Below are 71699 nucleotides of genomic sequence, written 5' to 3'. Positions count from 1 at the left end.
GTGCGAAGCTAGGCAAGTGGGGTTTATATATCTGTGGAAGGTCCAGGGTGGGAGAAAGAACTCTTGTCTGTGGGAGGCAAGTGTGAATGTTGCAATTGGTCACCTTGATTAGCATTGAATAGCCTTGCAGCTTCAAAGCCTGGCTGCTTCCTACCTGGGGGAATCCTTTGTTGGGAGGTATTAGCTGGCCCTGATTGTTTCCTAACTGGAATTCCAATTTTCTGGGTGTTGTTCTTTTACTGTCCTGATTTTAGCTTTTCTGTAGCTAAAAATGCATATAAAATTGATTCTATAGGGAGGATAAATGATTGGATTTCAACTCCTACAGCTTAGCTTTCTCTGCCAATAATGGTACCATACCAAACTAAACCTCCCAAGATTCTGTAGCAGTGAGCCATCTTGGATATTGTAAGGGATTTATTATTATTATTATTATTATTATTATTATTATTATTATTATTATTATTATTATTATTAGACCTTGCTCCCAGGAAGGTGCCTTCGCTGTGGCTCCCAACTTATCTATCTATCTACCTTTCCACATATTCTCCACATTGTGTGTATGTGTATGTATATTATATACATGAGCCCCGATGGCGAAGTGTGTTAAAGCACTGAGCTGCTGAACTTGCAGACCGAAAGGTCCCAGGTTCAAATCCCGGGAGCAGAGTGAGTGCCCGCTGTTAGCTCCAGCTTCTGCCAACCTAGCAGCTTGAAAACATGCCAATGTGAGTGTATGTGGCAATGTGAGTTACCTTCCTCTGGCGGGAAGGTAATGGCACTCCATGTAGTCATGCCGGCCACATGACCTTGGAGGTGTCTATGGACAACACTGGCTCTTGGGCTTAGAAATGGAGATGAGCACCAACCCCCAGAGTCAGACATGACTGAACTTAACGTCAAGGGATACCTTTACCTTTACCTATATACACACACACACAAACACACACACACATATGCAGGGACTATATATATATACACAGTATATATCACACACACACCAATTTAACAAAGTTTCAGCCACAAAAACAAAGTTTCTGAAGTAGAACAATGCCTTTCACAGTAAAGACAACCCAATTTAACAGGAAATAAGACTTTCAAACCAGGAACAGATTTCTGCAATTATTAAAAAATGGTTTATTATAAAAGCTATGAAAATTCGCCAAAAATCAGAGGATAAGGGAAACGTTCCAAATTTTGGTGAGCTATCAGTGTTAAATGTGTTCTACCACTGTACCAAGATGGAAGAAGATCACTCAAAAAATGAGGGTGGGAGAGTCCTGTAAAGTCCTCTCACTCTGTGCTGTTTTTGGGAATTGCGCATGCGCGTCCGCCATTAACGAATTAATTTTGAAGATAACGAATTTTCGTTAATTTCGAATTTTTTGGGGGGCAAAATTCGGAAATACCTTCAGAAACAAAACGCTGCCCCCCTCTAGTTTTGAAACGAGTTTAGAATCAAATTTTTCGTGGATCGATCAAGCCTAGTACCCAGCCCCAAATCGGGTTTAAGTATTCATGTAGGTTTGCCCATGTAGATGAGAAGATTCAGACCACTGAACATCAGGTAGGAGATGGCAAAGTGAAGACAGTTTTCCTAGCTCAGCCAGCAAATATTTGTTGGATGTTATTGAAATATGAGTCCTACAGTATCTCCCTTGTGAGACAATGGCGGCAGAATGAGCCCTAAAACTTAACAGAAAGGCAAACTGACAACAAACAATAACTTTGGTCAAAGGATTCACCAGGACCCAGTGCTATTTTCACTCCAACCTACTCACAGCATAGATAAAGTTTATTCCAAGCATCAGTGTTTTATAAACATCAGTTATGCAAATAATGGAAAAGTGTGCATGAACAAACTAGTTTTCTATATCTAATGCATATATGGCGATCATTATCTGAGGTCTATATGACTAGTACATAGGTCTGTGTTGATACAAATGTTCTCTGAATCTGGTACTGTATGTAATCACAACTTCTAGTTGTTGGTCCTTGGTGTATGATATTGCAGTCAGAGCACTCCTAGCATAGCATAAATCACAATACAGTCCAAAGGGAGATGTCCGCTACTGTCAAGATTAGGCTCACTAGAACAGATCAGCATGAAGTTAATCTTTTATTGTTACTTTCCATAAACACATTTCTACAGCTTGAGGTCCCTAATGTTGACAGATCCCTAGTGTCATGGATCCCTTCTCCGGGCTGATCCCATAGTTTCAAACACTTGCATTCCTGTCACTCACCTTGGTTCCCCTTTTCAAACATCTGAGGACCCACAGGTTGAGAACCACTGATCTAGATGTTCACATTCAACAAAATAAAGCAACTGTTGTGTCTCAGCTGGAGTCTCAGAGTGACTCTGATGGGGATTGTGGGAATCACGTTCCAGATGTTCAAGATGATGGGATTCTGGTTCAAGATGATGACTCTGATGGGAATTACGGGATTCAGGTTCAGAGTGTCCCTGTTGTGAGAGATGAGGAGCAGGGAGGCATTCCCACGGCAGGGAATGGTGGAGATGATACTGAAGCTAGCCAGGTGCAAAGGGAGGACAGCTCCCTGCTAGACAGCAGGCAGACAGAGGCTGCTGCTAACGAGCTGTCTGGCCTTGACCAAATAGCATCTCTGGAAGGAGCTGGCCGTTTGGAATTCTGAGTTCGCAGGAGTGTCAGAATAGCAAACAAGAGAGAGGTCAGAGGCCAAAGAAATGTGTTCATGCTATGCAGGGAATATTAAAGGGTGTGCTGAGAGACAAACTTTTGTCAAAAACAACATCTCGTTTTGGAGTATAGAAGCTAGCTCTTGCTTTCCTGGATTACCTTGCAGCCTTGTGTATTCAAGTTATGGGACTTTGTCAAGCATTCATGGAACCTTGTTTTATGCCTTATGTTTTCTTGGATTATTCTTTATAGCCTTGGTTTTGCAACAATCTTTGGGATCTTTACTTTTGCTTGTTAAGAACTATTTATTTTCTATTTCCTAATAAACTACAAAAGACTTCAACCTGTGTAGAGTCTGGTGTTTTCATCATGGTGAAGCTAACCTGAGGTGCGAGAGCAACAGAATAGAACAGAACAAGTGAGTTTTGGAATATCACATAAGATCCCTTTAAGGAGAACTTCTACTGCTAAAGGGACCATACATCATATGTCAGGATCAAGGCAGCTGCGAGGTGAGCATAATGGCCAGCAGTGCCTTAGGTCATCATCACATGAGGCAGGTAAGCCGGCATTGCATCTGGGCCATCATTTTTAGTGATGGTTCCTTTCACACAACATGTACTGTATTTCATTGCACAATAGACTCCAGTGCATAATAGTTGCATCCCTATTTTTGAGGTGTCAAAATTGTAATTTTTTCCCTCACATACTAGTCATACTGTTAGGCTTTACAATGTATTGAGTCATGCACTGCTAATGGGCTTCTATTGGGAATGTTGATTGATTGTATATGGGGAATCATTTGGGGAATGTGTTTGGGCTTACTCCAAGTGATTGTCAATGATGCAATCCTGAGTTTGGGTTGGGTCAATTAGTTGGTAATCAATCAAGGATTACTATGTGTAAATGTATTGTATATAAGGAACCATGTTCAGTGTATTCCCCCCCCCTTTTTTTTTTTGATGTAGTGAAGTCTATATGCAATTAAACCTGTCTACTATGACAAGATACTACGTACTGTGGTGAGTCTGTAATATCATCTAGACTAGGGGAAAGACAGTAGTAAAAACTGACAATGGCCGGGCATGTGCTCAAGTGTCTACTGTGGAAGCAGACTGGAAGACTGAAAGTACTGAGCAGGTGTAAGCTACTGGAAGGTGCTGAGACTGTGCAAGTATAAAGTTAAATCTTAACACATACCTCCAGCACAGATCCTCCCCAGAAGGGTGATGCTTCCCATTAGTCATGGGCAAAATATCGAAATGATTCTTATATCGGATTAAAATCAGATTGTTCCCACTTTTTGAAGCAGTATCCGACTCGGGGTATCATGGCCCATCAAGCTTGTTAATTCAAGGCATTGTAGCCCTCCTCTTGTTATGTCTCGTATATTTTTTCGTAATTTTTTTGCCCCAAAATGTTTTTTTAAATTTTTTTTAAAAAAATTATTATTATTTTAATGCAACTGAACTTGTTTGGGAGTGCAGCACAGCCAAATGGGCCTCGGCTCCCCAACCAATCACAGGACTCCATGGTGGACGCAAGGGTGGGGGCTAACGTCCTCTGCGTGCCCATGCATTCTTCTTCTATAAAAATCCTGGTTTGGGCTGCCTCAGAGGGATGCATGTGCGCACACACCACCTGCCTCCTCCTCCCCACAGGATCGCACCCTGATCCTCACCTGCTGTAGGCAGCTGCCGACCATTGCCGCTTTGGTGCTTCCTCCTCCTCTCCTCTCCTCCCCACACGTGGGTGGGCAGAGCCACCCCACCGGCTGCTGTTTTGCTTTCTCTCTTCCTTCCTTCACACCTTCCTTCCTCCCTCCCTCCCTCACTCTCTCTTTCCTTCCTTCCCTCTTTATTTCCTTCCTTCCTTCTCTTTCTCTCTCCCCTTTTCCCTCTCCTCTTCTGCTTTGCCCAAAGAAATGCACCCCTTTTCCAAGTGCCTCCCAACTTTGCTCTCTGTTGGGAGCGCATGCATTCTTGCCTTGGAGGCGGAGGGAGAGAGGGGGAGGAACGGGGCAGAAAGAGGCAGAGGACGAAGATGAGGAGGAAGGCCGGCCAGCCAGCACTCTGGGCGGACTCTCTCTCCCTCTCTGTGCCCCTTTCCTTCCGTCCTTCCTTCCTTCCTTCCTTCCTTCCTTCCTTCCTTCCTTCCTTCCTTCCTTCCTTCCTTCCTTCCTTCCTTCTCTGTAGCTCTCTCCTTCTTATAGAATCATAGAATCATAGAATAGTAGAGTTGGAAGAGACCTCATGGGCCATCTAGTCCAACCCCCTGCCAAGAAGCAGGAAATCGCATTAAAAGCACCCCCGACAGATGGCCATCCAGCCTCTGTTTAAACGCCTCCAAAGAAGGAGCCTCCACCACAGTCTGGGGGAGAGAGTTCCACTGCCGAACAGCCCGAACAGTGAGGAAGTTCTTCCTGATGTTCAGGTGGAATCTCCTTTCCTGTAGTTTGAAGCCATTGTTCCGTGTCCTAGTCTGCAGGGCAGCAGAAAACAAGCTTGCTCCCTCCTCCCTATGACTTCCCCTCACATATTTGTACATGGCTATCATGTCTCCTCTCAGACTTCTCTTCTGCAGGCTAAACATGCCCAGCTCTTTAAGCCTCTCCTCATAGGGCTTGTTCTCCAGACCTTTGATCATTTTAGTTGCCCTCCTCTGGACGCTCTCCAGCTTGTCAACATCTCCCTTCAACTGTGGTGCCCAAAATTGGACACGGTGTGATTCCAGGTGTGGTCTGACCAAGGCAGAATAGAGGGGGAGCATGACTTCCCTGGATCTAGACGCTATTCCCCTATTGATGCAGGCCAAAATCCCATTGGCTTTCCTAGCAGCCGCATCACATTGCTGGCTCATGTTTAACTTGTTGTCCACAAGGACTCCAAGATCTTTTTCACATGTACTGCTGTCTAGCCAGGCGTCCCCCATTCTGTATCTTTGATTTCCATTTTTTCTGCCGAAGTGAAGTATCTTGCATTTGTCCCTGTTGAACTTCATTTTGTTAGTTTCGGCCCATCTCTCTAGTCTGTCAAGATCGTTTTGAATTCTGCTCCTGTCTTCTGGAGTGTTGGCTATCCCTCCCAGTTTGGTGTCATCTGCAAACTTGATGATCGTGCCTTCTAACCCTTCGTCTAAGTCATTAATAAAGATGTTGAACAGAACCGGGCCCAGGACAGAACCCTGCGGCACTCCACTCGTGACTTCTTTCCAAGATGAAGACGATGCATTGGTGAGCACCCTTTGGGTTCGTTCGCTTAGCCAATTACAGATCCACCTAACCGTAGTTTTGTCTAGCCCACATTTTACTAGTTTGTTTGCCAGAAGGTTGTGAGGGACTTTGTCGAAGGCCTTACTGAAATCCAGGTACGCTACATCTACGGCGTTCCCTGTATCGACCCAACTCGTAACTCTGTCGAAAAAAGAGATCAGATTAGTCTGGCATGACTTGTTTTTGGTAAATCCGTGTTGACTATTAGCAATGACTGCATCTGTTTCTAAGTGTTTGCAGACTACTTCCTTAATGATCTTTTCCAGAATCTTGCCTGGTATCGACGTGAGGCTGACCGGACGGTAATTGTTTGGGTCGTTCTTTTTTCCCTTCTTGAAGATAGGGACCACATTCGCCCTCCTCCAATCTGCTGGGACTTGTCCCGTTCTCCAAGAACTCTCAAATATGATCGCCAGTGGTTCTGAAATAACTTCCGCTAGTTCCTTCAGTACTCTTGGATGTAGTTGATCTGGCCCTGGCGACTTGAATTCGTTTAGAGTGGCCAGGTGTTCCTGGACAACTTGTTTCCCTATTTGGGGTTGGATTTCCCCAAATCCTTCGTCCATTTCATGTTGCTGAGGTTGAAGATGGCTTTCTTTTTGTGAGAAGACTGAGGCAAAGAAGGTATTAAGCAGTTCTGCCTTTTCCCTGTCCCCTGTCGCCATCACCCCATCTTCTCCTCGCAGAGGCCCTATCGCCTCCTTTTTCTTCCTTTTTCTACCAACGTAAGCAAAAAAGCCTTTTTTGTTGTTTTTAATGTCCCTGGCAAGCCTGAGCTTATTTTGCGCTTTAGCCTTGCGAACCTTTTCCCTACAGGAGTTGGCTATACGTTTGAATTCTTCTTTGGTGATTTCTCCCCTTTTCCACTTCTTGTGCATGTCACTTTTGAGTTTTAGCTCAGTTAGAAGTTCTTTGGACATCCATTCTGGCTTCTTCGCATGTGCCATTTTTCTTTTCTTTTTTGGCACTGTTTGCATTTGCGCCTTGAGTATTTCACTTTTAAAAAATTCCCATCCATCGTTAACTCCCTTGTCTTTTAATATTGGCATCCATGGAATGCTGCTCAGTATTTCCTTCATTTTTTGGAAGTCAGCTCTCTTAAAGTCCAGAATGCGTGTTTGACTTGTCTTAGTTTCAGCCTTCCATTGTATCACAAACTGCAGGTGCACATGGTCACTTGCCCCTAAGGATCTGACGACTTCTACTGTATTGATCAGGTCTTCCACATTTGTTAAGATTAGATCAAGAGTTGCTGATCCCCTTGTTGTCTCCTCTACCTTCTGGACCATAAAATTGTCTGCAAGGCAAGTGAGGAATTTGTTGGACTTTGTGCTCTTGGCCGAGTTTGTTTTCCAGCAGATATCAGGATAGTTGAAGTCGCCCATGACTACTATATCTTTTCTTTGTGCCTGTTTGGTCAGCTGTTGACAAAAGGCTTCATCAAGTTCTATATCCTGGTTCGGAGGTCTGTAGTAGACACCCACGACGAGATCTTTTTGAGTCCCGGTTCCCTTGATTCTTATCCAGATGCTTTCAAGCTGGTTTCCCAGATTACAGTCTTGCATTTCTTCTGCAACGTAACTGTTTTTGACATATAAAGCTACTCCCCCTCTTCTCCCCTTTGTTCTATTTCTGTGAAAGAGGTTATAGCCCTCAATGGCTACATTCCAGTGATGGGAGTCATCCCACCAGGTTTCAGTGATGCCTATGACGTCGTACGTGTGGTGCTGTGTTAAAAGTTGGAGTTCGTCTTGCTTATTTCCCATGCTCTGTGCATTAGTGTAAAGACATGTAAGCCCCTGTGACCTCCCCTTGAGCTGTTTATTTGGGATTATTGTGCTCTCGGTAGTTGGTCCTTGTTGTGTTTGTGCAGCCCTCCATTTAGCCTTTTGGCAGTTCCCTGTGGTCGTGGGTAACATAGTGTTTGCCAGGCTGTTGTTCCCCTCCCCCAGTGGATCTAGTTTAAAGTGTGCCTGATGAAGTTTGTGAGTCTGTGTGCAAAAAGATGTTTTCCTACTTCTTTCCCCTCACTACCTTTCCGTGATTTCTTTTTTCTCTCTTTCTCACCCTCTCACTGTCTCTTTCTCTCCTTCCCCTTTCCCTCTCTTACCTTTCCATTTTCTCCTTTCTCTCCTTCCTTCTTTCCCTTTGCCTTTGCTTTTCTCTCCTTCCTTTCCTCTCCCTTTCTCTTTACCCTTTTTTCCCTTTTTCAACATCTTTCACTTTCTCTGCTTCCTTCCACACAGCCATACAGAATCCAGATTATCTGCTTTGAACTGGATTATATGGTAGTTTGGACTCAGATAATCCACTTTAAAGCAAACAATGTGGATTTTGGGTTGTTGTGAGTTTTCTGGGCTGCCTGGCCATGTGCCAGAAGCATTCTCTCCTGACGTTTCCCCTACATCTATGGCAGGCATCCTCAGAGGTTGTGAGGTCTGTTGGAAACTAGGCAAGTGGGGTTTATATATATATATATCTGTGGAATAATGTCCAGGGTGGGAGAGAGAACTCTTGTCTGTCTGAGGCAAGTATGAATGTTGCCATTGGCCACCTTGATTAGCATTTAATGGCCTTGCAGCTTCAAAGCCTGGCTGCTTCCTGCCTGTTTTTTTGTGACTGCGCATGTGCATTTGCCATTAACAAACCAATTTAGAGCATTACGAATTTTCAGAAATATCTGAAATTTTGGAGGGGAAAAATCGGAAATAGATTCTAAAACGAAGCGCCGGCACCCCCTACTTTAGAAGCAAGTTTAGAACCATTTTTTTCATTGATCGCTCATGCCTACTTCCCATGTGTGATGGGGAAACCATTGCCAAGAGGGAGCTGCGTGTGGGGTGATGGATTTGCCCCGCTGCATCTCTCTTTCCTCCATGAAGCCAGGTGAAGGGGGAAGCTTTGCCTGGCTTTTGTGATTAGGTCATAAATCTTAAGAAAAACTGGGAGTGGAGACTCCCTCCCTGAAGACCAGTATGGCCCCATCCATGTTGGTCTTTCTCAGGTAGGTGAAAACATACCTCTGCCATCAGGCATTTAATGAACTGATGAAGATGCTGTGAGTGGGATCCTGGGAAACTATTTATTTTTAATTTTAATTTTAATTATTTTATTGGGTTTTATTTTTTATACATGACACAAATATTTGGGTTGTTTTATGTTTATTTTCATATTTATATGCATTTGCCTTGTTTTTAAATTTTACAGCATTGTGTAAAGACATGTTAGCCACTTTGAATCCCACACAGGGGAAAAAGGCAGGGTAAAAATAATGTTAAGTAAATAAATAAATAGCCTCATGGTTCAACTCACTTTTGGGTTCTTCCCCATGTTCTTATAGCACTTTTAACTTCCTCTATGTTTACAAGTCTCACTTAGTGCACTTTGATCAGTCCATCCTTATGTTTTTATTGATGTGTTTTAACTTTGTCTTATTAATGGTTTGATTTTAATCGTATGTTTTAATTTTTCATTTGTGCGTTTTCGGTATTTGATGTTTTTGTATGTATACTCTTGCATTTGTAAGCCACCCTGAGTCTCTATGGGGAGATAGAGGCGGGGTACAAGAATAAAATAATAATAATAATAATAATAATAATAATAATAATAATAATAATTATTATTATTATTATTAAAGACTTGAATTTTGTATTTCTGCATGGCAAAAGAGGGTTGGACTGGATGGCCCTGGAGGTCTTTTCCAGTTCTCTATTTCTGATTCTGGATTTAACTCTTGAACTGCCTCAGTCAATGTGGTCATGTGTTACAAGGCCCGGAATGTAATTAGGGACTTGTGTCTTCATAAGTCAACTTCATGTTTGCAGACAGTTCCAAACGTATCTATATTCAACTAGAGGTTGAATGACATTACTAAGTAAAGGAACCAGCATGCAAGAGAACCAATACACAATGGTATGGATGCAGATTGGAACCAATACCCAAAAGATGCTGATGTTCTTTGGTACTTTCCAATAGGCATTAGAGAACTCTTGCTGTCATCCCATTATGCGCCTTGGAATGCACATAGCACCTCTGCTATTTACATTCTGACCATGTTAGACCATTCCAGCAAATTATTTATTTATTTATTTATTTATTTATTTGAGAAAAGCACTTTGGACCAGAACACATTCCCAAGCTGTGCTCTGGGAAAGGGCTTAAAATAAATGTATCACTGTAACAAGATTCTTTATATAAAGTATGGCAGTGGGAATGTACCTACAAGAGCAAAACAATATTGATTTTAAAATAAGAAAACAAAGAGTAGTAGTGAGTTATATTATCACTATTCTTCTTAAATTGCGTTCTATACCTCTTCAAGCCATGAGGAGAGGAAAGTGAAAAATATTATCATTATCATTATTATTTAACTGAGAAGAGCAAGAAGTTTTTAATGGGACTTTTTTGAGAAATTTGATTTTAGTCCTCAGGCTACCTCTGCCCAAACTTTGTTATGGTTTGTAAAGACACTATGATGTATGTGTTTACTGGAAAACCATGTGGAAGAAGCTGATTGGCTGAACCTGCAAAGAGCTGGGAATTTGATTGGATACTTTTTCTGTCTTGCTGCTGAAGAACCGGTTTGAGCAGGTTTACCTTAGAGAGAGTGTTTGTAAGCTTACTGAGATACAGCCTGGAAACGGCTGCCTGCTCTCCGAGGCCTTGATATTTCTGAGGCAATGAAGCAGATTTATGGACTTTAAAAGGACTATTTATGACTACTGATCTCTGTAAGCAATCAGAGGGACTACTGTAAATACCATAGCTCTCAAAGTTAGTAAAGTTCCTGTGTTATTTGTTCTACAATTCTGAGTGGTGTGTCATTACCCTGACTTTGGGTTCTCAGACACACATAAGAGCTTCCATTTAACATCTACAATATCCAACAAACTTGAGGGCCTATTGGATTCCAAATCTAATCCAAAGACATCTGGCTGGCCACAAGAGGAAAGATGACAGACAGGACTGGAAAGGTCGAAGGCAAAAAATGTGTTTGGCAGAAAACTCAAGAAAAGGAAATGCATAACTCAGTGGTTGTGGTTAAAACACTTTTTATTATTATTACAACAAGAGGAGACACATTTTTTTCAAGTGCTGTGGTTTGACATGCCTGAGAATGCTCCTCTCTGTTGGTGTTATGGGTGCTCAGCCTTTTTTGTGGGGTACTATTGGTGCTTTATAATGTTTATAATGTGGTGGTGGAGGAGGAGGAGGAGGAGGAGGAGGAGGTGGAGGTGGTGGAGGAGGTGGTGGAGGTGGAGGTGGTGGTGAGATACAGCAGTAAGGTCCACCACCATAACCATCGTAGCCGCAGGCACAGTTTGCGCTGGCATCCACACCGTAAGCACAGGATTTGCCACAGCCTCCGGCACACGGAACACCACATTTGCCTTTACTTGGATATGGATAGGCTGCAAAAGAGAAAGTCCAGGGTTGGTTCCATGCTAACACTGGGAAAGGGATTGCAAGGAGAGATGCTAGTTCCTAGGAGATCATTGTTTCAACAGCTAATCCCTAGTGATGCAGAGGAGTGAGGTGGGGCCAGGCCTATAGGCTACAAGTGGACTTGAAGCATGTATAAGAGGAATGTCTCTCCTACCTGTCACTCAAAGGAAGAGGACAGGTTGGGTAGTACACTCTCAGTACTCTGTCAAGACACAAACTCATAGTCCCAGCCCCTTTCCAACCCTTCCCATGTGAAAATGGTTGAGATAGAAAGCAATGAAGTGTTCTTAAATTATAAAAAGTCAATTTACAGAAAGTGATGTCATGGTAGATTTTCATTCCATCCTTTCCCATTATTACTCCAACATTCATGGTTGTTTTTGTCAAATGCTAATCCTTCAAGGGACCAGGGATCACTATTTGATCTCCCAGATGAAAATAGTCAATAACATTCAGCAATTTTGAACATTTTGAAAATAATCATCTCCAAGAAGGCTGGGCTTTCTTTAATTCAAATAAGATGTTTTCCACTTCCTAATAGACCAAAGGGTCAATCAAACTCACAAAGTTCAGAATCTGGGAAATCATCTTCACTGAAGAATGGATGCGGTTTGACACTAAGTTTACAGAAAACTAACATACTTTACTTCACAGAGATTAAAAGAAAATGTGAAAATAGCCATTGGGAAACACATTGAGGTGCTCTCAAATACTAAAATCCAGGTTATAGTCAAGGACATCCCATCTTTCTTCATCCCCACTCTCAGATTTAGGCATATGGGTTGATTAGCAATAAGCCATCAAGGGATTGGATATTGTTATTTTGTCTTTTAACTTATAATAATCAATACCTTTCAGCTGAGCTGAATATTTGAAAAATAGTTATCTCCAAGTTTAAAATCAAAACCAAACTGTGTGATAACTTCTCAGTCAGAAAATCTTATCCATTGATCACGTATCGTGAAAGGCTGGTGAATCAGCTCTGGGGTGGCTAAATGATGCATGGGTTAATGCAGGCCATGGTCACATTAATGTGGCATTGAACCACATTAAACAAAGTCACAGGTTGCTCTGAATACTCCCCAAGAATCCAGAGCATCTGGTTACCCTGATGCCCTGATATTTAGCTAATTTCAAAAACTCTGCAATCCCTCTTTCTTGGATCTGAGGATCTACTGGAAAGAAAGGATGTACTCCTTGAGCTTTTTGGCTGACAATTCCCATCAGTCCTAGCTATTATACCTATGAAGAGGAAGTCATAGAGAAATCATGGCTGGCTAATACTGACTTTAAGCCCCTTCCGTAATAATTTGGAGAACATTAAGTTTTCTCATGCCATAATTCTCTACCCCATCCTTTATATTTCCACAGATAGTTGCAGGATGTAAAGGATAAAACAGAGCTTGAAAACATTGTCTTTTGGGGCTTCATCTGTAATAATCAATGACAATGGTGAGTGAGGAAAGCTAAGAATTGTAATTCTAGAACTAAATTTTCCATGTTCCGAAATAGTTTGAATATATAATGCTCAGGGTACCATTGCCTTTATCTCTGAAGGCATAAATCCTCTATAATGTTGCAGTACTGCCCAAACCTTGCTCCTTTCGATATTTTGGACTTCATTTCCTAACTGATGGCCATGTTAGCTGAGGTTTCTGGGAAATAAAGTTCAAAATCGTTGGGAGGAGCCAAGGTTGGGAACCACTGATGTAAAGGTTATTATTATTATTTTATTATGACACAGCAAACAAGATAGATATGCTGGATTTCATATCACAAAATCACAAGTCGAACACTTCCCAAGTATCTAGGACTGTGTGATGTATTTTCGGATGGTGCGTGCAGATCCCAGAAGGGTGGCCTTTTGCAGTTGGCAGATCGTAATTTTGTCAAAGTCTATTGTTTCCAAATGCCAGCTGAGATCTTTTGGCACGGCACCCAGTGTGCCGATCACCACCAGGACCACCTGCACTGGTTTCTGCCAGAGTCTTTGAAGTTCAATCTTGAGGTCCTGATAGCGGCTGAGTTTTTCCTGTTGTTTTTCGTCTATTATTATTATTATTATTATTATTATTTTCCTGCCTTCCAAGGCAGCTAATAACATATTTTTAATGCTATGCAATGCAAAAGTAAAACATACAGTATATATCATAGTTTTTAAAAATACACACACACAATTCAACTATATAGATGTCTTAGAAAATGCAAAGCCTAATCTCAGTCCACTTGTAAAGTCTGCCTGATGACATAAAATTATTTTAACTGGCAATGGAAGGAGAGAGAGGATCCTGGCTTATCTAGGGAGGGATTTCCAGAGTCTGGTAGTAGCCAGCGAGAAAGCCTTCTCCCTTATTCCCACCAAAAGCCTGAGAAGATGGTGAGAAGAGCCTTTCCAGACAACCTTAGAGCTCTAAAATGTCAAGCACATCTACACATTTTTCTGTTAGAAGATATTCTTGAAGACATCTAGCCCACCTCTGCAATCTCTCAAAGATATACTTCTGAGTTCTACCTCTCTCCTGACACTTACCTTCAGTGGTCATGATGGTCACCAGGAGTACTACAAAGGCAAGGAATATGGCCTTCATGGTGGAACTCTGCTTCAGATCCCCTTCAGTGATTCTATGGAGACACAAGACTGGATGAAGATCGAGGTCTACAGATCCAGTATTTATGCAAAAATTGAGGCAGTGAAAGGGAGGGGCTTGGAGCTGAGTAACGTAGGATCTTTTGTCTTGGAATACCATCATCCTAACCTCAACAGGCCATGATTTAAAAAACACATCACTCCCCCCCCCTCCAATTTCCCAGGTAGAAAGTATCAGCCCAGAGATGCATGGCTTCAAAGAACTATAATGGACAAAGGATGCCTTAATAACCTGTAGGATCAAAGACATCATTTTGAAGGAGAGGAATACGTAGAGAAAGATTGAAATCATGATTGTGTCCTTTGGAGAGCATCATCAAATGAGAACCTGGAACAAAATTTTCATTTGAGGATTTTGTAATAGCTTTGTGGTTAAAGATCTTAGCTTCCTCTGTAACCTTCAGAATGCTTTGTCTCCACTGGTAATTTTTTAGAATATCAATTTTGCCCAGACTTGTAAAAATAAGTGCCTTGGAAAGTTTAAGTGCCCTGACAAATGTTGACAACTGTCTTTGAAAATGACCTACAAACCTTGGCCAAAATGTCAAGGGTCCTCAAACAGAGATCTGGTTCACAGTCCCTCATGTTATGGGTTTGTTGAAAAACAAACTGCGTGCAGTCCTGTCCAGACTTATCCAGCCTTTTGTTGCATCCACAATGAGCAAAAGAAAACAAGCCAGGAAAATGGAAGAAAAATCAAAAATTTACTCTTAGGTAGCAGAGTCAAAAAGAAACGCAATAAAACTTCCAGCAACAAAACTCACATAAAGTTCCTTGCATTAAATTCATGCATCTTCCTAGTAGGCTCTCAGCAAGTATTCAGTAAGACCCCAAAAGACATTACAAACATTTCCCAAAGTTATACCCCATTCAGGGAGTGGTTCAAGCTTGTTAGCCTTGATTGTTCTAATTATTCAACTATGAGTTGTAATGGACCAGGTGTTTTTCCCTTAACACACACATACACAAGTAGTGATCCCACAGAAACTTAGTTAAATACATGCATATACAGTAATACCTCAGACTGCTGGGGGGCCAGACTTTAGTTTGACAAAACATGAACAAATTCCTATTCACACTGCACATATCTTATTTGTAGTGGAAAAACTTGGTATTTAAAATGAAGAAAATGTTAACTAACATAAACCTAACAGTATTTCAATACCAAGTGTGGGCCTGCATTTGGCTGATGAGACAGTCAATGTCCAAATTCATTTGTTACTGCCAGTCATAACAAGTAATACAAGTCTCTTTCTTTTTTTGCGTATCTTCATCCGGAGGGGCTGGGGGCTTGGAAAACTGCCTTGCGTGAAGGACCTGTCCTGAGAGCCATAGTTTGAGGACCCCCTACTCTATGCAATATAACTTTATATATACATTATGAACCCTGTATCCAGAAGGGATACATTCTCATACTTCACTTGGATGCTCAAAACTATCTTGAGTATTGAAGCTTGTCAAAATGAGGGGCATCCAGCACAGGAATGCCATAGAGGCAAGCTAGAGGTACTAGAAAATGCTTAGAGATTAAATGTTTTGTTGTCTGTGGATAAATGACCCCACAGATACCAGCCCTAGAGATATGCAAGTCACACCATACTTCACTATGTAGCAGAAACATTAAGACACTGCATAATGGGACATTACAAATGCATATTGGCAATGGTGGGATCCCATTGTGCATTGAACCCAATACGCATGGCTCACTTTGCAAGCTCCTCCTATGTAGGGGTTATCCACAATAACAAAAATAACTGTACTCGACCTCAATCTGGTGCTGGCAGTGTTTATGGGAAAGAAGGACTTCTGATTAAGTATTCTGAATTTTATTTCGTTTGTTTTTTTGCCCATAAAAGGTAAAGGTTTCCCCTGACGTTAAGTCCAGTCATGCAGGGGGGAAAGGAAAAGTATGGTATATAATATACTATAAAGTAAGTTATAGTTCTATACTTCCTCAAGTGATATAATCATATATTATGATTGTAGTATCAGTTTATATATTCCAACTGTACAGATAAGTACATATTTCAATGTCCAATTTTAACAAACATAATTATTGGTACATAAAGTAGTCTTATTATAGTCTTGATAATATTCTCAAGGTCTCTTCTTCAAAATCGATCATTCAAAGTAAATCAAAGTTCCATGTCAATAGTAACTCATTCAAAGTAAATCATGTACATATCTGTACAGTTGGAATATATAAACTGATACTACAATCATAATATATAAGTGATTATATCACTTGAGGAAGTATAGAACTATAACTTACTTTATAGTATATCACAGTAGAGTCTCACTTATCCAAGCTAAACGGGCCGACAGAAGCTTGGATAAGCGAATATCTTGGATAATAAGGAGGGATTAAGGAAAAGCCTATTAAACATCAAATTAGGCTATAATTTTATAAATTAAGCACCAAAACTTCATGTTATACAACAAATTTGACAGAAAAAGTAGTTTAATACGCAGTAATGCTATGTTGTAATTACTGTATTTACAAATTTAGCACCAAAATATCACGATATATTGAAAACATTGACTACAAAAATGGCTTGGATTATCCAGAAACTTGGATAAGCGAGGCTTGGATAAGTGAGACTCTACTGTATATACCATACTTTTCCATTTCCCCCCCGTTTTGCTGTATATAATAGACATCTGTGCATATAGCTGTTAAGTCCAGTCATGTCTGACTCTGAGGGTTGGTGCTCATCTCCATTTCTAAGCCAAAGAGCCGGCGTTGTCCATAGACACCTCCAAGGTCATGTGGCCAGCATGACTGCATGGAGCGCCGTTAATCAACTTTAAACAAAGTCAGGAGACACACCAAAGTTTCACAACTTTCTGGACAGCTGGAATAGGTCAATTCTGTCCAGATCTACTGTCCATGCAGACACCACAGCTGCCATTATACTTTCCTGATGCTGATTATCCCAAAGGAAGGGGAAAGGTCATCCCTCGATTACCGCTGCTGCTTTCCACCAGCCACAGAGCTCCCTACAATCATCAGGTTGATGTGGTCGTATCTGCCAAAGTTGGAATGGGGAACCCATGATTAGCAAGAAGGACTCAGTTTCATCCCAAGTGGACCATCTAGATGGCAAGATGACTCCTCTGAGGTTTGGGCCCAGTATGGGTGGTTGCCCTGTTACTCCAGACTGACACAGGCTTAAGTAGCCACTGTAGATAGGCCAATAGATATGTAAAATCAGACCACTAGATTTATTTATTTCGTGTCAAAAGCATTGGTACAGCAAATACATTTCAAATAATGGAAATAAAAGAAAAAAGAAAAGAAATCACAAGCAACTAAATAGTTTTGGACCAAAAGCGGGCAACAGCAACCACATTGTCTGTAGCTTTAAACAACTCCTCCTCCGTACATGAGGCAGGGCATTGTGGGCAAGCATACATATGAGGAGTTGTTTGTTCTGCTCCACAGTCACACAAGGTGGAGGATTCCTCCAGGTAGTGCCATCTTGCCAAGTTGTCTTTTGATCTGCCCACTTCGCTTCTGAGTCTGTTTAGGGACTTCCAAGTTGCCCATTCTTGGTTTGCCCCTGGAGGAGGACGCTCATGGGGGGCCATCCAGTTAGAATTGCCAGGTTTAGCTGCCCAGAGAGACACCCTTGTTGCTGATGGAGGAACATCAAAAGGAGTGGTGGTTCTCATGAAGCCCTTCCTTGATTTGAGTCTGGTGGGAGGAGGGTGATAGCCATGCAGTGGGTGGCTTTCACAATGTTCGACCTTATTTCTCTCACCGTTAGCAGCAACTTTCCGTCGCACATCAGGAGGGGCAATGCCAGCTAACTTGTAAAGTTTATCAACAGGTGTAGGTTTAAGGCATCCTGTGATGATTCTGCATGCTTCATTCAGTGCTATGTCCACCTGCTTCGCATGGGCAGACTTGTGCCAGACAGGACAGGCATACTCAGCAGTTGAGAAAGGCAAGGGCAGGGCTGATGTTCTTATTACTTGTAGGTCTGCTCCCCATGCGCTGCCAGTCAGTTTCCGCAGGATGTTGTTGCGTGCAGCTACTTTGTGCTTGGTGTTCATGCAGTGTTTCCTATATGTTAGTGTTCGGTCTAAGGTCACACCAAGATATTTAGGATGGAAACAGTGTTCGAGCTCTTGGCCTTCCCAAGTAACTTTCAGTTTCCTGTTGGCCACTGGATCTAGACCACTAGATGCGTATGTTATGAAACAGCTTGCTTCTAATTCCCACATATGCCATTCTGCGGAGATACAACTCCCATACGATTCCATCTCTCATGTGGAAAAAAATATCATAGATAACCCCTATACTTGAAGTATCATTTCTTTTTCTGGGCCCCACTTCTGATCTTCATTCCACAAATAGTTTTGATTTGAGAGTCTCTCCTACCATATCTGCCTCACTAGAGATGCAACTTATCTCATGTGAATAGAACTTCAGAAGTTCTTTTTGGGACTTAAGTCCCCAGTGTCATCAGTCAGCATGGGTGTTTTAGAAGGATAATCCAAAAAAAGGAAAATTTCTAAGGTTCACATACTGGTATTTTGATTGTGGAATATCATGATTCTATGTCTCTATGTGTATGTATGTATGTATGTATGTATGTATACATATATATATCTATATATATAAATGAATGATGGCATCACGGCGACCAACAAAACAACAAAACTACAGGCCCCCCAACCTCGAAATTTGACAACACAACCCATCATCCACGCCTCTAGGTTGATACAACAAAAAGAAAAGAAAAGTAAAGTCCTAATTAGAGGGAAAGGAATAATTGTTTTTATCCAATTGCTGCCAGTTAGAGGACTAATCTCTGCCCACTTGGTCTCCTAGCAACCCACTCAGCCCAGGGGACAGGCCGGGTTAGGCCTCACTTAGGCCTCTTCCACAGATTATCAGATTTGCACTGGATTATATGGCAGTGTAGACTCAAGGCCCTTCCACACAGCTATATAACCCATTTACAATGGACCTAATGCCAGGGGAAAACCTTTACCTTTTACCTTAACTACCACCAATTCCTCAATACTTTATTTCCGATACCACCAGACTTCGCCACAGCAACGTGTGGCCGGGCACAGCTATATATATATACACACACACACACACACACACACATACAACAATAAAAAAGCAAAAAAAAAAGGTGCACATGTGAAGCCCTGATTGAGATCCCACCTTTTGTGGAAGTAAGGTTATCTGGCATGACAGCCATAACGATCTTGATTCCAACATCATGGCATGCCTTCCCATGAGACTCCTCTTAGCTATATTTTCACCAGTTGGGAAAGAAGCAGCACAAACTCATGAGGTCCAAATTTCTGCACAGATATAACAGGTTTGGAATTGCTAGACAAATTAACAAAAGGGTATGCACAAGTTGCAGACAATTACATTTTTTTCAAAATATTGCAATTAGGTTATACTCCAAAAATAATTTTACTATTTACTATTTTATTACTTTGTAATACCGATATTTGCACGTATGTACAGAACTGGATAGGTTAGAGATGGGAGCCAAATCTAAACATGAAATGACCATGTTTCATATATACATTATACACATAGCCTGGAGGTAATTTTATGCTATATTATGAATAATCGTGTGCATGAAAAGTATTATCTGAAAGCAAAGGTGTCACTAGATTTGGGGGGTATTTTGAAATTCCTAATAAGGGATGTTTGTATTATTAACAATATGAAGTTTCTGAGACACTTCTAAACATTTGATTATTCAGTTTAGTCCTTCAAGATCTTGAAGATGAAGTCTTTGTTAAATGTCAGTGAACTTTTCCTTCAGGACAGGTACTGAGACAGTGATTGAGACAAAGCATCTTGAAGCTGCACATGAGGATGAGGGTTCAATGACGGAGGTATTCAAAGAATCTCAATTGTTTCTGATGAAAATTATGTTCCTCACTCTAACTTGATGAGTCTCTTTCAAGACCATAATTTCTGTCTTGGCTTTTTGCCTTCCATTATGCTCTTTGAAGGTGTGCTCTGGCAGTTGATGTCAATGGCAGTTGAGAAACTGGCACTAAATGGATCTCACATAGAAGTTGACTGCAGTGCATCATTACAGTGTTCTTTTGAAGTCAAAGGGACACAATAGTGTTGTGAGTTAAAACATTGTGCGTCACTCAATCCCAAGTCCCTTTCTTTCAATCCACTGAGTCTTCTATAAAAACCAGAGCTCAAGACCTTGGTCTTCATCCGATCTTGTGGGTGACTCCTCTATTGGATCAGCTGTCATCAGGACTCACTGAAGGGCATCTCAACCAGAGTCTCACCATGAGGGCCATCTTCTTTGCCTTTGTGGTGCTCCTGTTGGTCATTGCGGCCACTGAAGGTAAGTTTGGTGGGGATTTATTGGCGTATCTTCGACACAAAGAATCATAGAGCTGGGAGAGACCAGAAGAGCCACCCACTCCAACCGACTGCCATTACAGGGTTGAATTTCATATATATTATTGAAGACATTACTGATTTGAATGAATGGGGAATTGCTTCCTTAATGAGACAGTCACAGCGTTCTAGAATTTGGGGGAAATACTTTGGAGATGATGATACTTAGAGCTGATCAGCAATTATCACAATTGAATATTGCAGATATAGTCTGAAAAGATAAACTTCCTGACTTCGGTATGGTGCTCTACACCTTGCCTTTGGCTACAGATATGTAGAAGATGAGGTAAAGGATTTCTGCAAGTCCTATATAGATGTAATTATCTATATATAGATAGATGTCTAGATAGATATAAACATCGATAAATAGGACTTGCAAATATTGCAGGAGGGAAATGCACATAGGGAGAGGATTTGCAAACGTTTCAAGGGGGAAATGCAAATGTGAAATTAGTATATATAATTATAGATCTATATCTAGCTATGCATTGTTTATATAGGCATTGAATGTTTGCCTGTCACTATGTTGGAAGCCAGCCTGAGTCCCCATGGGGAGATAGATCGAGCAGGATACAAAGAAAGTTGTTTCTTATTCATTTCACTTATGTGGTAGCCCTGCATGCCTAACCCTACAGTGAAATTCAGTCCCTTGAGGACTAAACATGGTTCTTGGTTGAAATGAGACTCTACCCTGACATTATTGCCAATAAATTGGATTTTTGAAATTTGAGAATACTTTTTTTTTTGCAATATAGTTTTTATTTATTTCTTAAAGATAAGGATACATCGAAAGTGGGGGAACAGACTAGATAATGGAGAATAGTAGCAAAAGAGAGGAAGTGAAGGAGGGACAGAGAGAGAAAAATGACAATAGGATTATATATATATATATATATATATATGCAATAAGAGGAGAAGAAAATAAATAAAAATAAAAGGGGGGTGCTTTGACTTCCCATCCATGCTTTGAAGTATTTGAGAATATTTCAGGGCCCTCTGCCTCAACTATTTTCACCATTTTTTAAAATCTCCATGAAGTGGGAAACTTTTCAGATTCCTGCTCTTCAGTATTCCTAGCTCTGGGGATTTGTCTGATCCCTGGTCTACAGGGAAGGTGAAAATGTCTTATCTCAATAAAAGCACAACATACTACAACCTGGACAGAAATGTTCAATTCCAAATTCTTCTTGAGGGCTCTTGGATTTGAGAAGCTATGTCTTGACAGAGGACTTAGGGAGTGCCCGCCAACCTGTCCTCTTCCTTTGAGTGGCAAGCAAGAGAGATTCCTAGACTAGGCTTCAAGCTGTTTTGTCATCTCTGAACTATTTGGTGGAGACTCATTTCTGGTAAGACAATTGTATAGAGAAGCCTCTCCTGTCCTGTATTAAGGTATTAACTGTTGAAACAATTCCTGCTAGAAAATTGCATTACTCCTTTCAACCCCTTTCCCAATGTTAGCATGGAACCAACCCTGAACTTTCTCTTTTGCAGCCTATCCATATCCAAGTAAAGGCAAATGTGGTGTTCCATGCGCTGGAGGCTGTGGCAAATCCTGCGCTTACGGTGTGGATGCCAGCGCAAACTGTGCCTGTGGCTATGATGGTTATGGTGGTGGACCTTACTGCTGTATCTCACCACCACCTCCACCTCCACCACCTCCTCCACCACCTCCTCCTCCACCTCCTCCTCCTCCACCACCACCACCACATTATAAACATTATAAAGCACCAGTAGTACCCCACAAAAAAGGCTGAGCACCTGGAGAACCAAACAAAAAGAGCAGTCACAAGCATGTAAAAACATCTCTCCAGCACATGAAAAAAAAGCTGTGTCTCCTCTTTTTGAATAATAATAAAAAGGTGTTGAAACCACATGGATTAAGTCATGTGTTTCCTTCGTGTGTCTGTTCCTTCAAACCTATTAAACATCCAAAATATAATCTTGATTATTTATTAATTTATTTACATCTTGCTTTCATTTCTTTAAAAAATGACTCAAAGCCGGTATGGATTCCTGAAATTTGTAGTATGGCGATGTTATTGAAAACCAGACCCCCAAAAAGATGAACTCCCAAGTTAATTCCTCCATAGGGCTTGATAGGGGAATTGGCCACATTCCTATTTTCCAGACACCTTTGATTTTTTTTAAAACCCCAATATGTTGCACAAGCAACATACATACCTCAGACCTCAATGGATGAACATACATTAGTTAGCATAATCTCTTCACAATTCCTTGGGAAGACACATGAAACATACAATGGGCTTAAGATAGAGCCGGTGGGTCTTATTTATTTATTTTATTTATCTATTTTTATTTATTTATTTTCCTGTTTTTCCTGATACGATCTGATTTTATTCCTAGGAATATTTCCTTATCTTTATTGTTAGATCAGACCCCCTCCCCAACGTCTCCATTGAATTTGCCAACACCCTGAGCACCCTTTTGTCTATGTGACTGGCGCCTGTTGTATTGACCAAAACAGAAACATCAAAACCCATTTAAAACTATTATCTCTAGAGCTAACACATTCCTTTCTGCTCTCACTCTTCTCCTGGGTAAACAAACACAAGCATTCAGATATATCAGTGATATTTTATTAAATTGCCCTCCAAACCTAGAGTCCAGTTGGCAACAACAACAGACAGTGCATCCCAGCCAACAAGCCTGCAAATCCAAGCCTGCCACAATTTGAACCAATCAACACTCAGGGCAGCAGAAGCCCTTTGTTTCAAGCTCTTATAAATCTTTCTGTATGTTTGCATTGAGGTAGTTCAATCTTTGGATCGCAGACTCCACTGACATCCACGTTGATCAAGGTGAATGCCTCTGATTTTACTTTTTACCCATCTGGGTATCATTTGATCCTTTGGGAGCTTGACTCTCCAGGCCCCAAACCCACAATTTTAGCAGAGCTGAAATCACTCAACAGTGAGGCATCAGTACTCTTTGACAGACGGATAAAGATTTGGAAACTACGTCTCCCATGATTCCATAGAATTAAGCTGTTATTGTTAATTTTACAGTGTAGATGTGTCTTTACTTTCCAAGGACCAGAAAGCAGTTATAGTTATCAAGGTAGAAATATTGCCTGGGAGACTGTGTGAGCTTTAGTGTAAAAATGAAATCTAGTATAATTATCCACTCATGAGAAATATGGGAAGTTTAGAACTGATTGAATGAAAGTCTTCTTCACAGAATTTAAACATTAGTTAATACTTCATCTTTCTTCCAGAAGAATATTTAAAGGGATTTGTATGTTCCTGATCTTATGGAAGTCACTATCACAATAGGCAGGAATGACCAGCAATCTGAATGGTTTCAAAGGGAGACTGGAGCACATTCATGAAGTTGCATCACTGAGTACGATGCAATTTATGGCCAGAATCCTGGATCAGTCACTGGAGGCGTGCAAAATAGCTGGAATCTATTTAATAATTCATTACAATGATTCAGATGGCCCCTGCTTTGACTAGTAAAGAGTCAGAAGGGAGCTGTTCTGATCGTAATCCAAATCTCCAAAGCTTTGCAATTGCTTTATTAAGATTCGTTTCATTAGTGGCAATGGAGAAAATTGCAAGACTTGTTTCTCTGTCATTTTGATGGCACACTTGTAGGCAACATTTACAACATTAAGCCTGTCAAGTTTCAGAATATTTTGGTTATCCAATGAGTTTTAGGAAATTTGTAAATTTTTTACAAATAATTTTTTTTAAAAACTACTCATTGTGAATTTCTGCACAATGAGACTACATAAGCAGGGCATCAATCCTATAAAGTTATAGAATTCATTAATTCATCTACTGATTTCTAGGAATTTCAAAACGTTTTTTTTTTCAGTTAAGAAATTGCATTTTAAAAACTACAAGAGGCATCCACTCAAATTGTGGCACAATGAGATAACATGAGTAGAACAGCAAAACTGCCAAGTTACAGAACAAATTCAGAAACATTTCTTCATCGGAGAATGGACCATCTGTGATTTTTAAGTCTTTTTTCAATATATGCACATGTGTTTAACCTACACTGGGGATTTAACATGGGCAGTTCCATTCTTCTGATGTGAGCAGAATTCTGGGAAATGTTGTTCAGGGTGGGGCCTTTTGAATGCTCTGCTACAGAAGTCCTAGCCTTTCCAAACTACATTTCCAAGAATTCTGCTCATGCCAGTAGAATGGGGCTGCAGTTTTAAGAGAACTGACTTTAAAGTTTGGGAGGGGAAAGTTTCAGAGGCTATTGTTTTGATTCGTAAATGCTTCGGAGGGCCCCTTTCTGATTAGTAATTTGGAGATTCATATAAACAAGTCATATAAATCTGAATTATGAAATGGAGGTCCAAACAGATTAACAAAAGGAAAGATACAAGCTGAATGCAATTATATTTTTTTCAGAATTTTACAATTACGTTATAGTCTAAAAATAATTTTTCTAAGCATTTTCCTGATGAGACAGGTGACTTCAAATCATGGTTCAAGCACTCTGAGTGCTAGAATTGCCAAACCAGAACTGGGCCCAGAAATGAACTAGGAGGCACCAGAGCTGTTTCAAAATTGGCATTGTCTGTGGTACAGATTGAATATCCCTTATCTGAAATGTTTGGGAGCAGATATGTTGTGGGTTTCATATTTTTTGTTATTATTCTGTAATACCTATATTTGCACATATGTACAGAACTGGATAGCTTAGAGATGGGAGCCAAATTTAAACATGAAATGCACCCATGTTTTGTTAGTGTTTTTGTGATTTTGAGTAAAATGTTTAATCTATTGTTGCTGTGGAAATGTACGTATTTCATTCCGGCAAGCATTCCAGCAGTCAAGAGGTTAATTGCAGCGAGCCCTGATTGATTGCTGGAAAGGCAAATGGAAAAGACTTCAGTTTGTGCTACATGACAGGAAGATACATCACAGGCTGTGGAATGCAAAGGAGGTGCTTCAGTGTACAGAGAACGGACTTTGAGAGAGACAGACATGTGCCATGTTTGATCTTGTGGATGCAACATGTGTCCTGATAGCTTTGGTTAATTAGCCACTTTTGCCATTTGCAGAGTGGTCTGACTGGTGAACTGAGGTGAGACCTGGCTCATCAATTAATCGGGGTTGTCGATTCCCTGACATGTTTCATATATGCATTATACACATAACCTGAAGGTAATTTTATGCAATATTATTAATCATCTTACGCATAGAAAGTGTGTGCATGCTGAACTATTAGAAAGCAAAGGTGTCATTAGTTTTGGGCATATTTTGGAATTCCTAATAAGGGATACTCAGTTTGTATTTTCAACAATATGAAGTTTCTGAGGCACTTCTAAACATTTGATCATTTGATTTATTGTATATACTTGAGTATAAGCCGACCTGAATATAAGCTGAAGCATCTAATTTTACCACAAAAAACCGGGAAAACTTATTGACTCAAGTATAAGCCAAGGGTGGGAAATGTAGCAGCTACTGGTAAATTTCAGAATAAAAATAGATACCAATAAAATTACCATCAGTGGGTCAAATATTTTGAATATTTAATGTATTTCAAAGAAAAACATTAAACTAACTCTATAAGTGGAAAAGTTGGGTCAATGAAAACAATGTGGTATCAACAATAACTTTATAATCATCATCATCATCATCATCAACAACAACAACAACAACAACAACTTTCTTTGTATCCTGCTCGATTTATCTCCCCATGGGGACTCAGGCTGGCTTCCAACATAGTGACAGGCAAACATTCAATGCCTATATAAACAATGCATAGCTAGTTATATATCTATAGTTATATATACTAATTTCACATTTGCATTTCCCTATGTGCATTTCCCTCCTGCAATATTTGCAAGCCCTATTTATCAATGTTTATATCTATCTAGACATCTTTCTATATATAGATAATTATATCTATATAGGACTTGCAAATACTTGCAAACATGTGAGGGGGAAAATTCATATATAAAATTAATGTATACATATAGCTACAGATATACAGGTACATGGAAATCTCTAGATATCTATATGTATACAGGATTTGCAAAGACCTGCAAACATATGAGGGGAAAATTCATATATTAAATTAATGTATTTGTAGAGGGGAAATCTATATATTATTTTCAAGCTTTGGGTCATGCATTTGCCCAAGGAAGAAATGCAAGCACAACCCCCCCCCCCCCCCCCGCAACTACTTTGGCCTCTTTTCTCTTTCTCTTTCTCTTTCCCACCTCTTTTCTTTCTCCCTTTTTCAAACTCTAAAAGTAGCCAGAAAAGCCTGTTTAAAACTTCCCTCCCCCTCCCTTTTGATTCAAATGTTCTTGCAATAGTAGTAGTAGTAGTAATAGTAGTAATAATAATAGTAATAATAATAATAAATCATGCAAATTTGCAAGAGTCTCTCTTTTTCTTCCCCTTCCACCATGCAATCTTTTTCTTCTTCCTTGCTTGCAAGGCTTGCACTCTCCTTTCACTTTTGAAAACATTCCCTTCTTCTTCTTCTCTCTCTCTCTCTTTTAAAAGATAATTCCAGCCTGGGAGGAGAAGTGGAGGAGAAAGGTTTTGGAAAAGAAAACATACTGTGGCCTCCAGGCTCTGCTGCCCAGCTTGACCTTGACCCCATTATAAGCCAAAGGAGGCTTTTTCAGCCCCCAAAAAGAGATAAAAAAACTCGGTTTATCTTTGAGTATATACGGTAGTTCTTCAGGATCATGAATAATAATAATAATAATAATAATAATAATAATAATAATAATAATAATAATAAAAAACTTTATTTATACCCTGCCACCATCTCCCCAATGGGGACTCGGGGTGGCTTACATGGGGCCATGCACAGAACAATACAATATAAACAGCATATAAAAGAACAACACATCACAACACAGTGAACAATACAATAAATAATAATATCCATTACAATGCAAAATCAAGGAAACAATAAAAACAAGGGCAGGCCACATGAACATTAAGTTAAAACTTGGGGTGAGAAAGACATAAGAATAAAACCACAGAAAACAGGGTCATAAGAAAGTGGTGCAGTTTAGAGGATAAATATTAGAAGGGAGCAACGGAAAAGAAATATAAAGTAGTTACTCTCCAAAAGCACAGCAGAAGAGCCATGTTTTCAAGTCTTTCTTGAAGGCTACTAATGTGGGGGCTTGCCTAATCTCAATGGGCAGTGAGTTCCACAATCGGGGGGCCACAGCAGAGAAGGCCCTCTCCCTTGTTCCCACAAGGCGGGCCTGAGATATCGGCAGTGGCGACAGGAGAGCTTCCCCTGAAGATGAAGATGAAGTCTTTGTCAAATGTCAGTGAACTTTTCCTTCAGGACAGGTACTGAGACAATGATTGAGACAAAGCATCTTGAAGCTGCACATGAGGATGAGGGTTCAATGACGGAGTTATCCAGACAGTCTCAATTGTCTCTGATGAAAATTATGTTCCTGACTCTAACTTGATGAGTCTCTTTCAAGACTATAATCTCTGTCTTGGCCTTTTGCCTTCCATTATGCTCTTTGAAGGCATGCTAGATGTTTTTGATGTCAATGACAGTTGAGAAACTGGCACCAAATGGATCTCAGAAGGACGTTGACTGCAGTGCATTATTACAGTGTTCTTTTGAAGTCAAAAGGAAACAATAGTGTTGTGAGTTAAAATATTGTGCGTCACTCAACCCCAAGTCTCTTTCTTTCAATCCACTGAGTCTTCTATAAAAACCAGAGCTCAAGATCTTGGTCTTCATCCGATCTTGTGGGTGACTCCTCTATTGGATCAGCTGTCATCAGGACGCACTGAAGGGGATCTCAACCAGAGTCTCACTATGAGGGCCATCTTCTTTGCCTTTGTGGTGCTCCTGTTGTCCATCGTGGCCACTGAAGGTAAGTTTGGTGGGGATTTATTGGCGTATCTTTGAAACAAAGAATCATAGGGCTGGGAGAGACAAGAAGAGCCATCCAATCCAACCCACTGCCATTACAAGGTTGAATTAGTTATATATTATTGAAGACATTACTGATTTGAATGAATGGGGATTTGCTTCCTTAATTGGACAGCCGCAGTGTTCTAGAATTTGGGGATAATACTTTGGAGATGATAATACTTAGAGCTAATCAGCAATTATCACCATTAAATATTGCAGATATAGCCTGAAAAGATAATCTTCCTGGCTTCTGTATGGTGCTTTACACCTTGCCTTTGGCTACAGACATGTAGAGGATGAGGTAGATGATTTCTGGATGAGGACTGTGTGCTTTCTTCATGCTTTTGAGTGGCGATTCTTTAAGATCAGGATGGCCAGTATAGTAGTGGACTATAATTGCCATAGTCCCTTATTATAAGCTTATACTGGCTAGTATTGATGGGAAGTGTAGGCCAAAATGTTTTAAAAAGTAAATAGCTCCAGGTGACCATCTAGAAGTGAGAGAAAAACCTGGAAGAATTATCAAGGGGAAAGTTGTATCCACTGAAGCTTTCTCACCAATCTTTGTTTCCATGACCAGTCAAAATTTTCAGAATCAATTTTCACAGAGTCAGAAAATGAGAGGTAATCTGAACAGGGGCATATACAGCAAAACAAAAGTTACAGGTTGAAAACTCATCAAAAGAGTCTTAAAACATGTTTGAGGATGTTTTGGTTAGCAGGGCACAAATACTAACCAAGAGGTACCTGATAAAAAAATTATTAAAAATTAAAAATTATTAATTACCTGATAGGGCAAGCTTCCTGCATAGTTTTGCTGAAGGACCAGCAAGATATTCAAAGATAAATAAACGATTTAGGTGTCCCAAATAAAGTTGCCCCAGAGAGCATATTTTTTTGAGAATGCATATAAATGTTGAAGTATTTTCAAATATTGCTTTTGATCTGAAACTTGAAGACAATTATTTTCACAATGTTAACCCTGCCAACATGTATTTAACAGAACAACTGCCTTTACTGACCATTTTAATATGAGAGATCAAATACAGTCAGCCATCCGACTCAGGGCAGATCACATTATACATATAGGCAAACATTCAATGCCTTTTAACATAGAACAAAGACAGACAAACATAGGCTCCGAGCGGGCCTCGAACTCATGACCTCCTGGTCAGAGTGATTCATTGCAGTGATTCATTGCAGCTGCTCTCCAGCCTGTGCCACAGCCCGAGCATTTGCAAGTTTCACTTTTGCAGATTAGATTATTTAAGAGTTTAATTAATATGTTCTACATAGGACATCTTCACATGACTCTATGGTCAACTTCCGCCATTGAATTGTACTGAAGGACCTAGAGATTCCTAGAGAGAACATTTCTCAAGGCATTTGCAGTTCTTCCAGTGTGGTTCTATGGTCAATTTCCAGCAGAACTTGACCAAAGAATTGCAGTGGAGGAGCTAGAAATACATAAAAATGGTGTGGGGTGTTTGTTCTTGTTTTTTCACTTTTGTGGTAGTCCTGCATGCCTAACCCTACAGTGAAATTCAGTCCCTTGAGGACTAAACATGGTTGATGGTTGAATTGAGACTCCACCCTGACGTCATTGCCAATAAATTGGATTTTTGAAATTTGAGAAAACTTCAGGGCCCTTTACCTCAACTATTTTCACCATTTTTTAAAATCTCTGCGAAGTGGGAAACTTTTCAGATTTCTGCTCTTCAGTATTCCTAGCTCTGGGGATTTGTCTGACCCCCATCTACACGAGGGTAACAGTTGAAACAATTCCTGCTAGAAAATTGCATTACTCCTTTCAACCCCTTTCCCAGTGTTAGCATGGAACCAACCCTGGACTTTCTCTTTTGCAGCCTATCCATATCCAAGTCAAGGAAAATGTGGTGTCAAGTGCGCCGGAGGCTGTAGCAAATCCTGCACTTACGGTGTGGATGCCAGCGCAAACTGTGCCTGTGGCTACGCTGGTTATGGTGGACCTTACTGCTGTCTCTCACCACCACCTCCACCTCCACCACCTCCTCCTCCACCTCCTCCACCACCACCTCCACCACCTCCTCCTCCTCCTCCTCCTCCTCCACCACCACCACATTATAAACATTATAAAGCACCAGTAGTACCCCACAAAAAAGGCTGAGCACCTGGAGAACCAAACAAGAAGGGCAGTCCCGGGAATGTAAAAACATCTCTCCAGCATATGAAAAAAAAAAGCTGTGTCTCCTCTTTTTGAATAACAATAATAAAAAAAGTGTTAAAACCACACGGATTGAGTCATGTGCTTCCTTTGTGTGCCTGTTCCTTAAAACCTATTAAATATCCAAAATATAAACTTGATTATTTATTACTTTGTTTATTTGCATTCTGCTTTCCTTTCTTAAAAAAAAGACTCAAAGGTGGTATGGATTCCTGAAATTTGTAGTATGGCAATGTTATTGAAAACTGGACCCCAAAAAGGATGAACTCCAGAGTTCATGGCTCCATAGGGCTTGATAGGGGAGCCTGCATGGGCCACATTCTTATTTTCCAGACAACTTTCATTTTTAAAAACCCCTAACCTTTAAGGCTTTACATGGTTTGGGGCCAGCGTACCTGAGGGCCCGCTTATCTCCCTACCAACCCCAGAGATTACTTCGGTCCGAAGACCAAAATTTGCTTGAAGTCCCTAACATACGGGCTAGTCATTTGTCTTCTACTAGGCAGAGAGCCTCCTCGATTGTAGCCTCTCAATTATGGAATGCCTTGCCAGTTGAAACTCGAACTATCCGAGACCTACTTGCCTTTCGGAAAGCTTGCAAAACCTTGCTCTTCCGACAAGCTTTCGATGGGTGAAAAACTCAGGGCTATGTCTGTTTTTATTGTTGTTTTTATTGTTTTTATTGTTATTTTAAAGCTAAGTGTATTGTTTTAATCTATTTCTGTAAACCGCTCCGAGCCAAACTGGGAGTAGCGGTATACAAGTCTAATAAATAAATAAATAAATAAATAAATAAATAGAATGTTGCACAAACAATATACACACCTCAGATCTCAGGGAATGACCACACATTAGTTAGCATAATCTTTTCACAATTCCTTGGGAAGACACACAAAACATACAACGGGCTTAAGATAGAGCCGCTGGGTCTTTTTCTGTTTTTCCTGATACGATCTGATTTTATTCCTGGGAATGTTTCCTTATCTTTATTGCTAGATCAGGCCCCCTCCCTGGGGTCTCCATTGAATTTGCCAACACCCTGAGCACCCTTTTGTCTACCTTACTGGCACCCATTGTATTTACTGAAACAGAAACATCAAAACCCATTATCTCTAGCCCAACCACGTTCCTTTCTGCCCTCACCCTTCTCCTGGGTAGATCAATAAACAAACACAAGCATTCAGATATATCAATGATATTGTATTAAATTGCCCTCCTAACCCAGAGACCATAGAATCATAGAATCATAGAATAGTAGAGTTGGAAGAGACCTCATGGGCCATCCAGTCCAACCCCCTGCTAAGTAGCAGGAAATCGCATTCAAAGCACCCCTGACAGATGGCCATCCAGCCTCTGTTTAAAAGCCTCCAAAGAAGGAGCCTCTATCACGGCCCGGGGAGAGAGTTCCACTGTCGAACAGCCTTTCTCACAGTGAGGAAATTCTTCCTGATGTTCAAGTGGAATCTCCTTTCCTGTAGTTTGAAGCCATTGTTCCGTGTCCTAGTCTGCAGGGCCGCAGAAAACAAGCTTGCTCCCTCCTCCCTATGACCAATCAGCAATAAGAACAGACAGTGTATCCCAGCCAACTGGCCTGCAAATCCTAGCCTGCCAAAATCTGGACCAATCAACGTTCAGGGCAGAAGAAGTCCTTTGTTTCAAACTGATGTCAAGGTCTTTCTGTATGTTTGCATTGAGGTATGTCAGTCTTAGAAGTGAATAGAATAGAATAGCTTTATTTGTCATTGTGCTGTTACACAATGAAACTACATGCCTTCCCCCGCACACATCACAAAACAACACCTCCATCCCTTTACACCACCACCACCACACAGCCCCCAATGCCACAACACTGGGAAACCACAGAATTCAACATAGGCACAGCTTTAAAATAAAAACTATCCTTGAGTCTGTTTGTCCTTGTCTTTGTCACTCTGTACCTTCTGCCTGATGGCAATAATTCAAAAAAGAATATCCCTTGGTGGGGTGGATTCACAATAATGCTCCGAGCTTTCTTAAGGCAGCAGGAAATATGGGGAGAGGGAAGCCAATGATTCATTGTACAGAAGTAATGACCCTATGATTTTGCCTTTAACCCGTCTATATATCAATCAATTCTTTGAGAGCTTGACACTCTAGGCCCCGAACCCACAATTGTAGCAGAGCTGAAATCACTCAACAATAAGACATCAGCATTCCTTGACATCATTTAATCATGTTGAAGTTTTACTGCTCGGTTTAATGTTTTATCTGATTTGTGCTGTCGTGTCTGGGCATGGCCCCATGTAAGCCGCCCCGAGTCCCTCCGGGGAGATGGGGCGGGATATAAGAATAAAATTATTATTATTATTATTATATTGACAGAGATGGCTAAATATTTAGAAACTACGTCTCCCCTGATTCCATAGAATTGAGCTATTATTGTTAAAGTGGTGTCAAACTTTTATTTTTACAATGTAGATGTGTCCTTACTTTCCAAGGACCAACCCTGGTTCTAGTTTTAGTTATCAATGTAAAAATATTGCTTGGGAGATTGTGTGAGCTGTAATCTAAAAATGAAATCTAGTATATTTATTCACTCAAGTGGGAAGTTTCGAACTGATTGAATGTAAGTCTTCTTCACAGAATTTAAACTTTAGTCAATACTTCATCTTTCTTCCAGAAGAAAATTTAAAAGAAGGTGTAAATTCCTGATCTTGTGGAAGTCACTATCACAATAAGCAGGAATGACCAGAAATCTGAATGCTTTCAAAGGGATACTGGAGCACATTCATGAAGTTGCATCACTGAGTACTATTCAATTTATGTCCAGAATCCTTTATCAGTTACTAGAGACGTGTGAAACGGCTGAAATCTGATTAATAATTCATTTCAGAGATTCAGATGGCCCCTGCTTTAACTAGTAAAGAGTCAGAAGAGAGCTGTTCTGATCGTAATCCAAATCTCCAAAGCTTTGTAATTGCTTCGTTAAAAATTGTTCCATTAGTGACAATGGGGAAAAGTGCAAGGCTTGTTGCTCTGTCATTTTTATGACTATCAGGATGAAACTTGACAAACTTGTAGGCAACATTTATGACTTTAAGCCCGCCAAGTTTCAGAACATTTTGATTATTCAGTAATTTTTAGGAAATTTGTAAAGTTTTTACAAATAGTTTTTTTTAAAAAAACTACTCATTGTGAATTTTTGCACAATGAGACTAGATAAGTAGGGCATAAATCCTAAAAGGTTCCAGAAAGATTCATGCATCTGCTGATTTCTAGAAAATTTAAAAAGTTTTTCAGTTAAAAAATTATTTTTTAAAAAAATTACAAGAGGGATCCACTCAAATTGTGGCACAGCGAGATAACATGAGCAGGGCAGCAAGGCTGCCAAGTTTCAGAACAATCAGTCTATCCATTGATAGTTAAAGTCTGTAAAGTTGGGGAGAGAAAGTTTTCGGAGGCTGTTGTTTTGATTCGTAAATGCTTCAGAGGGTAATTTAGAGATTCGTTTAAACAAGTCATACGAATCTGAATTATGAAATGGAGGTCCAAAGGTTTGCACTCCCTTATCAGTTATGGAGCCTCCGGTAGCACAGTGTGTTAAATCGCTGAGCTGCTGAATTTGCAGACTGAAAGGTCCCAGGTTCATATCCAGGGAGCGGAGTGAGCGCCCGCTGTTAGCTCCAGCTTCTGCCAACCTAGCAGTTCGAAAACATGCAAATGCGAGTAGATCAATAAGTACCGCTCCGGTGGGAAAGTAATGGTGCTCCAATGCAGTCATGCCTATGGCCACATGACTTTGGAAGTGTCTACGGACAACGCCGGCTCTTCAGCTTAGAAATGGAGATGAGCACCAACCCCCAGAGTCGAACACGACTGGACTTATTGTCAGGGAAAACCTTTACCTTATCAGTTACTTGATTTACTTCTCCATAACTGTTCTGTATTTTTGGTCATAACAAAGTCATAAATTAGCTATTATGGAATCCTGTGTTTTGGAGTTTGGTGAAGCATCAACTTTTTTCGACAAAGAAGGCTAAAGACTTTATACAAATCCCATGATTCCATAACATTGAGTAATGGCAGTTACAGTGGTGTTAATCTACAGTGTAAATGCACCCCTAGTTTCTTAGTATACTAATACCAGATTCTAGGCATTCATCCAATGGAGAGAGTGGATGTTAAATTATGAATTTAAAATTTGAGATCTATTAGTATCATGTGCTAATTTTTGTGCTATGCATTTTACTGTATGCATTCTAATGGTTTTGTGTTCAATCTGGGTGTTTTAATTGTGTTGTAACCCACCTTAAGTCATTGTCGTCGTCGTCATCATCATCATCATCATGGAGTGTTCTTGGCAAGATTTGCTTAGAGCAAGTTTGCCTTTCCCTTACTCATATGTTGAAAGAGTGTGCCTTGCCCTAGTTCACCCAGTGGATTTAATAGCGATGCAGAAATTCAAGCTGTGCTCTCCAAAATCATAATCTGATACTCTTCAAGATAAAGATCAATATCTTTATCTCTAGCTATGTCATCTATATCCCTCTTATAAAAGAAAACAAGTAAGTAAGTAACTTTATTCTAATACCCCGCCACCATCTCGGGCTGTGGCACAGGCTGAAGAGCAAGCCAGCTGCAACCAGCTGCAATGAATCACTCTGACCAGGAGGTCATGAGTTCGAGGCCCGCTCAGAGCCTATGTTTGTCTTGTTTTTGTTCTATGTTAAAAGACATTGAATGTTTGCCTATATGTGTAATGTGATCCGCCCTGAGTCCCCTTCGGGATGAGAAGGGCGGAATATAAATGCTGTAAATAAATAAATAAATAAATCTCCCGACAGGGACTCGGGGCACTAAGAAAACAAATACAACAGTTAAAACACATTACAGTAAATAAAACCACAATAAAATCGACACTATAAAACAATACATTACAATGATCATAAAACTCATTTAAAAGCATAAAATGAGTACAGACATAGTAAAAATGGAAGACATCAGAATACCAAGCAAATCGGTAAATACTAGTAAATTTGAGAAATGAACAGTCAAAAACATTTTGACAGTCCTGATCTATTGGAATGGGCAGATCTGAATGGCATTCTCTCTGTTAAAAAATACTATTCCAAGACAGACCATGCATAGTAGTCTTTCCATGAATATGCCTATATCAATGCTGCTAATATCTAGTATTCGACAGCTGGAAAGTTCTGGAAGCTGAAGTATATGCATCTGGTGAGAGATTTAGGTCTCCACCACTGTGAAGTAACTATGGAAGGAGGTGCTTCAAACCAGAGACCCAAACCTAGAACCAGGAACGAATTGACAGGTGGTACAGCAGATAAATTAAGGGATACATGATGTTGTGAGCAAAGCAACATATGAAGTTTTCAGATCATTTCCAAGGGAATATAAACATATTTCAAGACCTGGGGTAGACTTGAGCATAACTGTATGTCAGGGCAGATTCTGTAATTTTTCTTTAACTAAAGGAAAACCTACTGGGAGGTTGGCAGGAGACACTCCACATGTTTAGCTTTTCTCTCCTTCATTTCCAGCTAAAGATGGAGAGATTTTAAGATATTCCAGATTTTTCATGATAGGCATCACTGATTTCAATCTTTTCTCTCTCATTCTTCCCCTTGGAGGTGCGCTAGATGTGCTTGATCACACAGGCTGTTAAGATCTACTGTATCTCTTTGAAACAGCAGAATCTGATATAGACAACTGTATGTTCTGTCACCTGGCACAAAATGTCCTCTTCATAGAAAGTGAGATGAGATTGCCAGGAAGCTTTTGTCTGGTGTTCCTCCACTGAGATTAAGATGACACTGTGATATTCAGAGACAAAGGAACAGGCATCATTCAACTCTAAGCACATCCCCCTCCATTTACTGAACTCTTCATAAATACCAGGGCTCTGGACCTCGCTTCTCATCTGAACTTTTGATCATTGCCTTCATTGGATCCTCCAACCAGAGCTTCACCATGAGGGTCATTTTCCTTGCCTTTGCAGTACTCCTGCTGTACATCGTGGCCACAGAAGGTAAAGGGGAAATGGGGAACTCTGAGGTTTCCTTGTAGAAGGCTTATATTGTTTATTGTTGATATTTACTTTATTTTTATCCTGCCTTTCTCCTCATAGAGATATTCATGGTGGTTACGATCAAATACAGGATTAGAAAAGGGATTTACTGGCTTGCTTTTTATCCCAATGGTTGTGTAGCGGGTTACTTCTATGAGGGAAAGTGCTTTTGTCACAATATTCCAAAGTTGGAGTGTTAGTGTTTATACTTCATCTTCCAGAGTATCTGTAAGTATAGTCACTGGAGTGAATGCATGTCCCAGGGGGGCACCCGTGTCCATCCAGTCCAACCCATTCTGCAATGCAAGCTAAGAAATCCTGAAAGATGTCAATCCAACCTGTTTAAAGACCTCCATAGAAGAATACCACTCTCAAAGGCAGACCGATTTGCTGTGAAATCAGTATTTCTATTTTGCAGATACAAACTCTGATCTTGTAATTTGAATCTGTTGATTTGTGTTCCAGGCCCTAGAACAGCAGAAAACAAATTTGTTCTTTCTTTTCCATTGTAAAAGAGTATGTTGTATTTAAAGAGGAAAAAGGTGTATTGATAGAATATACACCATGGATACTAGCCAATAGTCTTGTGCTTTTGTATAGAATCGCTATCCGTTTCTGTTTGTTTCATTCATATGGCCAGGGCTTGCAGGTGAGTGCCGAGCGCAAAGTGCCTAGTAAGAGGTGCTCCGTGCTCCGCTCAGCACTCGGCACTCAGCTGCAAGTCCTGGCAGTGGCTGAGCCTTTGGGCCTGCAGGCCACACACACTTTCTTGAAGAGAATCTCTTTCCAAGTTACTGTGTGTTGAAAAGTACAGGAGGGCATTGCTACCCGTTTAAAAAGATAATGGAGCTTGAAGGACAGCCAAGGGCTGCAAAAACAGCACCAATGAGCCAGAGACTGCATTTTACCTTTATGGTTTCAGAATTAGGGGTTTATCCCACCAAATTAATGTTGGAGAGAGCCTCAGGAACAGTGAAATGGTGAGACCCTCTAGCCCTCAAACTGAGGGGAAGAGGAGTGTGGGAAGGCCACCCATTTCCACCAATGGGACAAAAACCAGGCAGCCAAACAGTTACCATTCCCACTTTCCTTTCATTTAACTACTTCTTCCATTTGGAAAGGGGTCTCTCATGTCGTGCCAAATGAATGAATGGCACTAAACGAAAACACAGATGAAACAGATGAAATAAATTTCCGGCCCATCTCTACTAGCTGATAGGGCACTATATCAGTGGAACAAGGACTGTCCACCTCCATCCATTCTGTTCCAGCCATTTGATTTCTTTGAAAGAGCCACATGCATCAATGGTATAGACAATTAATATGTTTCTTTCAGATTTATCCTCTAGCCTGCTTGGAGACGGAGGGACATTTGTGGCCAAATCTGAGCCAGATCAGTAGAGCTGTATACCCTCCAATGCCTCAAAGTCCTGAAATCACTGTCAGGAAACTGGCAAATAACTATAGGCACTGTCTGTCTTTGGCTATCCAAGTGAATATGCTCTGGTTGGTACAAAAATTATGTTAGCAATTGAAGGTTTGTATAATTAAGCTCAGCACCCTGGATAGAGCCTGAAAGCCTTCAATGGTTCCATCTCCCAACCAATCACCACTCTCGCTTTACTCACTCCCTGATTAATCCAAGGGAGCTCAAACTTCACCTTGAAAAACTTTTCCTAAAGATCATCATGACCTAATTCTGGATTTTCTCTTTTGCAGCCTATCCAAGAAAAGGCAAATGCAGCACTCTTTTTGCAAACCTTTTCTAGTTTCTGTAAGACCTAATTTTGGACTTTCTCCTTTGCAGCCTATCCGTATCCAAGCAAAGGCAAATGCGGCGCTCACTGTCATCCTGGATATTGTCAAAAACATTGTGCCCATGGTGTAAATGCTGCTGCAAACTGCGCCTGTGCTGCCCAAGGATATGGATATCAGTGCTGCCTCCCACCGCCACCACCTCCTCCACCTCCTCCTCCTCCACCACCACCTCCTCCACCACCACCGCCACCGCCACCACCACCTCCTCCTCCACCACCACCACCACCGCCACCTAAAAAACATCACTGGGCACCACTACAGCCTCACAAAAAAGGCTGAGCACCTGGAGAATCAATGGAGAGGCATGGCATGATATGTCCTAGCCATTTTGTCAGCAGTAGATAAATAAATGTTTCTCTCCTTTTAATAAATAAAATTAAGTTTGGTAAAAACTCACCATCTTTTACATGTGTTTTGTTTTGTTGAACTGAGACATATCAGTATGCTATAAAGCTGAACGATTTGGTATCATTGCAGAAATTCCTATTATCTCTATTACGACAGTCTTCTCCAACCTAAACTATTCAGATGCACTGAATTAGAATCATAGAATCATAAAGTTGCAAGAGACCTCGTGGACCAGTCCAACCCCTGCCAAGAAGCAGAAAAATAGCATTCAAAGCACCCCGGACAGATGGCCATCCAGCTTCTGCTTTAAAGCCTCCAAAGAAGGAGCCTCCACCAACCCCTGGTGTAGCAAGTTCCACTGCAGAACAGCTCTCACAGTGAGAAAGTTATTTCTAATATTCTGGTGCAAATTTCCTTTCCTGTAGTTTGAAGACATTGTTCCACATCCTAGTCTCCAGGGAAGCAAAAAACAAGCTTGCTTCCTCCTCCCTATGACTTCCCCTCACTATACATAGCCCTCATCATGTCTCCTCTCAGCCTTCTCTTCTGGAGGCTAAACTTGCCCACCTCATAGGGCTTGTTCTCCAGACCCTTGATCCTTTCAGTCTCCCTCCTCTGAACACATTCCAGCTTGTCAACATCTCCTTTCAATTGTAATGCCCAGAATTGGACACAGTGTTCCAGGTGTGGTCTGACCAAGGGGGAATAGAAGGGGAGCATGACTTCCCTGGATCTAGATGCTATACTCCTATTGATGCAGGCCAGAATCCCATTAGATTTTTGAATTTTTTTTGCCACCGCATGACACTGTTGGTTCATGTTTAACTTGTTCCCCACGAGGACTCCAAGATCTTTTTCACATGTACTGCTGTTGAGCCAGGCATCGTCCCCCATTCTGTATCTTTGCATTCAATTTTTTCTGCCTAAGTGAAAAATCTTACATTTGTCCCTGTTGAACTTCATTTTGCTAGTTTTAGCCCATCTCTGTTAAGATTGTTTTGGATTCTGCTCCTATATTCTGGAGCATTCGCTCTCCCTCCCAGTTTGGTATCATGTCTTATAACCCTTCATCTAAGTCATTAATAAAGATTTGAACAGAACCGGGCCCAAGACGAAACCCTGCTTATGGCACTCCACTCCTCATTTCTTTCCAGGATGAAGAAAACGTATTGGTGAGAACCCTTTTGGTTTGTTTGCTTAGCCAATTACGGATCCATCTAACCGTAGTTTTGCCTAGCCCACATTTGACTAATTTGTTTGCCAGAAGGTCATGGGGGACTTTGTCAAAGGAAGGCCTTACTGAAATCCAGATACGCTACATCCATGGTGTTCCCTGCATCAAGCCAGCTTTTAACTCTATTTAAAAAAGAGATCTAAGTGTTTGCAGACCACTTCCTTAACGATCTTTTCCAGAATCTTACCTGGTATCGACGTGAGGCTGGCTGGAAGGTAATTCTTTGGGTTGTCCTTTTTCCCCTTCTTGAAGATAGGGACCACATTCGCCCTCCTCCAATCTGCTGGGACTTCTCCCGTTCTCCAAGAACTCTTAAAGATCATTACCAGTGGTTCTGAAATAACTTCCTCTAGTTCCTTCAATACTCTTGGATGTAGTTCATCTGGCCCTGGGGACTTAAATTCGTTTAGAGAAGCCAGGTATCCATGACCAACTTGTTTCCCTATTTGGGGTTGGATTTCCCCTAATCCTTCGTCCACTCCATGTTGCTGAGGTTGAGGATGGCTTTCTTTTTGTGAGAAGACTGAGGCAAAGAAGGCAATAAGTAGTTCTGCCTTTTAGAGATTAGACTTCCAGAGTCTAATACATACGAGAGATGACAACTTTCAAAGCTACTGGATAATCAAAATCCCTCCCAAGATTGCTGCTCAGAACTGTCATCTAACTTTATTGGTATAGGTGGTGTAATAGGGCCGGGCTGCAGTGCAGCTGGTTAATAGCCAGCAGCAATAGATCACTACTGACCAAAAGAACATGAATTCAAAGCCTGCGTTGGATTGAGCACTGACCATTTAATAGCCTAGCTTACTGTCCACCTAAGCAGTTCGAAAACAACTGCAGCTGTGAGTAGATAAATTAGGGCCTGCTTAATGCAGGGAGGTTAATTTAATTTACAACACCGTAAAACTGCCAGCGAGCGAAGAGCAAGGAGGAAATATTACGATCAAAAAGGATTCGTTGTCATAGTAGATGAAGCGACAGCTCCCCCTGTGGCCGTAATCAAGCATAACCTCCTGAAGCCGGAAGTTGGAAAAATGTTGAATTACCTCTACTGTCTGTATGTGTGTTGTATGTCTAATAATGGCATTGAATTTTTGCCATTGAATGTGCATTGTGATCCACCCTGAGTCCCATTCGGGGCATAAAGGGCAGAATATAAACACTGTAAATAAATCAAAAATAGCTAAGCGGGAGGTGACATTTCATTAGGGATGTTTTTGTGGAATTTCAACATTGGTAATACACAAAACTACATTATATTGATTCTCCTCCAACCTTATAATCCAATGGGAAGTAGAGGTAGCATATGTTGCCAATGCAGATGAATTTATCCATAATTTTTTTCCCATGACAAACCATTTGGGTAAATCCATTAGGAAGAGATAGGGAGCCTTTGAAGACCTAGATACATTGCCACTCGGGTTGCCAATTCTCATGGGCTGAATTTGAGCCTCCAATTTTAAGGGATGTTTTACATACAAAATTCAAGGAAAAGAACACAATGCATGACCCACATCATGTGGCCCACAGGCTGTACTGTGCCCACCCTTGGGCTAGAAAAACACACTGGTTAACCAGACTACTGGCAGTCCCAAATTACAGACAAGATAGGTTCTGTAGGTTTGGTCTTAAGTTGAATTTGTTTGTAAGTCACAACTTTGCTGTCTGTGCTTCTGTTCAGAAGATTTCACCTCACTTTCTGTCCCTGTGATCATTGGATTTTGAAAAAAAATGGCTTGTTATAGAAACAAGAATAGGTGAAAAAGCTTCAGCCGAGACACCTTTTCCCTATGATAACAATTTCAGGAGTGGGTTTTTCTCACTTCCTGTTGTCTCACCCCCTTTTCACTATGTGTCATTTGTAAATCAGATGTTTGTAACTCAGGGACTGCTTCCATATGGTTCTAAATGGCAGAGAAAGAAGAAATCAGCAGAATTGCAGGTACTACTGTAAGTGGACCATAATTTACCAATATGTTTTGCATGAGCCTCTGTTTTCAGACCTTTGGCTGATGAGCTGTTGTTTTATAAAATGGAGCTGTAGTTTTACAAAATCTTTAACCTTCTCTGCTAAATAATACCAGTCCCTTAAAAAACCTACAGTCTTCATGATTCCACAACAGTTAAATTGTGTTAATTTTACAAGGAACCACCTTTCTTGCTCCAGTAGAGTCTCAGTTATCCAAGTTAAGCGGGCTGGCAGAACCTTGAATAAGTGAATATCTTGGATAATAAGGAGGGATTAAGGACAAGCCTATTAAACATCAAATTAGGTTATGATTTTACAAATTATGCACCAAAACATCATGTTATACAACAAATTTGACAGAAAAAGTAGTTCAGTACGCAGTAATGTTATGTTGTAATTACCGTATTTATGAATTTAGCACCAAAATATCATGATATATTGAAAACATAGACTACAAAAATGCATTGGATAATCCAGAACCTTGGATAAGCGAGTCTTGGATAAGTGAGACTCTACTGTATTTAAATTCACCGCTTTGTCTTCTAGGTTCAGGAGTTCAAAACATTCAATACATCATTTTCATTTGTCAAGACTTAAGAGGTTTTTATAAACTGGTATGAATTTTTTCTACAAGACTGTTTCTGAGGGACATTTGGACTGGGACAAAGCACTGTAGGACCTATGCAGGGATAAGAGGCCATCCACGACTCCTTTGTCTCAAATGATTTTTTTCCCCCAGTGATCTCAATCTTTTCCCTCCCATTATACTCTTTGGAGGTACACTTAACATTTTGATCCCAGCAGCTGTTAAGGCAGCCTTTGTCCACTATATATTTTTAATGAAATCTCAGATTCAGATCTAGAGTGTGGCATATACGATCAGCTGGCACCAAACAGATTCCACACAGAAAGAAGAAAAGGGACAAGTGGATCTTTCTTCTTGTGATCCATTGATGTCAAGATGACATCAGAGACAAAAGACCAACGTCACTCAACTCCAAGGCAACTAAGTAGAACAGTAGTGCATTATAATACTTTGATATCAGCCTTTTCTTCATGAGTAAGTTTGTAATGTTTTTATTTTTTATCTTTTAAGCCAGTAATGAAAGGACCAAGGCATTGACATCTCCAGCCCACCCTGTGTATTGATATCAGCCAGTAAACAATGTCTTAAATCAAGAAATAGCTTTCTAAGATCTACAGAGATACTCACAGGAACACCTCAGCAAGCCAGAGTCCAAAAGTGGAAGGCTAAAACCCGGAACCTCAATCAATGGCTGATACTGATGAGAGACTCCCCCATGGGAACACAGAACCCTGGATGACTTGGAAGGCGCTGAATAGACTGCACTCTGCCACCACAAGAGGAAGAGCCAATATTAAGAAATGGGGCTACAAAGTGGAGTCCACGACATGCGAATGTGGAGAAGAGCAAACCACTCACCACTGACTACAATGCAGTCTGAGCCCCACCACATGCACAATGGCGGGCCTTCTTACAGCGACTCCAGAGGCCTTCCGAGTGGCCATCTTCTGGTCAAAGGACATTTTGTATAGTGCCAAGTTTTTAACTTTGTTTGTTACTTTCTATACAATATAATTTGCTTCTGACACAATAAAATAAAATAAAATAATGTGTGGGGCAGGGATTATTTGTTGGTTTTACTTGGTAAATGTGGAGGGAAGTGGTATGGAAAGAATGCTATGACTTCTGTATTTGATCCTTTTGTTTCATTTTCGGAAGTTGAAAATTGTTGAATTACCTCTACTGTCTGTCTGTCTGTGTGTTGTATGTCTAATAATAGCACTGAGTGTTTTGCCATGTATATGTGCATTGTGATCTGCCCTGAGTCCCCTTCGGGGTGAGAAAGGCAGAATATAAATACTATAAATAATAAATATTTTAGTATCTGTGTTTTTATTACTTTATTTTCACTTTGTTGGGTTTAAGTTAACCGTTTTGAAGACCCAATAAAATGAATTTTAAAAATAAAACCATCTCTGCCTCCTCAGTTCTTGACAGTCTTCCTAAGCTGCCTTGAACATTATGCTCAGATATTGCCAGGCTAGGGCTGCTAAAACCATCATGCAAGACAAGTAACTTAAGGAGTAATGGGTTCGTGGGACCAGGGTCCTTCCGGGTGAACACATTGAACAGATAGAAGTGACAATTTGTTGGGTTCTGCTGGAGGAAGGATCCGTGCTGGGGATCTTCTGGTAAATCTACCAAGAGAAGAGACAACATCCATTAAGATGCAAACTTCCCAGGGCAACATTTAACACTTATTGGGCTATATTCCAGCTATATTCCCTGAGTTGTAATTATGTCTGTTAGACTTATCGATTGGGACAGAAGATGTGTCCTATGATGCTTCTGCTCCAGTTCACCCATGGAGCCCCATGGAGCCCATTGTACTACTTAAGGCAACTTCTGATGGGGTTCCATGGGTGAAATGGGGTGGCAGCATGGTGAGACTCTGCTGTCGACAACACAGAAGCTGCCCACGTTCCATTAGGAACAACGGGGCTTCGGTGTAGTGGAGACACTTTCCTATATGGGATGGGTGTCCAGGGCCCAGGATCATAGAATCATAGTGTAATGAAGTGTGATTTTTTTTTTAGTTTACAAATGCCATGTTTAATTGTGTTTTAAAAGGGTTAATATTTCAGTTACTCTGCACTCATGAGTTGGTTGCCATGGAAAAGGGGGCGGAGCCAACGGTCATTTTGTGTGGAGAAATGTAGGTTTGAAAAATTAGTGGTTAGTATGTGCCTGAGGAGGTGCAGAGAAGGCTGACCCTCAGTGAAGGGATCAGGGTGACTCAAATGTTTGATTTTGAGTCATTTTAAAATAAGTTTGGTGGCTTATTTAAAGGTAGTCTGTGTCTAGATAAGGAACAGATGGTCTGTGATTGGAATTCACAGGGTGACTGCAAGTTTAAAGGCAGAAGAGAGAAAGAAGTGGTATTTTAAAGTTTGAAACACCTCAATATAGCTTTGCAACTGTTAAGGAAAGTGCTTCTAAGTGAGAATTGTAACTATTAAACTTGTGCCTGAATAAACGTGTTATTGTTCCTTCAAGCATCTCAGTCTCTGTCATATATACACACATTAAGAATAAACAAGAAGAAGAAAGAAAAACAAAATTTAAAAGTCCCCTCTCTAAGTAGCTAGTGGTTATGTATCCCTATAGTGGTGGCAAGAGTTGATGATCCCCTTGACATCTGGTGGCAGCATTATAAAGACATTGACATTTGGTGGCAGCTTTTAAATAAAAACATCTTTAATAACTGGGTACAGCGGATATAGTTATATATAATTTAATAAAAACATCATCCTTCTCCACAATTGGTGGCAGAGGTGGGATTTTTAAAAGGATTTCTCCCCCTTTCTGACATCTTTACACATAGAATCATAGAATAGTAAAGTTGGAGGAGACCTCATGAGCCATCCAGTCCAACCCCCTGCCAAGAAGCAGAACATCGCATTCAAAGCACCCGACAGATGGCCATCCAGCCTCTGCTTAAAAGCCTCCAAAGAAGGAGCAATTGGTCTACTGCCACTTCCTGCCACCCAGATTCACCATGGAGGCTAGCAAATCATGACACTGGACCTCATGAATGTGGTGAGATCCTAAGAGAGCCAGAGTAGGATAGTAGTTTGAGTATTGGTCTATGACTCAAGAAATCAGGATTCAAATCCCCATTGAGCCATGAAAACCCATACACTCTTAGCCTTAGAAGTCACTGTAAAATGGTACTGAACACATACAGAAATAACAACAATTCAGTCTGGGCACTGGCAACAAAGGAAAGGGATAGACGAGATTCTATTGGGAAACCCAACTAGAAAGAACAAAGTAGAGGGAATGCATGGGATTAATGTAAATGACACTTTCTGTTCCACAAGTGATTTAGTGGATCTACTCGTTTACTACAATGTGTTTGTTTTTTTTAAGTCAGTGACTCTGTCACTGACTTCAACTCACCTCTTCCATGTACTGGAATGTGATGGCTTTGACAGCCTGGATGTTGGTGGCATCCATCATTAGAGTGGCGGCTTGCCCTTTTCGGATCTTCACCAGTCCCTGCAAGACCTGCGGGTTGTTGTAGAAGGCTACCAAGGTGGCAATGCCCTTCACCTGGAAGGGAAGAAGGTGTCAGAAACCACAAAAAAGGGTCCTGCTGAAATTTGGCCCAAAAGGTCATCCATTTGGGGGGGGGGGGTGCAAGAAATACTCTGTGGTGGTTTTCCCAGTTCCTTCCAATGAAATATAGCCAAAAACTGTGCTTGTCTCCCATCCAAGAACTAACTAGGCCTGATCCTGCTCTTTGATTACCAAGAAAAAATATATACCTCATACTGATTAATGAGGGAATATTATGCAAAAAATGTGCTACCTATAAATATATGAAGCTTGCAGTGCTTGGCAGTTCTGACATTAACTGGAATATACAGTAGTAGCCTGCCTTTGTTTTCTTTAATAAAGCTTTAATATCTCAAAGTGAGCTTGTATCTGACAGGACTCTATATAGAGATTGGTGCTGAAGACTCCTAGAAAACGGAAGACCCATCTACACTGCCATATGATGCAGTTTGCATCATATGGCAGTGTAGGTGGAGCCTCAGTCCAAAAGATATTAGCTGGGCAAAATTCTTCAATTTCATATAAAGCAGTGGTTCCCAGTCTGTAGACCACAGCCCAGCAGTGGGCTGTGAGAATTAAAATCTGGTCCGTGAACCTCCTTCCTCTTTATTTATTTCATTATTTATTTCCACTCCTTTCCGCAAAGCTGACCATTGCATTGGATAGACCACATCAGATCTATATTATTAAATATGGTTTTCTGTGGATGAACAGATGGCGACTATTGGATGACATATATTCTGTATCAGAAACTAGACCTGATATGGTCTATCAATGCAATTTTCTGAATCTGCACCCCACATAACCAAACAGAATCTAAAGTTGACCAAAAACTGATTTGTAAGCCTTTTGCTACTAATGTTGGAGAGTGGCCCCTGTCAAAGTGGTCCCCGGTCAAGCAGGACCTAGTTAAAGTGGTCCCTGGTCAAGAAAAGGTTGGGGACCACTGGTTTAAAGGATGTACACTGTACAGTGTAAAGGAGACTGGATTCACATACCAGAACCTCTTTGAAGGGAGATATTACACCAGTGCCATTATGAAATCCCTGGGATTTCCACACTACACAATTCTAGAATAATGATTCCACTTTGATGGCGATGGGGTTTCTGGAATTTTGAATTCTTACATTTTCAGCCAGAGAAAAGTACTGATTCTATAAATTTCAAATCCAGTATTCTATAAGGGGCAACCATTGAAGTTAAGAGAATCATAATGTTGTCACTGTGCAATGTCCTCCCAAGGTGCAAAATCCCTCAGGGACTGTCCAACCTACCTGGGGGATAGCACAGAACTTGAACACACTCTGGTTCTTCAGTTGTGACAGATGTGTCAAGATATCAGGGATGTGATGCAGAGCATTGGTGATGAGCTCATTCAGACACTGGACACCTTTGTCAATGTTCTCAGGCTTGGCCAGATCCGACATCGTCTTTGCATACTTGCTCCACACCTGGAAACACTCAAAGGGTTAGAAATGCTGGCCAACTAGGTCTGGGTGGGATGTTGCAATGACATACTGGAAGTCTGCCACTTTATCCCTTTCCCCAATAAACATTGAGACCAAGGAGTTCAACCATTCTAGTTTGCACAATGCATTTTGTCTTGTCTTATTATCATGCACCTTTAAGCTGACTCAGTCATGTGGTGATCTTTCTGTGGAGCATGCTTGCTAAGATTACTTCAGAGGTTTTCCACTGTCTTCTACTGACAATCACCCAATGGATTTCCATGGCTGAATGGAGATTTGAATCATGGTTTTGCAGAGTCCTCATCCAACACTCACATGACCAGACAAGGGTGGGCAAAATATGGCTCACTGGCCACATGTAGACTTTCAACATAACTTCTACAGTCCATGATGGCCTTTGATGCTTCCCCAAAATTTCACAATCCCAAGAAAAACATTTTTTAAACAAATTAGCACAATTTTCAGAAGTTTTGCCCAATAGTATGAGGATTTTTTGTGTCAAAAGCGACTTGAGAAACTGCAAGCTGCTTCTGGTGTGAAAGAATTGGCAGTTTGAAAGGACATTGCCCAGGGGATGCCCGGATATTTTACCATCCTGTGGGAGGCTTCTCTCATGTCCCCGCATGAATAATATGAGCAAATCCTATACTAAAATACCCTCCAGCTCCATAGAGAAAGGCCGTCAAATTCCTCTAGCATTTTCTCCAAGTGTTCACAGATGTCAAAATTTGAAGGGAACTCAATCATCTGGCTCAGTCCAACCCAAAATGCTTATTGCCTAACTAAGGTAAGTTAGGTAAGGTAAGGTGGCCATCTGTTGGGGGTGCTTTGAACGTGATTTCCTGCTACTTGGCAGGGGGTTGGACTGGATGGCCCATGAGGTCTCTTCCAACTCTATGATTCTATGATTCTATGATTCTAGGTGGGCTGCATTTTTTCCTGCCTTTTTAAGAACTACACAGCCGCTGGATGTCCAAATAATGTCTGACATCATATGAAACCTTTCCTCTGTTTCTACCATTTCTACACATTTCAAAGACAGACTCCCACAGAGCCCATCAAATGATGTATGATTGCTTCTGGTGGTTGCTCATGGGATTCCATCACTACAGTGTGTAGAAATGGAAGGCTTTTGAATCCAGTCCTTTCCCTGAGCATAGAAAAGCTTGAAAATTAGTATTTTTCCTTGTGGTAGGAAGTGGTGGATTTGTCTGATTACTTTGTGACATTTCAGTGGTGCAGTGTGTTAAAGCGCTGAGCTGCAGAACTTGCAGACTGAAAGGTCCCAGGTTCAAATCCCGGGAGCGGAATGAGCACCCGCTGTTAGCCACAGCTCCTGCCAACCTAGCAGTTCGAAAACATGCAAATGTGAGTAGATCAATAGGTAATAATAATAATAATAATAATAATAATAATAATAATAAAACTTTATTTATACCCCGCCACCATCTCCCCAATGGGGACTCGGGGTGGCTTACATGGGGCCATGCCCGGGAAAAATACAATACAACACAATATAAAAACAACATATCATAATACAATTACAACAATACAATAAAGAATCATATACAGTACAACACAAAATCCAAAGAGCAATATAACAGGGCAGGCCGCACTGACACTCAGTTAAAACTCGGTACCACTCCGGCGGGAAGGTAACGGCGCTACATGCAGTCATGCCGGCCACATGACCTTGGAGGTGTCTACGGACAACGCCGGCTCTTCGGTTTAGAAATTGAGATGAGCACCAACTCCCAGAGTCGGTCACGATTGGACTTAACGTCAGGGGAAAACCTTTACCTTTACCTACCTTATGAGTGGTTTAAAGATGGTGTGGGTCCCATTGAAAGAAGTGTTTTTAAAAGTGTTCATCTCTTTTTGTTTAGGAACTTAAGGAGAAAGGAACCCAAAACAGAAAGGATGCCTGACTCTTTTAGTGTAAGAGGCTTAAGGGGAAATGAAGGATCCCATGGAAAGTGGTGCCTCAAAAGGACGGATAGGATCCTTTCAATAGTTGAGCTAGAAAGGGGAGAAGGCCATCAGAAGAGCCATCTCAGAAGAGCCACCTGTTTCTCACCCTCTCCTTCTGCAAGGGCTCCTCCTGGTGGGAAAAAGGCAATCATGAAATGGTAATGTTTCTTGCTATACTTTTATTTAAAAAGAAAATAAAAACAATATTCATACATTGCCTGTGTTATCCTGGAGGATTTTCTGGCAAGTTCCTACATTGCCTGCAACAATTAATCCCCAGTCTCACGTGGTTTTCTCTTTAAAGCTGGAAAAATATGAGGACAAAACTGTTGCCTCCTCTTTTTGAGCAGACCACGGAACAACAAAGAGTATGACAGGGCTGTATACTCTCACCCTAGCTATTCAACTTGTATGCAGAACACATCGTGCAATGTGAGGGGCTTGGTGAATCTAAGTCTGGAGTTAAAATTGCTGGAAGAAACATTAACAACCTCAGATATGCAGATGATACCACTCGGATGGCTGAAAGTGAGGAGGAGTGGAGGCGCCTTCTAATCAAGGTGAAAGAAGAAAGGGCAAAGGCTGGGTTGCAATTAAAAATGAAAAATTATGGCAACCAGACTGATTGAGAACTGGCAAACAGGGAGAAAATGTGGAGGCATTGACAGACTTTGTGTTTCTAGACACGAAGATTACTGCAGACGCAGACTGCAGTCAGGAAATCAACTCTTGATCTAATCTTAACAAATGTGGAAGACCTGATCAATACAGTTGAAGTGGTTGGATCCTTAGGGGCAAGTGACCATGTGCTCCTGGAGTTTGCAATACAAAGGAATGCTGAAACTAAGACAAGTCAAACACGCATTCTCGACTTTAAGAGAGCTGACTTCCAAAAAATGAAGGAATTACTGAGCGGCATTCCATGGACACCAATATTAAAAAACAAGGGAGTTAAGGATGAATGGGAGTTTTTCAAAAGTGAAATACTCAAGGCGCAAATGCAAACAGTGCCAACAAAGAAGAAAAATAAGACAAGTGCAAAGAAGCCAGAATGGATGTCCAAAGAACTTCTAACTGAGCTAAAGCTCAAAAGTGACATGCACAAGAAGTGGAAAAGGGGAGAAATCACCAAAGAAGAATTCAAACGTATAGCCAACACCTGTAGGGAAAAGGTTCGCAAGGCTAAAGCACAAAATGAGCTCAGGCTTGCCAGGGACATAAAAAACAACAAAAAAGGCTTTTTTGCTTACGTTGGTAGAAAAAGGAAGAAAAAGGAGGCGATAGGGCCTCTGCAAGGAGAAGATGGGGTGATGGCGACAGGGGACAGGGAAAAGGCAGAACTGCTCAATGCCTTCTTTGCCTCGGTCTTCTCACAAAAAGAAAGCCATCTTCTACCTCAGCAACATGGAATGGACGAAGGATTGGGGGAAATCCAACCCCAAATAGGGAAACAAGTTGTCCAGGAACACCTGGCCTCTCTAAACGAATTCAAGTCCCCAGGGCCAGATCAGCTACATCCAAGAGTACTGAAGGAACTAGCGGAAGTTATTTCAGAACCACTGGCAATTATCTTCGAGAGTTCTTGGAGAACGGGAGAAGTCCCAGCAGATTGGAGGAGGGCGAATGTGGTCCCTATCTTCAAGAAGGGAAAAAAGAACGACCCAAACAATTACCGTCCGGTCAGCCTCACATCGATACCAGGCAAGATTCTGGAAAAGATCATTAAGGAAGTGGTCTGCGAACACTTAGAAACAAATGCGGTCATTGCTAATAGTCAACACGGATTTACCAAAAACAAGTCATGCCAGACTAATCTGATCTCTTTTTTCGATAGAGTTACGAGTTGGGTCGATACAGGGAATGCTGTGGATGTAGCCTACCTGGATTTCAGTAAGGCCTTCGACAAAGTCCCCCACGACCTTCTGGCAAATAAACTAGTAAAATGTGGGCTAGACAAAACTACGGTTAGGTGAATCTGTAATTGGCTAAGCGAACGAACCCAAAGGGTGCTCACTAATGTGTCATCTTCATCATGGAAAGAAGTGACAAGTGGAGTGCCGCAGGGCTCCGTCCTGGGCCCGGTTCTGTTCAACATCTTTATTAACGACTTAGACGAAGGGTTAGAAGGCACGATCATCAAGTTTACAGACGACACAAAACTGGGAGGGATAGCTAACACTCCAGAAGACAGGAGCAGAATTCAAAACGATCTTGACAGACTAGAGAGATGGGCCGAAACTAACAAAATGAAGTTCAACAGGGACAAATGCAAGATACTTCATTTCGGCAGAAAAAATGGAAATCAAAGATACAGAATGGGGGACGCCTGGCTTGACAGCAGTGTGTGCGAAAAAGACCTTGGAGTCCTCGTGGACAACAAGTTAAACATGAGCCAACAATGTGATGCAGCAGCTAAAAAAGCCAACGGGATTCTGGCCTGCATCAATAGGGGAATAGCGTCTAGATCCAGGGAAGTTATGCTCCCCCTCTATTCTGCCTTGGTCAGACCACACCTGGAATACTGTGTCCAATTCTGGGCACCACAGTTGAAGGGAGATGTTGACAAGCTGGAAAGCGTCCAGAGGAGGGCAACTAAAATGATTAAGGGTCTGAAGAACAAGCCCTATGAGGAGCGGCTTAAAGAGCTGGGCATGTTTAGCCTGCAGAAGAGAAGGCTGAGAGGAGACATGATAGCTATGTACAAATACGTGAAGGGAAGTCATAGGGAGGAGGGAGCAAGCTTGTTTTCTGCTGCCCTGCAGACTAGGACACGGAACAATGGCTTCAAACGACAGGAAAGGAGATTCCACCTGAACATCAGGAAGAACTTCCTCACTGTGAGAGCTGTTCGACAGTGGAACTCTCTCCCCGGGGCCGTGGTGGAGGCTCCTTCCTTGGAGGCTTTTAAGCAGAGGCTGGATGGCCATCTGTTGGGGATGCTTTGAATGCGATTTCCTGCTTCTTAGCAGGGGGTTAGACTGGATGGCCCATGAGGTCTCTTCCAACTCTACTATTCTATGATTCTATGATTCTATGAATCAGAAGATGTTTACTTCTTGGGAGGAGAGCAATGGCCAACCTCAATGATAAAATAGTGAAGAGCAGAGACATCACACTGGCAACGAAGGTCCGCATAGTAAAAGCAATGGTATTCCCCGTAGTAACCTATGGATGCGAGAGCTGGACCATAAGGAAGGCTGAGCGAAGGAAGAGAGACGCTTTTGAACTCTGGTGCTGGAGGAAAATCCTGAGAGTGCCTTGGACCGCAAGGAGATCCAACCAGTCCATCCTCCAGGAAATAATGCCTGGCTGTTCACTGGAGGGAAGGATATTAGAGGCAAAGCTGAAGTATTTTGGCCACATCATGAGGAGACAGGAAGGAAATGGAAGGAAAAAGGAAGAGGGGCAGGCCAAGGGCAAGATAGATGGATCTTATCCTTGAAGTGACTGGCTTGACCTTGAAGGAACTGAAGTTGGCCACAGCTGACAGGGAGCTCTGGCGTGGGCTGGTCCATGAGGTCACGAAGAGTCTGAAGCAACTGTACGAATAAACAACAACCTCTTTTTGCAGAATCATAGCAGTGGAAGAGCCATCAACTCCGTACTCAAGCTTGGCCCCTCCTCAATGTGACATCCTTTCAATATTTAACCTTAGCTTTCATGTCCCCTTTCACCCTTCTCTTCTCCAAGCCAAAAATCCCCAATCCCGAAGCCACTCCTCATAGGGATTATGGTTTCCAGGCCTTGGACCGTTTTGTTGCCCTTCTCCGGACACATTCCAGTTTGACAATATCTTTCTTGAATGGTGTTGCTTAGAAATTTCAGTATTTCAGATGAGGCCTGACCAAAGCAGAACAGAGCTTAGACAATATACTCCTATTGATGCAACTTAGAATCGCATTGGGTTCAGCTTGTGGTCTACTGAGACTCTTAGATCCCTTCTTTAATTATGTTTCTGGTTTTCCATCATGGCCTGATCCTGCTTAGCTTCTAAAATCAGGGTGTTCAAGGCAACATTATTTCTTCTGAATGAACTGAATCATAGAATCATAGAATAGTAGAGCTGAAAGAGACCTCATGGGCCATCCAGTCCAACCCCCTGCCAAGAAGCAGGAAATCGCTTCTGAAGAAATAAGCAAGCTAGTGACTCAAGATGCTCTAGACCGAACACAAGATCACACCATCGACCACTCAGTCACAATCCTCCATTTGGGGCCGGGCTGTGGCGCAGCTGGCTAGTAACCAGCTGCTATAAATCACTACTGACCGAGAGGTCATGAGTTCAAAGCCCGGGTTGGGTTAAGCCTCCGACCATTAATAGCCCCAGCTTGCTGTTGACCTATGCAGCCCCGAAAGACAGTTGCACCTGTCAATTAGGGAAATTTAGGGACGCTTTATGCGGGAGGCTAATTTACAACACCATAAAACTGCCAGCAAAACACGAGGAAAGGAATGCGGAAGTACAGCCACTACTGGACCTATGCAGCCCCGAAAGACAGTTGCATCTGTCAATTAGGGATATTTAGGGACGCTTTATGCGGGAGGCTAATTTACAACACCATAAAACTGCCAGCAAAACACGAGGAAAGGAATGAGGAAGTACAGCCACTTCTGGACGGTGAAGCAACAGCTCCCCCTGTGGCCGGAATTGTGAAGCTGGAAAAATGTTAAAAATGCCTCTGAGTCTGTCTAATGTATGTTGTTTGTCTGTTGGCATTGAATGTTTACCATATATGTGTTCATTGTAATCCACCCTGAGTCCCCTTCGGGGTGAGAAGGGCAGAATATAAATACTGTAAATAAATAAATAAATAAATTTGCCCTCCTTCCCTGGTGTCTGCCTCGCACTCATTTTCATTACCTCTCGAGGCCAAAACTCTCTGCCCACAAGTAGGTCTTCATGGTAATCCCGAATGATGTTGATTTTCTGCTGGAAAACCCCCATGGAGTTTGCAAGCTCTGTGTCCTGGTCAACAACAGGGTCCACCAGCTTGGATGCAGAGAAGAGTTGTTCGAGGCCGATCCCCACCAGACCAGCGACGTAGTGGCAGTACTAGAGAGGTTCAAAAAAGTCAAGTTTTAGGGCAGAGAGGGACACAGCCCTCCAGGAAAGTCCAGTATGTCCCTTTCCCACCCCACTTCAGCCAATCGAAGAGTTTCGTCCATCATGAAGGATTGCCACTGACCTTATCCCAGTCTTCTTCAGATTCCACCTTCTTCTCCAAGAACTCGGCCATCCCGAGGCCCATCTTGCGACAAATGTCAGCAATGACATCCTGATATACCTTCTTCAGCTTGCGGAATTCCAAAGAGATCTAGGGCACAAGGGAAAACTGCTAATTCCCAAAACAGACTATCAAGACTCAACTCAAGATCATGTCAAACATTGATTTAATGTTGCTCACCCCAGTTTGGAGAGAAGGGAAACATAAATCAATGCAAACACTCCTATAATAATATTTTGATTAGAATGTATCGATTAAAAAATTTAAAATAACAATATCTGAACTCCAAACCATGACCAAATACCACTTGGAAATTTTAACTAACCAATTCACTAACTAATAGGAAAGCTGCATTTCACTTATAAGCTTTCTTAATAGCTGAAACTATTCTTTCTGATTCTACGTTTTCCATACGGTTTCTTATATATTAGAGTCTCACTTATCCAAGACTCACTTATCCAAGTTTTCTGCTGCCCTGCAGACTAGGACGCGGAACAATGGCTTCAAACTACAGGAAAGGAGATTCCACCTGAACATCAGGAAGAACTTCCTCACTGTGAGGGCTGTTCGACAGTGGAACTCTCTGCCCCGGAGGGAGTGTGGTGGAGGCTCCCTCTTTGGAGGCTTTTAAGCAGAGGCTGGATGGCCATCTGTCGGGGGTGCTTTGAACGCGATTTCCTGCTTCTTGGCAAAATGGGGTTGGACTGGATGGCCCATGAGGTCTCTTCCAACTCTACTATTCTATGATTCCTTTAATCTAGATTAATCTTACTGCATTTCAACATTCTTTCTTCAATATTATCAATATTACAATAGCATTAAACCAAAAACTATTTAAAAATAAAATATTAAAACCATTAAAATCTACTAACAATAAAACACTACACATCACCCTTGATTCAGTCTTAAATTATTTTTTTAAAATGTTTGCCTGAAAAGAAAGGTTTTAGCCTATCCTGGGGATCTCAGGCCTTGGATGGTTTGTTCCTGGAGATATGATCTGCCAAGTGGCCCGGACCTGAACCATATAACCAGTTTGTGCCTGGAAACAAACTGGAAGCTAGAGGAACTGTTGCAACAGAGGGGTTGTGTGCTCCTTGTAGATTCTCCTGTTACCAATCTTGCTGCAACTCTTTGTACCAGCTAAAGTTTCCAGTCTTCATAGGCATACTTATATAAACTTAAGATTCAAGCATGGGGGCAATAGCTCACCACTGGGAAATCCTCTAGCACTTGCTTGTCCTTATCATTGCTGTCCATGAACCGCCAATCTGGCTGATAAAGATAGGAGTGGAAATTGTGCAACATGGGGACCTTGGTTTCCAAGCTGATCGTCACGTCATCCTCCACAGTGTCCAGAGCCCGGAGGACCAAATAGAAGATGCAAACCGCGTCGCTAGGGGAGAAGATTGAGAGGGAAGAAGATCATCTGTGACTTGGATGCCAACAAATACCACATGCTGCAGACAATATTTCAGAGTACCGTATATACTCGAGCATAAGCCGACCCGAATATAAGCCGAGGCACCTAATTTTACCACAAAAAACTGGGAAAACGTATTGACTCAAGTATAAGCTGAGGGTGGGAAATGCAGCAGCTACTGGTAAATTTCAAAAATAAAATTAGATACCAATAAAATTACATTAATTGAGGCATTAGTGGGTTAAATGTTTTGAATATTTACTGTATTTCAAAGAAAAACAGTAAACTAACTCTATAAGTGGAAAAGCAACAATAACTTTATAATAATAATCATCATCATCAACAGCTTCATTTGTGCCCTGCCCTATCTCTCTCCCCCTGTGGACTCAGGCCAGCTTCCAACATAGTAACAGGCAAACATATAATGCCTACATAAACAATGCAGAGCTAGATATAAATCTGTCATTATATATACTAATTTCACATGTGTGTTTCCCCCTGAAACCTTTGCAAATCTCTCTCTATGTGCATTTTCCTCCTGCAAAATTTCCAAGCCCTATTTATGCACATTTTCCCCCTGCACTTGCAAACATGTGAGGGTAAAATCCATATAAAATTCATATATAAAATTAATGTATACATATAGGAACAGATATACAGGAAATCTCTAGTTATCTATATTTACATAGGATTTGCAAAGACCTGTAAACATATGAGGGGAAAATTCATATATTAATGTATTTGTAGGGGGAACATCTATATCAATATTTAGAAGCTTTGGGGCATGCATTTACCCAAGGAAGAAATGCAAGCAAAGCCCCCCTAAAAACAACTTGTGTGTCCTCTTTTCTCCTCCCCTTTCCCACCTCTTTGCTTTCTCCCTTTTTCAAACTCTAAAAGTAGCCAGAAAAGGTTTTTTTAAACTTCTCTCCCCCTCCCAAAAAAACCCACCTCATGTTTGTTTCCTTAGGAATAAAAAGAAATACACACCTTCTGTTGCTCTCTTTTCCCTCCTTCCCTCTCTTTGGACTCAAATGTTCTTGCAATAATAGTAGTAGTAGTAATAATAATAATAGTAATAGTAATGAATCGTGCAAATTTGCAAGAATATCTTTATTTCTCCCCTTTCTACCCATGCAATCTGGCTTGCAAGGGTTTCTCTCAGTCTCCTTTCGCTTTTGAAAAAATTCACTTCTTGTCTCTGTCTCTCTCTCTCTCAAAAAAAAATAGTAAGATAACCAGCCTGGGAGGAGAAGCGAAGAAGAGAGGTTTTGGAAAAGAAAATATACTGTGGTCTCCAGGCTCTGCTGCTGGCTTGACCTTAACCCGAATATAAGCCGGAGGAGGCTTTTTCAGCTCATAAATAAGGGTTGAAAAACTCGGCTTATCTTTGAGTATATACGGTAACTATCAAAACTACTTAAGAGTACAGTATAACACTTATAACCTCAGGACTATGTATTGTTGAAGACTTTCATGGCTGGGATCACAGGGTTGTTGTATGTTTTCCGGGCTGTCCTCTGAGGATGCCTGTCATAGATGTGGGCAAAACATCAGGAGAGAATACATCTGGAATATGTCCATAGAGCCCAGAAAACATACAACAACCTCAGGACTGTTATCCACAATTTTACTGATCCATTTCCCCCAAAAATGCATCCTTTCTAGGTACTTTCTAGGCTCTCTGGGGCTAGAGGTCATTCTTTTCAGTAGTGTTCACTATTATCTGCAGACTCGCATAACCACCCAATGTATAGGATTGTATCCCCTGTAAAGATAGGAGTCGTAGTACATTCCTTGCCTAAGAAAAAACCTATGAAATTCATAGGATCACTGACACAAACGTTGGTGCAGAATAGACCACACAGACAGTCGACATATTGGAACAAACTAAGACTTTATTTGAAGAACGAGAAAATAGAACTTTACTAAAGATGGAATTAAAGTAACCCTCAGACAGAATTTTTTTTTACATTTTATTTTTGGTTTTGAAGTTACAATAAAAGTGGTGGAACAATTGATAGAAAGAGAAAGTTGGAATAAGGATAGGTGAGAGAGTGACCTTGTGGCGCAAGCTGGTGAGCAGCCTGCTGCAATAAATCACTCTGACCATGAGGTCATAAGTTCGAGGCCAGCCCGTGGCGGGGTGAGCACCCGTCAATTAAAAATAAAAAATAGCCCCTGCTCATTGCTGACCTAGCAACCCGAAAGATAGTTGCATCTATCAAGTAGGAAATAAGGTACCACTTATAAAAGTGGGGAGGCAAGTGTAACTAATTTACGACGTTGGAATGAGGAAGTGCCGTCACAGTGGATGATGAAGCAGCTGCTCCCCCCTGTGGCCAGAATCGAACATCCCCTCGGGAGAAGGTTAAATTGCCTCTGTGTCTGTCTGTCTCTGTCTCGGTTCGATGTGTTTATGGGCATTGAATCTTTGCCCTATGTGTATATAATGTGATCCGCCCTGAGTCCCCTTTGGGGTGAGAAGGGCGGAATATAAATACTGTAAATAAAATAAAATAAAATAAGGGAGGGGAGTTGGAGGGGAATAATAGTGTTAAAAAGACAGGAAAAAATAAAAGAAAAAAATAAAATAAAGAAGAAAAAAACAAGAAAAAAAATTTAGTCGTACTTCCAGATTTCCTGAGTTGCAGATCGTGTTTTCTTAATCTCTTTCCTATGTCAACATTGGACTTTGTAATCTATCTGTCCGAGGATTATTTTAATTCCATCTTTAGTAAAGTTCTACTTTCTCATTCTTCAAATAAAGTCTTAGTTTGCTCCAATCTGTCGACTGTCTGTGTGGTCTATTCTGCGCCATTTGTGTCAGTGAGTCCATATTCCTTATGTCTAGGATTCTTAATATCCAATTTTAAGTGGAGAGAATTCTTGAGTTTTCCATAGTTTGGCTAGGCATAGCCTCGCAATGGTTGTAAAATAGATGAATAGATTGTTTGTGTTTAAATCCATATGAAAATCTGTAAGCCCTAACAGAAAGTATTCTGGTTTTAACTCAAATTTCCTTTGTAATATTGTTTCCATTGTTCTGTATATCTCGCTCCAAAATTTTTCCGCTTTCTTACATGATAAGTAATTTGAAGGCATATAAACACACTCAATGACTCCCCATACACCTTTACTCTACACACACCCTCTACATCAGGGGTCCCCAAACTAAGGTCTGTGGGCCGGATGCGACCTTCCAAGGTCATTTACCTGGTCCCTGTCCTAAACGTTAGACTTAGGGTTGACCTAAGTCTACCTGGTTTTTAGAGATCTCTTTGCTTACCTATGATCTTATGAGATCATCTAGATGGTCTTTGAGAAGGTCTCTTTGCTTAGCTACGGCCTTGTGAGACCATCTAGATGGCTTTTGGAGGTCACTTTCCTTACCTATGGGCCTATGAGCCCATCTAGATGGTCGTTGAGGGTCCCTTTCCTTATCTATGGTCTTCTGATGACCTGATGAGATCATTTAGATGGCCTTTGAGGGTCCCTTTCCTTACCAATGGTTTTATGAGATCATGTAGATGGTCTTTGGAGGTCTTTTTGCTTACCTATGGTCTTATGAGATCGTCTAGATCAGGGGTCTCCAAACTAAGGCCCTCCAAGGTCATTGGCCTGGTCCCTGTCCTAAACTTTAGACTTAGGGTTGACTGAAACGACTTGAAGGCACACAACAACAACAATCCTAATTTTGGACTATTTCAGCATAGTTGGGCCCCCCATTCTTCTGAGGGACCATGAACCGGCCCTCCGCTGAAAAAGTGTGAGGACCCCTGCTCTATAGAATTGCTCTGGAGGAGGTAGTGAAGCCTAAAGGAATGTTCTCCCTGAGTCTCAAGTGCAATTCTGTGGCCAGCTTCAGGTGAAAGTAGACTATAGAATTGCGCTGGAGGCCTAAAACCAACAGTTTCCTGGGCATTGCTAGGTCCTTCAGCATAATCCTTTGGTGTTCAAAGCTTTTCATGTATAACTGAAACTGCATTCAACAAGCTTGCATTATAAGCAGCCTAGTGACATTGGGGAAATATTGTGGAAGGACAGAGAAGAAAAACCTTTGAACTGTGACACCCTGGTTGTAGAATATACTTCCCTTGGAGACCCAATTGACACAAAGGGTGTCAATTCTCCCTCTTTCTTCCCAAGACAAGTTCACAGATACACACACATGCCCCAACTCACCGCAACTCCCCATTGAGAGTCTGGATGATGACTGTAGCATAGTTCTGACTGCTCTGGTAGAGGTACCGGTAACAGAGACAGAGGCTTTTGCTGAGCGAATCCTACATGTAGAACATAGACAGTGGGAAAAGGCAGCATTGGTCCAGAGGGTCAGAAAGTGAGTACATTAAAAAGTATTCTTAATGTACTAAAAAGCAAAAATATACTATTCTAGGAATAAGAACATGATTTATTACTAGCCTTAATGAAATATAGACTTATCATAAATGCACGTTATATTATATTATGAGAAGATTAGCCTGAAGAGTACAACCAGGCATGTCTACAAAGTGCTACCACTCCTGGCTCCCAGCAATTTTGAAGGATGGGGTCACTTTGTGATCGTCATCCAACAACTTGACCAAGTATGGAGTCGTCCTCTCCAAAGGAGCTACTAGAATATTCCTACACATGTTGTGTAAATCAGAGATATGGAAGGAAAGATAGGTGGCAGAATTTCCTGTTCATGGTACAGTACAGCCCCGCTTATCCGAGCTCCGTTTATCCGACACTCCGTATTATCCAATGCGCCGCCAGGGGCTTTGTGGCGCATCATATTCTCCCCGCACCTCACTTGCTCACCTTTGAGGCCTGGGCCTTTTGAGAAGTGCAGAGCGTGTCACTAAGAAGCAGTATGCCCTGCGCTTCCACAGATCCGGTTATCCGACAGATCCAGATATCCGAGATTGGGCCCGCCCGTTTAAGACGGATAACTGGAACTCTACTGTATAAGGTTTCTTTCCCAACTTGTGCTGGGAAAAAGTCAGAAAAGCCAAACTATAGTAGAAGCTTGGGGCAACTAGAGAGGTTAAAAACAATATAAAGGGTTTTTATTATTATATCCATGGGAAAATTAAGAAGGAAATGACAGGGCCGCTGCAAAGGGAAAACAGTGAAATATTAAACTCTTCAACACCTTATTTGCCGCAATCATCACTCCAAAGAAAATAGTGCTCTACCTGAGGAAAATTGAGCTGATGGGAAATGCAGCACATGGCATATCTAAAGAGATAGTGCAGGAATATCTAGCTAATCTAAATGAATCCAGGGTCAGATGAACTACATCCAAGGGTATTAAAACAATTAGCAGGAATAATTTCAGAACAACTCTCTATCAGCTTTGAGAATTCCTGGAAAATTGAGGTTTCAGCAGACTGGAGGAGGGCAAATGTCCCCATCTTCAAAAAGAGTCAAAAATAGCACTTAATCATTTTCTGCTCAGTCAGTCTTACCTAAACATTAGAAAAGATGCTAGATCATTAAACAGATCATCTGTAATCATTTAAATGATTTTTGTTGTCACTAAAGTGCAAAAAAAGTCATGACAGAGTAATCTTACGTATATGTTTTTTAATAGAGTTACAATCTTGGTATATGAAGGGGCTGTTGTGGATGTAGCGTGTTTTGATTTTAGTTAGTCATTGATAAAAGTGGTGAATAGCACAAGGAACGACAGAACCCTGCACCACCCTACTCGTCACTTCTCCCAGGATGAAGAAGAGCCATTTGATAAGCACCCATTGAGTTTGGTGGTCACATTGGTGTGTGTCATCGTGGCCAGATCTGATATCTCCTGTGGGTGCAGCTGATCTGTGAGCATTAACTGTTCAAATGCACTCCTGGCCACTGCTGAAACCTGTTGAATCCATGGGCATTCTCCAACTGAGAACCTGCATCTTCAAGGAGTGTGTAGCCCTACCCAGCACAAACTTAATCCCTGTTCCCTAATTTGACCAAGACCTCTTCCATCTTGTCTGAATTAAATTTTGATTTAATCCAATCCACCACAGATGGCAGTCACTGAGTTGGGGTGAAAACAGCTCCCTGCTTTGTGGTGGAAATGAGTGGTAGCTTTGGATGTCATCCGCATCCTGATGGCACTGAACCCCAAAACTTCGCACGTTCAGAAGTTTCATAAATATGATAAAAATAGTATGGCAGATTGGGGGGTAGGGAACCAAGCTCTGAGTAACCCTCCAAGCTTGTGGTCAATTAGAAGTCCCCCAAGATCCATTTTCAAGGTTTGCCCATCCAAGAAAGAACAAAGCCATCATAAAAGCATCCGCTTGAAATCCCATCCCAGCAAGGTGGCCCAGAAATAGATCATTGTTGATGGTCATTAAGAACTGGAGCAATTAAGTAACTTTTGTATGTCAACACTGTGTTTGTATGCATAGCCTTTGAAAGAAAACATACACAAAATACAGTAAGGTATGTTTCAATACTCTAGTCAGAACACAGAATAGCATTATTGAATGTGATGTGAATGGAGGGGTGGTGAACAAAGGTAGTTCAGTGGGATTTGATTCCAAGAATTCCCGTAGATACCAATATCTCTGGATGTTCAAGTCCCCATTAAATACAACAGCATAGGAAATCTTGTAATTTATACAAAATGGCAAAATCAAGATTTTGTTTTTGGAATTATTAATTAATGGATGGTTGAATTTGTACATACAAAATATAGAGAGCTGTCTGTCATTTATCATAGCATACTTAATATTCTAACTTGAATAAAATTAAAGTATGATGAAGCATTAGGGGCTGACAATGCTTCTGTAATTTGAAAACTCTGTGTGTTCGTTTGTCAGGACCCATGTTTCCCGGGCCTTCACATTGGCGCCGGGAATCAGGCCCCTGACATTCCCGCACATTCCTGGACTGATAAGCAGGCCGGGGTCGCCCTTGAGACACCAACGGACAAAGGGGGTTTTTGGCGGGCACTATGCGCGGGTTTTTCACTGAGCGGGAATTGCATGTTTGAATGTGGGAGGAGGGTATATAAAGGGACCTGAGGGCATCACCCAGCACTCTTGGCTTCTTATCCTTCAGTAAACGTTCACCTTGTTTACGCACCGGTCTCGCGTCTTCATTCTCGAGCGGCTGGAGTGAGCTGACAGGCAAGCCAAGAGTACTGGCGCCATCCTGTGTTACAGTGAGGCATGGAAATGGACGAAGAGGAAGAAACTTTGATCGGAGCAGAGGGGGGCATGTCCCTCTCCGAACAGTTTGAGGGGTTTGCCGCCGTGGCGGCCTCTACCGCATATGCGCACCCTAACGGGGTCACCCGCAGACGAGAGAGGGCGCGGAAGGACGACGCGGAGCCCAGAAGCGATTTGAGCTTCGTATCCCCACAAAGACTAGAGTTCCTGGAGGAGAGAATGGGCGCCCTCGAAACCACGCTTGATGTCATGTCAAAAGCGATGGAGCGCCTCGCCCCTCTCCTCGCGGCAAGCTGGGAGGAAACGGCCCGGGCCGAGTCCAGGCAGACGACGGGCGAGGAATGGGCCCAGGGGACCCAGAGAGACATGGGGGCCCGCGCCAAAACCCAAACGGGACTCGCGAGGATGGAGGGGGGCGATGACAGCGGTAGCGAGGACAAAGGAAGACCCCAGAGAGAGTTGTCGGATTCCCCCCCCCGGGCGCGGCACTAGCCATCGAGGGGAAGCGGCGGGGCATCATCACCGAGCCCCAGGGGACATGCAACGCGCCGGGCTGTGGGGACCGCCTGCCCCATTCCCACAGCAGAGAAGGGAGGAGTTGAGAATCGAGTACGAGGGGGAACCCTCTGAGCTGGACTTTTTCATGACCACCGTCAGAGGCTTCATGGAGGACAACGGACAGACTTTTACATCTGAAGCCAGTCGGGTTAGGGCCATAGGAGCCGCCTTGAGGAAAGCAGCTGCGGGTTGGTATGTGCAACTACATGCCAGGCGCGACACCTGCCTGAACTCTGTACGGCAGTTCCTGGCAGCTCTGGAAGGCCGTTTCCGCGATCCGCTGGAGCAACTCCGGGCGAAGGAGGGGCTGAGAACCATCCTCCAGGGGCAGAGGTCAGTCTCCCAGTACGCGGAAGAATTCTAGAGCCTAGCAGAAAAGGTTAGAGACTGGAGCGACGTGACGAAACTGGAGTGCTTTAAGGAGAGGCTGAGTCCTGAGCTCCTCTCCTGGGCGGCACACAGAGATGACCCAGGGACGCTACAAGGCTGGATTCAGCTGGCAGGGTGCGTCGAGACAACGCTAGCTCAAGTGAGGAGACAACGAGGAGGCGGAAGACCACAACGACAGCAATCCCAGCCGAGCGGAGGGACCAGGAGGCCGGAGAGACCCCCCTCCGGGAAACAAACCGAGGGAAGAGGAAATAACAACAAGGCACGGAGCGGATGTTTCGTGTGCAGGCGTGTAGGGCACCGGGCTGCTGAATGTTGGCAGCGAAAAGGGGAAGGGGGCAACCAGCCCAAACCCAAGACTGCGGCCGGAAAGCGGGCAGAGGAGGAAACTCCGGGAGGAAGCCGACCTGATGAGCTAGTAAGTCATGACAAAAGAATGCTAGTAATGCCAATTAGAATAGAGGGGAAGGACAAACGCGCCACATGTAAAGCCTTTATCGACTGCGGGTGCTCAAGGAACATCGTTACACCCGAACTAGCAGGGGAATTGGGATGCGAGACGGTGGCACTTGAGACACCGCTTGCGTTCTCGCAGCTCGATAGATCCCTGGCCTCAGGAGGGGTGGCAAAACACTCCATAGAGAAGGTCAAATGCCAGATAGGAACCTGGGGAGGAGAGGTGTCGTTTGTCATATCTCCAATGGCGACCTATAACGTAATATTGGGCATGCCATGGTTGGAACAGGCCAATCCACTTATTGATTGGGAGGCTAGGAGCCTACTCTTCAAAAAGATAGAGAAGGAGATAGACAAAAAGGGGGAGGAAGAACTTGGCAGGTTGGAAGAACTGGCTAGGCAATTACCCGAGGAATATCGTGACTTTGTTGATGTTTTTGACGAAAAGGGAGCCGATAAATTCCCGCCCAAAAGGAGAGTAGAAGTAGGGATCGAACTAGTGCCAGGGGCAGAACTCCCCAAAGCCAAAATCTACCCGATGTCTGCGCAGGAAAAGGAAGAACTGAGGAAGTATATTGACAAAAACTTGGCGCGGGGTTTCATAGAACCATCGAATTCCCCCCTGGGGGCCCCAGTGTTGTTCAGGCGTAAAAAGGACAATTCGCTTAGGCTATGTATTGATTATAGAAATCTTAACGCAATCAGCACAGATAACAAATACCCATTACCCCTAATGGAGGATTTATTGTCCCAACTGTCAGAGGGGAAAATATTCATGAAATTGGACTTAATTGAGGCTTACCACAAATTAAGGATCAAGCCAGAAGACAGGTGGAAGACTGCTTTCTCCTGTACTTATGGATTATTCAACTACCGAGTGTGCCCTTTTGGTTTAAAAAATGCAGGAAGCGTATTTATGCAGCTAATTAACGAAGTACTCCACCCGTTGTTACACAGGGGAGTCTATGTCTTCCTAGATGACATATTAATAAGAGGGGAAAACAAACAGCAGCATGTTCAATTGGTGAGGGAAGCACTCCAAAAGCTAAGAGAAGCAAAACTCTATGCCAAGATAGCTAAATGCGAATTCAACAAAGACCAAATAGACTTCCTGGGGTACAGAATTTCATCCCAAGGGATAGCCATGGATCCCGCAAAGGTGGAGGATGTAAAAGGGTGGGAGGCCCCTAAAACCCGTAAACAACTGCAGTCCTTCCTTGGGTTTGCGAATTTCTACTGGACGTTTGTGAAAGACTTTGCACAACTGACACTACCACTGACAGATCTGCTAAAGACAAAAGGGAGGGGGGAAACGACCAGAGTAAAGGCCCCGGGGGCCAAGCTGGCGTGGACGAGGGAATGCCAAGAGGCCTTTGAAGCCCTAAAGGAAAAATTTACAGAGGAACCGGTGTTGCAACACCCTGATATGTCCAAGCAATTTGTTGTACATTGCGACGCCTCCGATTGTGCGTATGGGGCGGTCCTGTTGCAAAAGGACCGGGAGGGTAACCTAAAACCATGCGGGTACCTGTCGCGAAAATTCAATGATGTAGAGAAGCGCTGGCCGATTTGGGAAAGGGAAGCACTAGCCATCTTGAGAGCACTGGAATGCTGGAGGCACCTTTTGGAAGGAAGCGGGACCCCTTTTGAGGTGTGGTCTGACCATAAAAACTTACAATACCTGAGGTCCCCTCGCAAACTGTCCCCCAAACAAATGAGATGGGCCCAATATTTCAGTAGATTCGACTTCCAATTGAAATTTTTCCAGGGGAAACATAATGTACTGGCTGACGCGCTCTCATGCATGCCTCAGCATGAGGTGGGGCCCCAAGACTCCGAGGGAGGGATATTTTCAGACAAACAGTGGAGCCTAGCGGTCACAACCAGAGCACAAGCTGAAAGAGAAAATAAACTCACGGCCGTCAAGGCGGAGGGGGAAACATGGGAGAAGGAATTAAAGCAAGCGTATCGGGGGATGCCTGGTTGATTTCCAATGAGGGGAAGGGGGAACTGCATGGAGGTTTGATGTTTGTCAACAAAAAGCTGTACATTCCTGAAAGGTTGCGGCCAGAAATGTTGAAACGGTATCATGACAGCAAAGGGGCAGGCCATCTGGGGCTTACAAAAACCATAAAGCTATTAGCAAGGCAATGTTGGTGGCCGGGGATGAGGGGGGATGTGAAGTCACACATAACCAAATGTGACCTGTGTGCAGAAAACAAAACAACCCCAGGGAAACCACAAGGGCTGTTACAAACTGTAGTAGAACCCACGAGACCGTGGGAATGCATAGCGATGGATTTTGTGGGCGAACTACCCCCTAGCCGGGGGTGTCGATACATTTGGACTGTTTTGGACCTGTTTTCCAAACAAGCCCACTTTGTGCCGCTGCAGAAACTCCCCTCGGCTGAGAAACTTGCAGAGCTGTATATTAAACACATTTATCGCCTGCATGGGTGCCCCGAGAAGGTGATTAGCGATAGGGGGGTCCAGTTCACGGCGAGATTTTGGGGGAAGTTCTTACAGATGCTGGGGGCGGAGAGGAGCCTGAGCTCAGCGTTCCACCCTATGACCAACGGGGGGGTCGAACGCACGCAGCAGACGCTGGGGCAGTTCCTGAGAATATATTCCAACCGCAGGCAGAACGACTGGGCCGAACTGTTACCTTTCGCTGAGGTAGCCTTTAACGGGGCGACGCACTCCGCCACGGGGAGATCCCCCTTTGAGATTGTATACGGCCAAGAAGTGGCGCCGTTCCCAAAGCTGCCCGAGTGGAAAGAGGAGGGGGAGTTCGAAGGCAGGGAATGGCAAACGAGGATCAGGGCTGGGTGGCAGGATGTGGCGGCGGCACTGAGGGAAACGCAGCGAAAGTACAAACTATTTGCTGACCGAAAGCGCAGGGAGGGGGAGACAATTGAGGAGGAGGACTTGGTTTGGCTGAGTACAAAAAACTTGAGTCTGGGGTTCCCCTCCAAAAAGTTGAGCCCGCGTTACATAGGCCCCTTCAGAGTCTCAAAGAGGATCAACGAGGTCACCTACCAACTGAAACTACCAAAGGATCTAGGGAAGGTACACCCGGTATTCCATTGTAGCTTGCTCAAGAAATACAGGGGTACATTGGACAACGGAGAATCGTAGATGTGTTGGTTGTTTCTTTCCAGGAGGAGGAGGAAGAAGAGGAGGAGGACACCATGTCAGGACCCATGTTTCCCGGGCCTTCACATTGGCGCCGGGAATCAGGCCCCTGACATTCCCGCACATTCCTGGACTGATAAGCAGGCCGAGGCTGGCCTTGAGACACCAACGGACAAAGGGGGTTTTTGGCGGGCACTATGCGCGGGTTTTTCACTGAGCGGGAATTGCATGTTTGAATGTGGGAGGAGGGTATATAAAGGGACCCGAGGGCATCACCCAGCACTCTTGGCTTCTTATGCATCAGTTATCCTTCAGTAAACGTTCACCTTGTTTACGCACCGGTCTCGCGTCTTCATTCTCGAGCGGCTGGAGTGAGCTGACATTCGTGTCTGCACCTTCAAATGGCCTTTTGCTAATCCCGAAAACTTTGAGAGGGTTTCTCAAAGGAATACTCAGAGACGGTTTACCATGACCTTCCTCTAAAATATACCTAGGATAGTGTAGATCATAGGAAGGAACGGACTAAACTATTTTTTTGGATTCTTTGCTTAACAAAAGAAGCCTTTGGTGACGCAGCTGGTTAAACCACTGAGCTGCTGAACTTGCTGACCAAAAAGTCGGTGGTTTGAATCTGGGGAGCAGGGTGAGCTCCTGCTGTCAGCCCCAGCTTCTGTCAACCTAGCAGTTCAAAAACATGCAAATGTGAATAGATCAATAGGCACCACTCTGGCGGGAAGGTAATGGCGCTCCATGCAGTCATGCCTATGGCCACATGACCTTGGAGGTGTCTACGGACAACGCCGGCTCTTCAGCTTAGAAATGGAGATGAGCACCAACCCCCAGAGTCAGACATGACTAGACTTCATGTCAAGGGAAAACCTTTACATTTACCTTGCTTAACAAAATCCTTTACAGTCCTGAACACATATATGCTCATCCACAGTGAGTGAAAAAAGAACGGATGAATGGTTTACCTGCACTTCTCCTCCCCAAAAAATCCCAGCCAGTCAGGCCAGTGGGAGGAAAATTGAGTCCAGTCACCTGAAATGGTGCAAACTCCCTCTCTCTCTCTCTCTCTCTCTCTCTCTCTCTCTCTCTATATATATATATATATATATATATATATGAATGAATAACTAACCATCAATAATAGTATAAAGCTATAAGGAGCCCCGGTGGCGAAGTGCGTTAAAGCACTGAGATGCTGAACTTGCAGACCGAAATGTCCCAGATTCAAATCACGGGAGTGGCTTGAGCACCCGCTGTTAGCTCCAGCTCCTGCCAACCTAGCAGTTCGAAAACATGCCAATGTGAGTAGATCAATAGGTACCGCTCCGGCAGGAAGGTAATGACGCTCCATGCAGTCATGCCAGCCACATGACCTTGGAGGTGTCTACGGACAATGCCGGCTCTTTGGCTTAGAAATTGAGATGAGCACCAACCCCCAGAGTCAGACATGACTGGACTTAACGTCAGGGGAAACCTTTACCTGTTTTATGAGAAAAAAAAAGACTAATAAGCAACTTAAAAGGGGGAGCAGACACAGAGTGACACAGAGACGCAACAAGTTACCTGTTCTATCTTGGGCATCAAGTAATCATTGATCTTGAACCGCACCAAGTTGTAGAGCTCCTTGGGGTGACTTAGCCAGTTCTTCAACACTTCCATGGCCTCAGATTGAAAATTTGAGGTGTCCTAGGAAGGAAGAAGCAAGGGTGTAATTCTACCTAATGGGAAAAATTAAAATTGCCTCTTTCTACATTGCCTACCTACTCTTTCCCACCCATACCAATGGTCTATAAATTGTTCCAGTTCTTAATCCTCCCCATTTTATTTTCTGCTCTGTTTGGCAATTCTCTGTTGGTAGGTTTCTCTTCCCAGTGAGGACTACACTTACCTGTGGCCTTCCTCTTGTTCTCTCTCTCTCAAGGTGTTTCTGCTTTCAGATATTCTACCAACCTAAGGGATCCTCTTCTCTCCCCTCCCTGTTCTGTATCATCCCCACCCTGGGAACACACATCATCTATCAGCAGCCAATGAATGGCTGTCAAATCTGTCAGGGGAGACTGATAGGGAGCATTTGTGGCAATGTGGTGTTCCCATCAGGGACAAAACAGGCAATGTAGTTTAGAGGTCATTCATTCAGAGGGTTACGCAAATTGACGACAATGTGACAGCAATTAACAACAGGCAACATTCCTAGAAAGCTTTCTAAGGCATTAAGATCAGTACATTTCTCAACAATAGAGCAAAAATAAATGCCAATGTACATTCCTGAGCAGGATTTATGAATTTATCTGAAGCATTCCACTGAGCATATTTCAAAATGATAGGATCTCAAAAACAGTAAAAATATGGAATATGGAATCATAAACCCTTTTGAGTTTTAGAAAAGCCCTGAAAACATGGCTATGTGCCCAGGCTTTTGAAGATTAAACGATAATGACGACCCGGACTGATTTACGGCTACAGCACGAGGATTTCGGAGGAATGGATTTTAATCATATGTTTTTATATTTTTTATATTGTTTTTATTGTTTTATTGGATTTTTATAGCTGTTTTAATTATGTATAGGCATCGAATTGTTGCCAATTTTGTACGCCGCCCTGAGTCCCTTCGGGTGAGAAGGGCGGGATATAAATGTTGGAAATAAATAAATAAATAAATAAAGTCATAGAGTTGGAAGAGACCACAATAGCCATCCAGCTCTACCCCCTGCCATACAGGAAAAGCACAATCAAAGCATACCTGATAGATGTCATCCAGCCTCTGTTTAAAAGCTTCCAAAGAAGGAGCCTCCAACAGACTCCGAGGCAGAGAGTTCCACTGTAGAGGAGCTCTGATATTCCTCCTAATATTCTGGTGGAATTTCCTTTCTTGTAATTTGAAGCCATTGCTCTGAGTCTAGTCTTCAGGGCAGCAGAAAAAAAAGCTTGCCCCCTCTTCCTTATGACATCCTTAGAAATATTTAAACATGACTATCCGCTCAACTAAACAGACCCAGCTCTTTAAGCTGCTACTCATGGGTATGCCAAGACACCTAAGAATCGCTTTCACCAGGGCAAGATTCGAACAAATGGAGTCCATGGAGAGATAAGGCAGATTTAATCACATTCCACACCAATAAAGACTATGTATCTGTGGTGCCTCTGAAGTCGAAAATCTGAACCACACTTTACACAATTGCAATCTACGAAAGGGGTGGCACTCATGCATCTGATATGGGAGGACATCTAAGGAGAAAAATTTTGGAAATCACTTTGTGCACTCCTCATTGATCCGAGTTTGGGAAAGATATAAAAGACTTTTACGAGAGAACACCAAGATGGCTATCCATCCTAGAAGCCAACCAAAGGTGCTTACTCGGCTACCTATAAAGAACTACTGTTTGAGGAATTAAACGACATAAATTGAGAAGTCATGAAACGATTAAAAGTGATTATAAAGAAGTGACATGGTTACAATATTGTCAAATAAGAGAACATTTCAACTTAGATAAAATATTAGGATTCGGGAAAAAGTGGGACTTTTGGGATAATGTACTAAAAACAGAAAAGAAATTAATAACCAAATTTTACAATAAATTGTTGGAATGGAAAACTGAAATGGAAGAAGTAAAAAATTTGATGATAAATTGCGCCAAAAATATAGGAAGATCAATTCTCGTGTCAGAATGGGAAGAAATATGGACAAGAAGAATGAAATTTACATACGCAATGGACTTAAAAGAAAACTGGCTAAAAATGATTCATAGATGTCCCTAACCCCTAAAAAAT

General features: G+C 42.1%; 4 protein-coding genes across 5 annotated transcripts; 2 read left to right on the top strand and 2 right to left on the bottom strand.

Moving 5' to 3' along the window:
• Positions 1–10625: 10625 nt before the first annotated feature.
• Positions 10626–15037, bottom strand: LOC103281267 (uncharacterized). 2 transcript variants are annotated; one of them, XM_062969578.1, is made up of 3 exons: positions 14791–15037; positions 13910–14001; positions 10626–11345 (listed from the first exon to the last, which is right to left on the bottom strand). In XM_062969578.1, the coding sequence occupies exons 1-3, from the start codon at positions 14817–14819 to the stop codon at positions 11080–11082; spliced, it is 387 nt and encodes a 128-aa protein (XP_062825648.1). In that variant the 5' UTR covers positions 14820–15037; the 3' UTR covers positions 10626–11079. The 2 variants fall into 2 exon arrangements, with proteins under 2 accessions (XP_062825648.1, XP_008120691.2); XM_008122484.3 differs by lacking the exon at positions 14791–15037 and having other exon boundaries at positions 13910–14166.
• A 4937-nt stretch (positions 15038–19974) lies between these two features.
• LOC134295960 (tissue- and phase-specific nuclear protein-like) lies at positions 19975–22522 on the top strand. The gene is made up of 2 exons (XM_062969571.1): positions 19975–20382; positions 21930–22522. Exons 1-2 carry the CDS (start codon positions 20325–20327, stop codon positions 22190–22192), a joined length of 321 nt encoding a protein of 106 aa, XP_062825641.1. The 5' UTR covers positions 19975–20324; the 3' UTR covers positions 22193–22522.
• A 13801-nt stretch (positions 22523–36323) lies between these two features.
• On the top strand, positions 36324–38827 carry LOC134295519 (uncharacterized). Its single transcript, XM_062968322.1, has 2 exons — positions 36324–36574; positions 38421–38827. Exons 1-2 carry the CDS (start codon positions 36517–36519, stop codon positions 38708–38710), a joined length of 348 nt encoding a protein of 115 aa, XP_062824392.1. The 5' UTR covers positions 36324–36516; the 3' UTR covers positions 38711–38827.
• A 4768-nt stretch (positions 38828–43595) lies between these two features.
• On the bottom strand, positions 43596–63199 carry LOC100553739 (squalene synthase). The gene is made up of 9 exons (XM_062968765.1): positions 63094–63199; positions 61024–61193; positions 60403–60503; positions 56007–56190; positions 54756–54884; positions 54431–54622; positions 47404–47580; positions 45971–46123; positions 43596–44205 (listed from the first exon to the last, which is right to left on the bottom strand). Exons 1-9 carry the CDS (start codon positions 63197–63199, stop codon positions 44011–44013), a joined length of 1407 nt encoding a protein of 468 aa, XP_062824835.1. The 3' UTR covers positions 43596–44010.
• Between the last annotated feature and the right edge of the window lie 8500 nt (positions 63200–71699).

The sequence above is a fragment of the Anolis carolinensis genome, chromosome 1, assembly GCF_035594765.1.
Source record: "Anolis carolinensis isolate JA03-04 chromosome 1, rAnoCar3.1.pri, whole genome shotgun sequence".
Lineage (NCBI taxonomy): Eukaryota > Metazoa > Chordata > Lepidosauria > Squamata > Dactyloidae > Anolis > Anolis carolinensis.
The sequence above is the reverse complement of the archived record's forward strand: the minus strand, read 5'-3'. Positions and strand labels throughout refer to the sequence as shown.

Coding starts and splice junctions, on each gene's coding strand:
- LOC100553739 (XM_062968765.1), bottom strand. CDS start 63,199: ATGCAATTCCCGCTCAGTGAAAAACCCGCGCATAGTGCCCGCCAAAAA. Junction 61,194..63,093: donor CTGCTTATCAGTCCAGGAAT/GTGCGGGAATGT, acceptor ACTTTTTCCCAG/CACAAGTTGGGAAAGAAACC. Junction 54,623..54,755: donor CTGAAGAAGACTGGGATAAG/GTCAGTGGCAAT, acceptor GAACCTCTCTAG/TACTGCCACTACGTCGCTGG.
- LOC134295519 (XM_062968322.1), top strand. CDS start 36,517: ATGAGGGTCATTTTCCTTGCCTTTGCAGTACTCCTGCTGTACATCGTG. Junction 36,575..38,420: donor GTACATCGTGGCCACAGAAG/GTAAAGGGGAAA, acceptor TCTCCTTTGCAG/CCTATCCGTATCCAAGCAAA.
- LOC134295960 (XM_062969571.1), top strand. CDS start 20,325: ATGAGGGCCATCTTCTTTGCCTTTGTGGTGCTCCTGTTGGTCATTGCG. Junction 20,383..21,929: donor GGTCATTGCGGCCACTGAAG/GTAAGTTTGGTG, acceptor TCTCTTTTGCAG/CCTATCCATATCCAAGTAAA.
- LOC103281267 (XM_008122484.3), bottom strand. CDS start 14,129: ATGATGGTATTCCAAGACAAAAGATCCTACGTTACTCAGCTCCAAGCC. Junction 11,346..13,909: donor GACCATCATGACCACTGAAG/GTAAGTGTCAGG, acceptor TCTCTTTTGCAG/CCTATCCATATCCAAGTAAA.